Below are 72,089 nucleotides of genomic sequence, written 5' to 3' on the forward strand. Positions count from 1 at the left end.
TTCTTGGAAACATTTTGATGAGTCATTAATTTTATCATATCTATATAAAAATTCAGATAAGAAAAAGCATTTGTAACTAAGACTAAGAAGGTATATCCATGTCATATCCTACCTTTAATCAATATTTAAGATAAACTCTGATGATGAATTTCTAAAAGCTTCAATAATATCTAATAACAATGGGGTTATTAGAGCACTATGGGGTTAAAATGATTTAAATGATAGTAGCATAACCCCAATGTTTATATCAGCATTATCTACAATAGCCAAATTATGGAAAGAGCCTAATTTCTTATCAACTGATGAATGGATAAAGAAGATATGGTATTTATATACAATGGAATATTATTCAGCTTATAAAAAAGAATGAAATCTTGCCATTTGCAATGACATGGATGGAACTGGAGTGTATTATGCTAAGCAAAATAAGTCAGTCAGACAAAGACAAATACCATATGATTTCACTCATATGTAGAATGTAAGAAACAAAATGCTCATGGGGAAAAAAAAGGAAAACCAAGAAACAGACTCTTAACTACAGACAATGAATTGATGATTACCAGAGGGGAGGTAGGTTGAGGGGGATGGGTTAAACAAGTGATGAAGATTAAGGAGTGCACTCGTTGTGATGAGCACTGGGTGTTGTATGTAAGGTGTTGAACCACTAAACTGTACACCTGAAGCTAATATTACACCGTATGTTAACTAACTGGAATTTAAATAAAAGCTTAACAAAATAAATGGCAGTAGTGTACATCAGCATATGCAAATAAAATAGGTTTCACTCTACCCCTAAACACTAAATAGGATCAATTTAATGTATGAACATATTTTGAAACTATTTGAGTTTCAAAAAGTAATTTTTATTACTAGGAAATAAATTCCAATTAAAAGTCTTCCTATTTTTTAAAAAAAAATCCAGCAATAGCTGGGTGACATCTTACAGAATATGAGTGAGACTAAGCAGGACCAAAGAAAATATGGCTTATCAATACCATACATGTTCACATTTGGATTTCCAAATGCTTACAATGTGTTCCTTCTAGTTAGATCTAGAACATGATTAAGAATCAATAACCTAGACTTTAGCAAAAGACTTTAGTAGCAAAAAGATTAAGTCCTGCTTTTCTTTTTCCTAAGCCTCAGCCCACAGGGACCCTGGCCTTTCTCAACCTACTCATAATCTAACTCCTACTGTCTATAATGTCCGATGAATTACAATGACCAATGATGTATTTACCTGTAGCCATTGTTTCTCACGGTAACAATATCAAGCATATCAAATTTATTTCTTTACCACAATCATTCAAAAAGGATATGGAACATAAAGGCAAAACAGTGCTATGATGACTAATAAAAGGAAAAGTTTATAAGAATTCAAGAGGGGAAATGTTATTATGTGTTAATTAGTTCACTTAAGCAGTAAGTTATTCTAATGTGCTTTTTAGAAACACTTAAAAGTATATTGCTTTTATCCTGACCTAAATCCAAATGGCTTTGTAGAGAGATTCAGTTAATAAAAAATAAAAATAAAATTACCTTTCTCCCAGCAATGAGAAATGACTTAATTGCCTAACAGGGTAACGATCTCTAGAGTTATTTTGATTCAGCCCCTACTCTCTATAGATTTTTTTTTCTACCATATTCAGGACATCTTTTCACAATATTCTTACTAATATAATCAACTTTTTTAGCAAAAGTTTAAAATTATTTTAATTTTGATTACTTCATGCTGTGTATTCTGCTCTTTTGTTGATATTTACTTAAATTTTAAAATCATTGATAAAACATTTGAAAGCAATGCTTGTGGAATACATTTTTCTCAGTTAGTGAACATGTCTAAATCATGTTTTCTTTAAAGGTATGTGACAACAATCAAAAGGAAGAACTGGGGTTTCTTTAAACCCTTAACCAAAAAATGCTACTGGAGGTTCCAGATCAGTATATCCTTCTGTAAACACAGCTGTTTATAAATGCAGAAGTCATGACCCGCTAGCATCTCCCCTAGGAGGATATTCACAAAATGGGTTTACTTGAATCCCAAATTTTTAAGATGGGATGCAGGAAAAAAAGAGTAAAATAGCCAATTTCTCTTACCATCAAATACGTTACTTTTTCAGTCTGCCAAAAGCAACCCAGAGTTTAAAGAAAAAATTCAATAAATGTCAATTTAACTCCTACTCTGTGCCAGGATCCTTTCTGGGAAACATGATATTTAGTTTGCTAATATTAACATGCAAGTGGCAGGCACTGTAAAGTCAAAAGGAAGTAGAAATTAAAACATTATGGTATTGATTCAGGAAGAGACAAATGAATTGTAACAGAATAGAGTTCAGAAATAGACCCATGTATAGATAATTGTGCAATAATTGATAGTGGCAATAAAGTAACTCCAGGGAGTGGATAGTCATGTACTGAATTTTTTCTCAGTAAATTGAGAGAGAAAAATTAAGTCAAATATTTTATACCATTTGCAAAAAATAAACCCATTTGGATTAAAGATATGAAGGTAAAAAAGCCTCAAACACACTGTAAAAAAATAGGAATCCATGTTTATAACTTCAGGATAGAAGACGCTTTTAACAATATACAAAACACAGAATCCATAAAGAAAAAGTTCCTACTTTTAACTACACCAAAATTTAAAATTTAAAATAAAGCAAGTCAGTTAGAGAAAGACAAATACCATATGAATTCACTCATATGTGGAACTTAAGAAACAAAACAAACAAGCAAGGGAAAAAGGGGGAGAGAGACACAAGCCAAGAAACAGAGTCTTAACCATAGAGGATAAACTGATGGTTACCAGAGGGGGGGGATGGGTGAAATAGGTGATGGGGATTAAGGAGTTCACTTGTCTTGATGAGCATTGGATGATTAAAATTAAAACTTTTTAAAAATTAAAATAAAATAAAAAATAAAACAATTTTTAAAAAGGACATATATTTTTGTATCCTATTTTTTCACTTAACATTAGATCATAAATTTTTTATATTATCTGTATAATATTTTATATTTTATATTCTTTATAAACATTAAATGATTGCACAACTCTGAAAAAATGTAAAAATTAGGAAAAAAAGCTACAGACTGGGAAAATGTATTCTCAACCTATATAACAGAGAAGGAATTAATATCCAGAATAGATAAGCTACAGATGAGAAGAGTTTATTTTTCAGTCTTTATAATGGGACGAAAATGCTGTCTCATGGCAGATACAGAGCTCATACAAATCAATCTAAAAGCCATAGAAATTAGAAAAATAATTTTAAAGTTTGATACTATTATATGTTGGGTTTGTGGGGTATTTGATATTGTCACCCACTATTGGTAGGAGTGTAAATTGGCACAGTCCTTTTAGAGAATAATTCATCAGTACCACTGCAAGTTAAAATATAACCACCCTATCACCCAATCCAATAGTTGTACTGTTTAATATCTTCCCGGAAGAAATATCTGTCTGTGTGAGGACGAAGGCATATGCAATGACATTCTTTGTGACATTGTCTGTGACACTGAAAATTGAAAACAATCTAAATCCCCATCTAAAATATATATATATATATCCATTATATATATATATTATATTATATATATATCCATTATATATATATATATAATATATATAATGGAAAGTCATACAATGCAGCTCCTGAACAGAATAAGATATATTAATATTTAGACAATGTGAAAAGATCTCCAAGGCGTAACTATAAGGCAAAAATGCAAGTTATAGATCAATACTTACAATATAGAGCCATTTCTTTTACAAACTAGTTACCCAAACTATATATTCTTGTACACATATATGTAACAGATGTACAGAAAACTAAACTAATGATGGCAAGTGAAACTATATTTTATCTGAATTTTTTGAATGTATATAAGAATGTATTTATTTAATATTTCTGTAATTAGAATATTTAAAGAGATTACAATGATTATAAGTACAGGAATTTGAAAATGGTATATTAACATGGAGCTGTCAAGGCCACCTTGAAAATTCCACTAAATGAAATAAAACTATTTCTATTCAAACATGGCTTTTATTATATCAATAATTAGAATTCTTTTTCCTATAAATAATATTTAGAGGCTATTTCAACTGCTAACTCCTCTTAATTTCCATTTAAGTTTTATTTTTACAATACTTCTCACACTATGAAATATTCTGTAGAAAACTGTATGGCTCATCACTTTTACTATTAAACTAAAGAGCTTCTGCACACACCGTACAAGAAGGTATATACTTTTATATACTTTTCAAGGAATCCACTTCTCAAGGGTTCATTTTTTTTGTTGTTCTGATGTCAAGTGACATTTTCAGATGTTTTCCTTAAATAGTATAGTCAGCACCAAATGAAATCTCTAGAATATAATCCCTAATTATTCCTATTAACTCCTTTCACACCCTAGAACATGAATACCTCTATAATTGTTCCAGCACTTATTCAATGTACCTGGGATATGATACATAATCAATAATTTGGGATGAATGGATGGTTGGATCGATGGATGGATGCCCCGATATTTGGATGCTTTTGAAAACCAGAATGGAGATAAATGTATCTGACCTTAGTCTTCCATTCTAAACCTCTCCTTAAATCCTTTACAAGCACTATGAAGACATCCACTTGCAATGGAATAGTTTTACCGCTTCACTGGAAGATGTTAGGGACCAGGGTGCAGAGATACTTGATGAGTATACAATGCTCAGCTAAGCTATTCTGTCCCTTTGTGTATTCTTCATTACATTATATGTTCTTACCCTGAAAAACAGGTGCTTATATTGTGATTCCCCCAACCAATGAAAACAAGTAGATCTTGTGTGATGTTTTGCTATGTGCAAAGTAATCTTGCTATATATATGTATTACCTGGAAAAACCTTATTTAAAATTTCAAACCACCTCTTTATATAGTCTTCATCTCCCAACTTTGCTTTCTTTTTTCCCCCTAATACATATCATCTTCTGGCATATTATATGATTTATTTACATATTTTATTTATTGTCTATCTCTTCTCTGTCTCCTTATCCCCAACCACCCACACCCATATACACTAAATACGAACTCTATGAGATAAAATAATTTTGTTTAAATTTTTCACTACTGAAACCCCAATGTCTAAAACAGAGCCTGGTACATAATAAACATTTAATAAAATGTTGTTGAATAAATGAATGAATGTAGTCTTTACAGTATTTTTACATTGCTTGAATGGATGAAATTTGAGGATGAGAAAGTTTGGTTTTTTGGATACTAAGAGGATACCTCCAATTTTCCCAGTTTTATTGATGATGTTATTTCTTTGGCAAATAAATTCAGTGGCATAGCAATAATGGCAATAATTCTTCGAGTCTTACCCAGACCCAGTTCTCCCAGATTCTAGGGTGAACATCTCTTTAGCACAAGTTAAGCTGTTTCACTTCACTTGACCTTTGTCTACATTACTTTGGGGTCATCACAGGTTGAAATGAGGGTAGAGGTGGGAAACGACATTGTATACAGTGAGTAGAGCCACCAGTTTTCATTGAAAAGTTTTCAAAATCATGGTAAATTTATTTGCAAAGAGAATTTATATAACTTGACGTATAGTCAATACTACCATAAAAAATGTTCTGCCCCAACTTGTTTTATAAAACGCTTTTGCAGCAGCGTGTATAACCAGAACTATTTATTGGCATTATTCCATAGTAAAATTGATTCTCATTCTCTGAGTACGTGATGCCTTTGTAGGAAAGAAATTTGGACTCTCTCTCAGCTTGAGCAGGCTCAGTGACAATGTAAAGGAACTAAAATGGGAAGGAGGTTGGTCTTATCTTTCTTATCTTCTCTTGCCCTCATTCTGTCTCTGCTCCCCCCACACCACCAGTTTGCAGCCCCAACTGCCCCCAACAACCCAGTCTTGCTTCCATTACATCTTTCTCACTGTTGGAGGTGGGCTGGAGTAGGAAATATGTCCAGGAAAAGAAGGAGACCCCTTTTAAAAAATACCTCTTGTTGGGGCACCTGGGTGGCTCAGTCAGTTAAGCATCTGACTCTTGATTTCGTCTCAGGTCATGATCTCAGGATTGTGAGATCAAGTCCCACATAGGGCTCCACGTTGGGGGCATGGAGCTTGCTTAAGATTCTCTCTCCCTCTTCCTCTGCCCTCCCCCTTCTCCTCTTAAAAAAAACAAACAAAAAATGCCTTGTTACTAAACACCTCTCTTACTCATCACTGTCCTCTGTGTGGCAGGTGTCCCAGGGCTGCCCCCCCACCAAGGGCACATGTGTGGGATCTTCAGGAGAATGTAGAGTAGTCTCTGCTGTGTGCTATTTGCTGATATAAAAGACACTCTCCAGCATAACCTCCCCAGTTCTCTCTTTTCACCTCTTGCTTTCTGGATCTCTACCTCAGCAGGCATCTCTTCCATTAGGTACTCAGAAGATAGCTACAGCCCAACTTTTTTCCACAGAGTCTACCTAACTCCCCATTCCTGTCACACCAAGCATTGAAAATGCTTCACACTCTTCTTTTCTCTATCCTCTCTACCATCTCTTCCCTCCTCCTCTCTCCCTGTTCTGCTAGGTACGGGGGCCAGAACAACAAACGTATGCCTCAACAGATAGCCATCTAGAACTTGAGCTAGCTGCCTCCCTTGTTTATGGAGGAGGGAGTATAGTAATGACTGAGAGATTAAGTAATTGTACCAGACTGCTTGAGTTCAAATCCCAGTGCCTCTATTTATTGCCCCTATCACACCCAGCAAGTTTTCAACTTCTCTGTACCTCAGACACCTCATCTACAAAATGGAGATAAAATAGTTCCTACCACATAGGGTTATTACAAAGATTGAATAAGTTAATATATGTCATATTCTTATAATAATACCTGATAAAAAGAATAATTTAGTATGTGTTGTATATTATTAACGCCCAATTTTTATTAGTAGTTGTTTTAAAATCCCTTTTTTTGATCAGGGGAATATGACTCTCATCCCACCCCCACTCTTGCCAAGGACACATGGAAAAGATTCAGCACTCCTTTTTTAGGCAGTGGACCACTCTGACTCTCCTGCTCATTTTTGAACGCCATCCTCTCTCTCCTGGACTGCCGTGATAGCATCTTAACCTGACCCCTCACCTCCCTCCCATCCATTCTCCCTCCTAGAACCATAATGATTTCCTTAAAGCAGAGGTCAGAATGCTTTTTCCTATAAATGTTCAGATAGTAAATATTTTAGGTTTTGTAGAACGAGAGACAAAATCAAGGATATTATGTAGGCACTCTTACAACAAGAGAAAAGACAAATTTTCACAAAATTTTTACTGACAGAATTCAAACTTTAATAATAATTGAACACAGTTTTCTTATAATACAGGTATACTAATGAAAAGAAAGTAATTATTTTGAGGGAATAATGTTTTATTCATTGGGATTCAAGGGGTAGTATTCTGTATCATCAAAACTGATGACAAATGTTCATTTGTCAAAGCTGATCTGAAATAGAATTTCACATTTCATCTTTGAAAATGTCCTTTCACAAAAATTAATACTGAAATGACTACCCAATAAATTTACATATATTGAAGCTTAAAGGTTACTTAAAAGACACACGGATTTTTCTTCTTTCAGTATTCCATCATGTAGGGGCTCCTGGGTGGTTCAGTCAGTTAAGCAGCTGCCTTCGGCTCAGGTCATGATCCCAGGGTTTTGGGATCGAGCCCGGCATCGGGCTCCCTGCTCAGCTGGAAACCTGTTTCTCCCTCTCCTGCTCCCCCTGCTTGTGCTCGCTCTCTCACTGTTTCTTTCTCTGTCAAATAAATAGATAAAAGCTTTTAAAAAAAGGGTCAAACCATTAAAAACTTGGGGTAACATATCAAATACAGTGCAAGAAAATTAAAGTGAGCACAATGCACACCTGTTAGTATAAAAAACTCAACCATGCTCTTTTCAAACTATTTTCAGTTAAGTGTCATAGATAGATATTAGAACCAAAAGGGGTTGCAGAAACTATCAAAATATCAAAAGCAAAATCAATTAATTTTAGAAATCTCCTTTCGAAGCTGGAAAGTTGAGACAAAAATAATGGGAAAATTTCTTAAGCAAAATATATTAGGAATATTTTTGCAACCTGAAAAAAACATGTTAGAGTATACTAATAATGTATCTTTTATAATCTAAATTTTAAGATAATATAGGTATTATATATGCCTAGTTGTTTAGTAAAGCAAAGCTCAATTAGGAAAAATCTTCATATATCACTTATCTAAAAGTGAGAAACTGGGGCGTCCGGATGCCTCGGTCAGTTAGGCATCTGCCTTAGGGTCAGGTCATGATCCCAGAGTCCTGGGATCTGGTCCTGGGATAGATCCCCCGGTCGGGCTCCCGGTCGGGCTCCCTGCTCAGCCAGAGCCTGCTTCTCTCTCTGCCCCTCCCCCTGCTAGTGCGCGCTCTCGCACTCTCTCTCTCTGTCTGTCTGAAATAAATAAATAAAATCTTTAAATAAATAAATAAATAAAGTGAGAAAATCTGACTGCTAGTTAAAGAAACTTAAAAAGCCTATGTAGAAAGTAAGAGTATATACACAAAGAAATGCACTAAAAGCATTAAACAGTAAGTACTGACCTAAAAGGGGAATTGAATTGTTTCCCAGACTGGAGTTTAAAGATTTTTTTTTTTTTTTTTTTGTGAGAGAGAAAGAGATAGAGAGCATGAGAGGAGGGAGGTTCAGAGAGAGAAGCAGACTCCCTGCCGAGCAGGGAGCCCGATGCGGGACTCGATCTTGGGACTCCAGGATCATGACCTGAGCCGAAGGCAGTCGCTTAACCAACTGAGCCACCCAGGCACCCCAGACTAGAGTTTAAAGGAAAAAAAAGGCCACTTGTAATAAATAAACAATGCTTGCCAAAAATTTAATGTGCTCCAATCAAAAATTTTATAGGAGTACTCATAATTCTTTTTTTAAACATAGGTAAAAAAAAAATGTTTTTCTTCTGTCTCATGAAACGTCAGAATCTGTCCTTGAAAAATAATTGTCTAAGAACACAGGGTTTTATGCTCATGAGCAAAATATGCGGTATTTTGCTACAATAATTATGATAAAATCATTGAAGTCCAAGCATAAAATACCTAAGGGGTTCTTAGCAATGTGACAATACCATTCATTTGAGAGTGATTATGTCACTCATAGAGATACAGAATAAGAGTCATTTTGATGAGGACCTAATTGCAATAATAATGCAGCAATAGCAGTGTGACATCCCTAATCTAAAGACATTAGTCATAGGAAATATTAAAGGTAAGTACATTTCTGCAGGGCTTTTTATGCTAAGGATTCTTCCAAAGGTAAAAGTTATTCCAAAGGGTTATCTTAGATGCTTGTCAAAATATTTTAACAGGATCACAATGGAAGAAGAATAAGCTAATGAGAAAGATGGCTAGAAGTGCTTACCATAGTAGTTCCACCTGCTACAAAGCATCCTATATGCCACCTATCTACCTGTATTTGATGGATAGTAGTTGATTTCTCCTAAAACAACCCAGTGAAGTAGGTACTATTATAGAGAAGAGAAAACAGGAGGGAAGTAACTTGCTCAAGGTTATTCAGAGGTAAGCACTGAGGCCTATATTTGATTCCAGACCTTCTGCCACACTGCCTTCCACTACACTAGCTGTTAAAGCAGCAGCTGTATAGACCTGGGGTGCCTGGATGGCTCAATTGGTTGAGCATCCAACTCTTGATTTCGGCTCAGGTCATGGTCTCAGAGTCATGATGTCAGGGTCATGAGATCGAGCCCTGCATAAGGCTCTGCACTGGGCATGGAGCCTGGTTGCAATTCTCTCTCTCCTTCTCTCTCTACCCCTCTTCCCCCTCTCCTTCTCTAACAAAAAAACAAAAAAAAGGCAGCCGTATACTGTATATACCCAAACAAAATGAAAGCCCCTGGATAATACTCCATCTTAAAATTCATCAGTTTTTACCCATGGTATGTTAGAAAATCATAATAATGTTAATAATACCTAACCCTTGTATCATGCTTACCATGTGTCAGACACTATTCTAATCATTATTGTAATATATAGTTATAGCTATTTCACATATGAAGAAACTGTAACATCTATCAGCTCAAAGATCCCTTCTTCAGGGAAGACCTTTCCTAAGTTCAGTACACACACACACACACACACACACACACACAATCAAATTGTCTTAATATGCAGTACTGTCACAATCGCAATTTTACAATTATTATGTAATTACTTGAGTAATGTCTATTTCCCCTACTAGACTATAGACTGTTGAGGTCCTTGAGACAAAGAACTGTATAAAAATAATTCGCCGGGGAAATGATTCCAAGAAGCACCAATAGGGAGTGAGGAAGTAAGACAGGGAAGGGAACAAAGCCAAGAAAGTGTCATTACCAGAGAGTATGCTATTGTGAGGAATTGAAGCTCACTCTTTTAGGGTCCTCTGGAAGACTCTATAGACCACCTCTCAGAGTTATTCTACCTGAGAAGAGGAAACTATGGTTTCACTACCAACTCCATCCATAACTGGTTGAGGACCACTCTCAGGGATGTTAACTTCCAGTCATTTCCAGCCTATTCCACACACAAGCCAAGCATTCCTACAACCAGTGAAAGTATTCAAGCAGATTGCTGACAGACGTTTGCAGCCATCAATGTGTATAGAGTTAGTGCCAGGAAGACATAGATGTCGACTGACAGCTTTTGCTACAGCCCAGCACTTGAAACACTTGTGATCCAGATTAAATGTACTCCATCCTCAGTCCTACCACAGACATTTAAAATGGATAACTATCACAATTTCTTTTGAAAAAAAAAAAAGACAATAGGAAGATTAGTGGTACAAACTACAATCCCTGCTGCATGGATGTATTTGTTGAAACTATAACTTATACTGATTACTTCTCTTCTCCACCACCTGTTCTAGGTAATGATCAAACTCCGGCAGCACTTCAACTAGTCTAGGTCTGCTGCCCCTGTGGGGTGATGCCAACCTGCTTCACAACTAAGGTGTCTAAATCCCTAGTTATAAAGTCCTTGTCCAGGCTATGGTTGCTAGAGTAGCCCATTTGTTGTTTTCATTGGGCATAAAAGCATCAAGAGACTTCATAGTGACTCCCATTATCTGCCAGTGGAGTACCTAATTTCTTTGCCTGATACTTTCTGGGATGAGGGGACCTAAATAAATAGGCATAAGCCATAGCTTGGGGCTTCAGGGACCCTTTCTTATGTCCCTTGGAAAGAAGTATCACCCTCAGTCCCCTGGAAACCAGAACCTTTAGTCACTCAGAGCAGACAGGAAACACAAATTCTGCAAGTGAGACTTGAGGAATGATGGGGAGAGGGACCACTCCTCATTCTACAGTGCCACAGCAACTCAGCAAATCTCCCCCTCCCAGTACAGAGACAGCACCAGCATCATGGCTTTGATGATCCTAGTCATAGAATGTCATTGGCAGTAATGGTAAGAAAGTAATAGTTGCTTTAAAGTGATGCTGACAGATGCTGCAGAGGCAACGAACATGAAATAGAACGGTAAGTATTGGATGGACCCATGTTTGCATTTTTCACTGATTCTGAATTCATTTTCTAGAGAATACTTTCTGTGCCATAACTTTATAATTTCCGATTTCTACAGGAGAGCTCTACAGATCTCAGGAGTGATCTATGACACATTTTATAAACTTTTATTTGACACATTTTAATTGAGTTCTGTTGACAGAAATAGTAGAGAATGGACTGTGCTAGGGTTAAAAAATTGATAACAACTACAGTGATAATAGCAACATCTGTTTCTTAACTGCTTGCAATGCGCCATTCTCCCTGCTATGTTTTTTATATGCCTCTAACCTGCATGTCTCAGGCTTCATTGGTTAGTGAAACAAATAGCATCACATTTATAAGGAAATGCCAAATCATGATGCTAAAAAAATTCTAGGTATTTTTCCAAGGGGTCTTTCCACAATTATCACCAGGAATTCCCAGTGGCCCTTCCATGAGTAGTCCAAATATGACTTACTGTAGAATGCTAAGCCTGGTAATTCCCCTGCATCCACTTAATGATGCATTCCAGCTGCCTCTCCCCATTTTTGTACCCCTCTCAGAGTCTCTGAGGAGGGCAGGTGAGCGATGCTTGTGGCTCTGCTCTCACTGTTCTTTGTCAACCTCTGCACCATTGCCTGTGGCCAAATCTGCAGCCAGAAGTTGAAGTTGATGCTTGCTTGCTGGTGAATCCACTGCCCTCTTGTTCCACATCCAATATCCACATTTTTCTGGTCCCTGCCCTATATCTCTCCCTGGAACCAAGGTGGAGCTTGCTCAGTACACATGCAGGACACCACAGAAGGTGGAGATTCGACCTAAACCCTAAGGTGTGTACCTCATTCATGGGGACCTTTTCTAAAGATCCCTGTTAAAATGGTCTGCTGTTTAGTCACAAGACTTTTATCTCCCCTCCCCTATGTGAATCATTTGTGTCTACGTATGCCCAAGCTATTGTAGCAATGGGCAAGTTTTAAATTCTTTCTCAGCAGTCTGAGGAGTCCTGTGCAAAGGATAGGATATAACCAAGCCTCGGACATTTTCAGACCAGTAAATTAGACTGCATAGAATGCAAAGATCTAACCGAGGTGGAGTGATGAAGTAGAGTTACCTAAGCACATAAAATCCTGTGCAAGTCTTTGCCTCAGATCCTGCTACACACCTATTTTCTCATTTAATCCTCAAAAAACACTCTAGGATAACTGGTATCGTCTTTGTTTGGGAATAAGGAAGCCAAGGCGCCTAAACTTGTCTAAAACAACATACTTAGCGATGGTAAAAGGTAGATTTGCAGTCAGTATCTGTAGTGTCAGTATCACCAACATCACTAACTAGGAGAGTATTCAGAGCAAGAATTGGCTAGGACTTTTAGCAATTTGTGGGTACAGTATAGCTCCACCTTCTTCAGCACCAATCTAATGTCCTTAAAGACACCTTACTACATCTTAATGTATTCTTTCTTTAGTATATACATTTAGGCATCTAGAATATACATCAATATACTCTTAAAGTTCTTACTTCTCCCATGAGCCAAAAGATGATAATCTTTTATTCATGCTGAAGACTCTGTGCACATTTATAACACTCATGCTAGAAGTTGTTTGGGGGAAAGCCCAGATAAAATTAAGTCATCTTTTAAATATTGAAATTAATTCCAATTTCAGCCTTTCAAGACATATGTCCAACAAAAGACCCAAACACTTTCATCCTCTGCATCTTTAAATAGTATTTGAAGTACCGCATGCCAAGCCAACAAAATCCTTGAGTTTAAGACTCCATTCTAGAACTTTCTACATCAGTAGATCCTTGTAGTGGCATAAACATTAGACTATTGTTGAGGTTTGGAAGTCCACTAACTCTTACGGCCAGAGCTTTCCCATGTGAAAGACAGAAAGAATATCATATGATTGTTGCCTACTTCAAAGACCCACATGCAAAGATTGATGAAGCTGTTCTGATTCCCCAAAAGGAACAAAGCCCGAACTTTTTGTACTTGGAATCTTCAGGGAAGCAAACAAAATGCTCTTTGATAGATGGTTTGTTTATTCTTTACTTAAAGGAAACTTTCTTTTGCAGAATCAAAGCTAACCTATAAATACAACCCTCTAGTCCTTTTCCGTGTAAGGCTTGAAATTTGGGAAATCATTTTCCTTGGCATGTGTAGGATCTGAGTTCAAAGAAAGAGACCTGTGTTCACTTTTTAAAATCAAATTATAGGTTTCAGTCTGTTCTTGAGCTGTCCTTTTGCTATCTTACACTTGGCAAGAATAAATTCAACATTCAGTTTCTGTTTGTGGCAAAATAGTGTTTTTTTTCCATAGTTTGTATTTGTGCTTTACTTTCTGCACAGATAAGCATGTAGTTTAATATTAATCTACATGCTGCCCTCACTAGTTACAATCATTATCTCCTTCCCTGTTTCTCTTGTTCCATCTTTGTCTATCTCTGCCAGACTCTGAGCAAGGAGCCTTTGGCCTTACCTCACCCTCACTGATAATAATCTTGTTCAGTGCTGGGTTTGGGCCTTGGGAGCAATCCTTTACCTTATCACAGCACTCCCCTTATTTCATTCTTTCTTTTTTTTTTAAGATTTTATTTATTTATTTAACAGAGAGAGACACAGTGAGAGAGGGAATACAAGCAGGGGGAGTGGGAGAGGGAGAAGCAGTCTTCCTGCGGAGCAGGGAGCCTGATATGGGGCTCGATCTCAGGACCCTGGGATCATGACCTGAGCCGAAGGCAGACACTTGACTGAGCCACCCAGGCGCCCCTTATTATTTCTCTATATATTTTCAGCAACATGCTACTTTCTTTTTTCAATAATTGATTGCATTCATGATTTCTGCCACTGGATTGAAATGGATCTTTTTAAGCAAAGAATGGTAAATGTTGAAAGACCTTAAATTCTCTAAATAAATTTCTAATTGGCATGAACTGCCATTCACCTTCACCTGGTAAGCAAATATATCATTCTTTACAGTGAGTCAAAGAAAATGAAATGTACTGAAACAAAGCAAGTCTTTTAAATATCACTAAATTGGTGTCAAGTTCAGCAACATTTAAAGTTGGCATCCCAAATGAAATTCAGTGGAAGCTACTGTTGGTACCACACACAACACTAGCCTTGACTCTATTGTCTAAATATGAGCCTGGCATGGTTAACTGTGGGCCACCTGGCATCACCACAAAGCCAAAAGTAAAGGGAAGAGTCCTAATTATAGACTGTAAATTACCTGCTCTTTTTGTGACTGAACTTTCTTCAGGATGATGACCCTGAAGCCATAAAATCTTGGCACCTAGTTTCAAAATGAAAAGTGTTTTGCCTTTCTCTTATATATTGAAGCAGTCTGTGATCTTAAAATAGATTTAGTGAAAAGGCAACATCTTTCTATTATTTCTTCCCATTCATTACAACAAGGTCACAGGAAAATATCAAGACAAACTTGTATCGGTGATTTACTAATTTGGTTTGCCTTACATTACATAGGTGAGGACTTTCAAATATATAAATTGCTTTTTCTTAACTCTTTCTTTCTCTTAGTAATTAATTGAGATTGTCAAATGTAGGCATACAGCTCAATCTTGCCAAAGGGCTGCTTGGGCCAAAACCTGCTTATTTTTTCTGGGCTTCCTTTGTTCTTTTTAATTCCAGTTTACCAAGAGTAAAGTGCAACAAGACAGTGTCTTTCCCCAGAGACTTGGCATTTAACTAGATTAGGATTCCAAGGCAAATTAAATGCTTCATGGCCTGGGAGCTTAATTCCCCTCTTGTTAATTAACTAGTCAGTGGATTGATTACAGAAATTTAGTTTTACCAGGAAAAAAAAAGACCTTGATTTTTCATATTTTGTAGTAAGGGCATTTTAGAAAAATGACAACCTACTGAACCCAATCTGAATGCTAACCTCCTACAATATCTACATTTCTGAATAATGAATGTCAAGGTTAAAACTGCTCCACATTGGTGCATTAACTACATTGTATGATTTGAGGAACAACACAAGTTCTCTCATTGGTCTGCAAATCCCCTCTACCAATCCTCTGTGATCCCACCTAGCATAGTTAGATTTACATTATAATCTCTACCTGCCTGACACCTTGAGTTGCAGCATAAATATGTTGTTTCTTGAAAAGTAATTTGAAGTATCAGGAGAATATAAGCTTCTTACCTTAATGAACTGGTTCTTGTCAGTGAATTACCTTAGTGGATGGTAGAGAGCAAGAGAGAGGACATCAACACCCAAGCTCTATACTGTGGTAAACCCACAAGTTTACTCTCAATATTACATATGGTAGCACTAATCTATTTGTTGGTAAGGAAGAATGATAGGAAGTAAATTATGTCTAATGTTTATGAGTGCTAATGAGACTGAGCTACTAAAGGAACTAAAATATATATACATATTGGAACTAACTATTGTATTTAACCCCTTTCTCTAAAGAACATTTCTTTTTCATTCATTCAGTAAATATTTGCTGAGTGTCAACTATGTGCCAAAAAGTACTCTAGGCACTGAAAATTCAGCAGTGACATGATGTGATTTCCATGTTAGAAGTGTCACTCTGGTTTCCATGAGGAGAAAAGACATAGGGAAACAAAATTGAAAGCAAAGGAGTGAGTCAGGAAATTATTTCAATAGTCCAGGAGATAAATGATAATGGCTTGAAATAAGACAGTAGTTGTGGAGTTAGTGAGAAGTGATAGGAGTCGGGATACAGTCTGAAGGTAGAGCCAACAGAGTTTGCTGATGGATGGGAAGAGATGTAGGAAAGGCCTGAACAAATGGAAGAAGAGGAGTGATATTTACAAAGGTGAAAAACTGAGAGAGTTTTTGGAAAGAATCAAGAGCTCTGCTTTGAGATGAGTGTGTGATATGGAATGGACAGTTAAACATATAAGTCAGAAATTCAAGAGAAAGGACTGTCTGGAAACATGAAGATGTGAATGGTTGGCAGGTGAATGGTATTCAAAGTTGGGTGTCTGCGTGTGAACAACTAGGGAATGAATTTAGAAAGAAGAAAAATTATAAATCGTTGGGGCACTCCAAAAACCTAGAATTTGAGAAGAGAATGGGAGCTGGAGAAGAAGACTGAAAAAAACTGGTGAGATAGGATGAGAACCACGAGAGTTGAGTGTCCTGCAAGCTAAGTGAAGAAAGTGTTTCAAGAAGGAGGGAGAGGTCAACTGTGTTGAATAAAACAGAAAGTAGAGCAAGATGAGAAATTATACTTGACTATTGATTTGGCTACAGAAAGTCAGAGGCTGACTTGGATGAGAGCATCTTCATGACAGCTATGAAAGCCTGTGTCATGGCTTTCTTTGAGAGTGAGATGTGAACTGGTGGGAGCAAGAAATAGAAAGTTTCCAAGAAATTTTCAGTAAAAGAAAACAGATCTGAGGCAGAAGCTGGAAAGGCAAGTTTAGCTAAGTGAAGTGTTTGTTGTTTGTTGGTATGCATTTAAAGAAGTTGGGTTTCTTAAGGTGGAGAAAAGGAACAATGGGCTGGAAGTAGAGAAACAAGAATAACTATCCTGCCTCTAGTTAGGGCCAGTCTAGGAGAAAACAGTCACCAAGTGGGAAGTCTCTGTGGGAAACAGTGTCCTCAGGGAACTGGCAGGCTGGGGTTGGGAGGGGTGGAACCTTGAGATGATGGACAGAGTTGCAGAAAAAAAGACTCCAGAAAGTCTGAGCCTCTTCTGTTGAAAGTGTGATCCACAAGACTGTAAAGAATGTTGATATTAAGGGTGCCTGGGTGGCTCAGTCGTTAAGCGTCTGCCTTCGGCTCAAGTCATGATCCCAGGGTCCTGGGATCGAGCCCCGCATGGAGCTCTCTGCTCAGCGGGAAGCCTGCTTCTTCCTCTCCCATGCCCCTGCTCATGTTCCCTCTCTTGCTGTGTCTCTCTCTGTCAAATAAATAAATAAAATCTTTAAAAAAAAAAAAAAGAATATTGATATTATAAGACATTATATTCCTTACTTTGTCACTTCCAGGCTGCCTTTCATGTTTACTTTATTTGTTATATTTTATAGTTTAAATAAATTTGGGGCAAAATAGGAGAGACAGAAATGATTTACAATGTGATACAGCAAGGGTCCCAGAGGGCACTGAGAAATTAGAATATGTTTGTATTAGATTGGGAGAAGGAAAAAGTCTGAAGGAGACTGAATTCCCCATGAGGCAGGAATGTGTAGCGTTCTGAGAGGTAGAGGCGAAAGGATATAAGGCAGCTACCATTAAGGCAGAAAGAATATCACATGTATTTTTTCTCTTGCCCATCTACCTTTTGTAAGAGTGGGGAGGATTAGGCAAGCGGTTGGAAAGTAGACATTTAATAATCAAAAGAGCATTAAGAATATAAACTTTAATATTCCCAATGATTTTGACTCATTTTCTTTTACTGCTAATAATTAGCCATTTGCATTTTCCATGTTTATTCTATCCTTTAAAACTCTACTGGTAAAATACGAGAAAGGAATTGTACTTTGACCTGAGACCTTACTGAATTCCTTATAACTATTCATTTCATATTTCTTTGGCTCTTCAACTCATCTTTTCTACTTGTTTCCATTTCTCACTTCAAATAGAGTGAGTGGAATCATATAAAGCTGTTCATGGCTTAGATAAGAGAAGTATAGTACATATAAGGACAAAGATTAAAAAAATAGATTACTCACAAGTAGAACAGCAATTTAAGAACAACGAATTTAACATCTAGAAAAAAATCAACACTAGCTTTTCTTTTTGAAATCTTCTCAAGACTTTATGTATGTTTCATTTCTCTCAGTTTTATTATGTATAATCTGATGAAAACCTGATTGCGCCTGGGGTGTATGAATATCTCTATAGTCACTTACATCACTTAAAGTCCTCAGATTACATTTTATTTCTGATATTCCAGTATAATATAATGTAACTGTTTTTTGTTCCAGTTACTAGGGTGTTCATTGAAAGGATATGATAAATAAATGTATGTTTCTCTTAAAGCAAAGTTTAATGTTGAATGTTAATAAATTGTCTTTTTACTCAGACATGCAGTTTGTTCCCAGTAGCATCGTAGTGTTCTTGGAAAACACAGCCACACATCACTACCTCCAGCTCATCTCCTTCGCTGTGCCACCAAATGGAGTTGCAACTTGCATATTTCAGATAAATGACCACTTGCTCCTGAGCCAGATTGTTAATATTTTCTGACTGGGATAAATGTCGAAGCCGCCTCATGTTTAAGAATCCTGAACAGTATCAAAGTAAGAAGGAAGGTGAAGCTGGATAACAATTTTACTATTTCTCCCAAATCTTAGGGAACTGCTAGCAACAACAAGCCTTGCAAAGGAGAAACTGGCATGTCAGCTCCAACCATTTAAAAAAAGGAATCCCGACTCAGTCGAAAATCTTTGAAAAGTACAGCCATAAAGATCAATATGACTCAACAGGTTCCTAACCTTACCTCCCCTCAGAGAAAAAATTATACACAAAGAAGGAAGACAAATAGACCACACCCTAAGAAACTCATTTAAAAGACACCTCCAGCCAATTTGTAGGAAAGTGAAAGTGTATGTGAAAAATCCAGACAAATGACCAAGATAACACTCAAGAATTTTTCTTGTAGTCATCTATAATGTAATTTTATTAAGTATTCCCTTAATAAGGCAAACATCTATCAGGGGCTGTCATAATGACCTTATTAAGGGGGAAAATTCAAGATAAAAGGCAATTAATTAACAAAGCAAAAGAAAAAGTAAGTATGAGAAAATCTTAACAGAAGTTAAATTCTGGTGGGTGAACAGAGGATTATGAGGAGTAGGACACCAGGCTACAAAGATCTCCAAGTAAGGTGTCCCTCTGCTTCATCCCACTCCCCAGTTACTCCAGGAATAGAACAAATAAATATCACTTAATGTTTTCCCCTCTCTGAATTGTAGGGGGGTTGCAAAATAGAGCTTAAGGAGAGAAGATGGAAATACAAGAAATATAGACTTGGTCCTAATGTTCTGTTGAAGCTAAAGTTCAGGGCTGCATTCTGCATTAGGAAAAGATAGGAAGCTTGAAACTTTCTGCCAGAGAACATAGATATGAGCCCCAAATTGGCACAATTATAGGAAGAGGGACAAACATTAATTTTACATCAAAGCTGAAGACTATTGTGTTATAAATAAGAGAAAAAAATACATGGCAAAGCCTCAATTTTAAAAACATCAGCACACACACACACAAAAAAATAGAATTAAAGAAACATTATTTAAAGGATGAATACAGAGCCTCATAAGGAAACAATCATAGCCAGAGAAGAGAACTTTCCCTACAAGTGCCTGCTACAAGAGAAGAATATAAAAAAACAACAGGAATTCAATGAGAGACTTCAAAGATGAGATGAAGAAACAAAGGAATCAGTAAAACTGTAGAACTGAGAAAACCAATTAAAGACCAAAATAATACCGACAGAGAAATAAATACATTGCAAATAGCAGTAAGCACACTAAAGCAAACTGAATTCTTAAGAGTACAGGAAAAAAAATTTTAAGAATATAGGAAAAAATGCAAGTCAGCCCTGAGAATGGTGGTCTAGGAAGAATGGATTCCCCACAAGAAAGAAGCTAGATAGGAATGTAGAACAGATGTTAGGAAGGCAAAACATCAGAAAACCACTAAGATAAATATGGAGGGTCACTGCATAATGATAAAATTTAAATTCACTAAGAAGATACAGCAATTTGCAAAATACGCAAATCAAAACTTGGGTGAGCTATGGAAAAATTTGACAAATCCATGATCATAGTGAAACTTTTCAATATGCTTCTCTCAGTTATCATATAAAATGTATAACATAGTGTAATATAGTGGGTCAGTCAATTAAGCATCTGACTCTTGATTTCAGCTCAGGTCATGATCTTGGAGTCCTGAGATCGAGCCCCGTATCAGCTCCATGCTCAGCACGGAATCTGCTTGGGATTTTCTCTCTCCCTCTCCATCTGCCCCTCCCCCAGCTCATGCTCTCTCTCTCTCTAAATAAATAAATAAAATCTTTAAAAAAAATAATAGTGCTGGGCGCCTGAGTGTTCAGTCGGTTAAACGTCTGCCTTCAGCTCAGGTCATGACTCCAGGGTCCTGGGATCAAGCCCCATTATCAGGCTCCCTGCTTCTCTCTCTCTGGCTCCCCCTGCTTGTGTGCTCTCTCTCTCTCTGTCAAATAAATAAATAAAATCTTTAAAAAAATAAAAATAAAAATAATTAATGGTGCATAACAGTATAAAATAATACCAACAGTACAATATAATCCAATACAAAAAAGACAATATAAAAATATGCTATCAACCATATTCTGTAACCACAATGCAATGAATCGGTATCAAAAATGTAAATGAAAATTCCCATATACTTGGAGAATTTTTTAAAATTATGTCTAAATATATCATGGGTGAAAAAAATGTTCACAGATATTTAAAAATACTTTGGGATAAATAGTAATGGAAATGTTATATATCAAAACTTAGTTGATTAAAAAAAGTGGTATTAAAAAGACTTTATTAAAATGATTATATTAGAAATAAGAAAGGCCAGAAATTCATGAATAGGATCTAACTTAAGAATCATGAGTGATGGAGGAAGTTACAAATAATAAATATAGACTTACGACCAGTTACAAATATTAACAAAAGGCTCATAGAAAGTTGCAAAATGAATGAGAACTATGAGTAGTAGTCCTTTCTCCTAAAGGAAGAGGAGTCTATTTTTTCCTATATACCTTTCTCCTGCTAATTTATATAGGAATTTATATAGAATAATTCTTTGCTGGAAACTTCATAATTTATTCTATAGCTTACAAAATACCAAGATGTGATTCTAACTACCCCAGAGTAAAAAGGAACGTTACCTAGAAAGAGATGCAGAAACAGATGAGATTTGGGGCTTCCCCTTTGAAGACAGAATAAGTGAGTTTTCATTTGAGCAAAGGATAGTTGGGACACCTGGGTGGCTCAGTTGGTTAAGTGTCTGACTCGATTTCAGCTCAGGTCATGATCTCAGGATCGTGAGATGGAGCCAGCCCCGTAGTGGCCGTGCATCAGGCTCTGTGTTCAGCACAGAGTCTGCTTGAGTTCTTTCTCCCTCTCCCTCTGCCCCTCCCCACCCTCTCTCTCAAAAAAAAAAAAAAAAAAAGATAGCTGAATTATATTAAGCATATTGCTCTTGCTTTTATGTCATTCTTGTTCTTGTTTAAAAGTTTGGGTGTGGGGGCGCCTAGGTGGCTCAGTTGTTAAGCGTCTGCCTTCGGCTCAGGTCATGGTCCCAGGGTCCTGGGATCAGCCCCGCATAGGGCTCCCTGCTTGGCGGGAAGCCTGCTTCTCCCTCTCCCACTCCCCCAGCTTGTGTTCCCTCTCTCGCTGTGTCTCTCTCTGTCAGATAAATAAAAAATATTTTTAAAAAATAAAATAAATGAAAAAAATAAAAGTTTGGGTGTGGGAAAAGTTGGAATGGATATTGAGTAGCAGACTGTGTGCTTTGTTGACTCATTCAACACCCATTCCAATTCGCATCTAGTTTGCTTTCCTGGTTCTCTAAAGACTGGAAAGCTAAAGATTATATTTCCTAGATTCCCGTCCATCTGGGCTTCAGGTAAGTGATCTGCGCTTTGTATCTGTATAAGACTTGGGCTTGGTATTGGCAAGAAAAAAGGCAGCAACACATGAAAGAGGAAAAAGTTGGTTCTTCGTTAACAGGTATGATGGTTCATTTACGTGTCAACCTGGCTAGGCTACGATGCCCAGTGTGTAGTCAAACAGTAGTCTAAATGTTGCTGTGAAGATATTTTTTAGATGTGATTAAGATTTATAATCAATAGCCTTTGAGTGAAACCGATTACTCTCCAAAATATGGCCGAGTTCATCCAATCAGTTGAAGGCCTTAACAGCAAAGACTAGGGTTTCTCATGAAAGAAGCAATTTGCCATCAAGACTGCAACATAGAGGCGCACCCACCTGCTGGGCTGCTCTGCAGATTTCAGATTAATACCGCAACATTAAATCCTACCTGAATTTCTAGACTGCTGACCTGACTTACAGATTTCAGAATTGCCAGCTTCTACAATCCCACAATTACATGAGCCAATTCCATGAGTAAATTGAGAGACACAGAGACAGAGACAGGCAGACAGGTCACAGCAGATGGGGTGTTTTGGCTAGAAGAGTCCGAGGTGTGCATGAGTGGGTATTTTGATTCTTACATTTCAGCCACGCGAAACTAACAGGCTTCAGATTCCTTTGCATACATTTCCTCCTTCTGGAATGCCCATCACCTCACACCTGTCCATGTCAGCTGAAGGACTCCATTTCACACTCAACTATAACTTTCTCTAGAATAATTCCTTGAAACTCTAACCGGTGAAACACTCTTTTCTATGTGCGCACAGAGTACTTTTTTTCGTGTTTCTATTATGGAATGTATCTTATTATTACAATTATTATTTTACATACCTATCAATTCTCTTGCCATACACACTAGAGTATGAGCTTTAAAGGACAGAGAACGTATGCTGTTTTTTTGTGTTTTTTAAAATCTAAAGTCTTACTTGGAATATAATAGTTTCCTGATGCTTTGTTGAATTAATGAATGACTGAGTGATTTAATTTATGTAGCAGCAACAATTTTCATGCGTCCCAATTTCTCTTAGTCTGGGCATTCTTACTGACTCCATGGCAACAAAGTGCTTAAGTAACCTCAGAGGCTGTTACTCACTCCCAATAATACTCACCAGCAGAAAGGGTCATGCGTAAAAGCTTTCAGAGAAAACACAGAGGTAAATAGCTTGCTAAATCTATGTTGCTTATGTTAATCAAATGCTCACAGAAATACATAAAAGAATAATATTACTTATAAACAGTCATGCATTGGACTCCCATCAGCTTGCCTCTAGCTTATTTCTCACTAGTTGCCAAGATCAAAGGCTTCAGGATCAAATGAACTTGAACTCAGAAACACACCTCCATCACAAACTAAGGTGCAGAGATCTTGGGACACTTACCTGACCTCTCCGAGTTTCACTTCCCTCATCTAGGAAACACTGCTTATACATACCTACCTCAACAAAACGTCGCTAGAGTTAGGTGTATAAAATAATTACCAGTATCTGGCACATAATAAGCACTAAATAATTGTTAACCACATAGATTATGATTATTGTAGTATATAAATTAAGGAAGAATTTGTAGAGATTAATGCCTGTGAAGAGAGAGTTTTATAGCCCATTGATACATCTTTAAAGCACATCTGATTGTGGAAACTACACCCATATCTTAATTATGTGTAAAAATAAAATGATATAATGGGTAACACGAGGTCAAAGGGTAATGCCTTTATCATACGCTGACTTCATATTTCTTCTCTGTGGACGGAGGTGTACTATTTCATTATTTCTTATCATATTCTTGATTGGTGGTGAATAATCTTATACTACCTCTACTAACAAATCCATCTACAATATTTCATAGTCACTTGCTCAACAATAGGCATAAAAAGACAACGGTTATTTCTGGAAGAAAAAGAACACAAGAAGGCAAAGCTCCCCAGGCTTTGATCTGCAAATGTGTCTTTGACATACAGTATTTTGGAAGCAATGAGCCAGATTATCTTTCTGCTGAGATGGTCCAGGCGCAGTCTTCCCTAAAGGGAAGAATAACAAAATGACTGATTACATTATTTTTAGCTGCATAGTTTGTTAATAAAATTGGGGATCTCAAGAACACCTCAGTCTCCTCACCATCTAAAAGCACCCTCATAAAGGCGTTTGCCATGTTTGTAATTTTAAACCAAAGTGTGAGTTAACTTGATTACTATGTTTGCAGTATCTACTTTATCGTTTCCATCTAAAGTAAGTAAAGCTAAAAGAGCATACTGAAAGGAATTATAGCACAAAACATGAAGTCATCCTTCTGTTGGTATGCAAATTCGGGAGTTTCTTGGATGAAATCTGAAACTGGCCCCCATGCTGACAAGGAAGGAACAAAGAGGCAGACCACACAGGTAGGTGGCAGGTTTAATAAGCAAGGGAACTTACATACAAGGCTTGTCTTGGGCATCAGCAAGATGGGTAGATTTCCACACCTGCCCACCAGAATCTTAAAACTGTGCATAGAAGCTAGGTTCTGTCATTTATTCAGTCCAGATGGTCTCAACAACACATTGCTCTCACAAGACTGCATCCTTGAAAACGAGCTCCCATGGCGGGAACAGTGGGCAGAATGTTGTACATTCCAAGAAGAGGGGAGGCTATGAGGAGCCTCTGATTGAGGAATCCAGCTCACGAGTCAACCAGAGGTCACGTCTCCTTGATGAACTCCTCCAACACCTTCCCTCTAAGAAGCAGATAAACACAACTAATTACTCTGAAAGAAGAGATTTTATGAATAACTTAAGCAAATTAAAAGCAAACTGAAATCAGGCAACCACTACCTCAAAGAAATTACACTTTTTTCTTTCTGCTCACTAACCTGGGTGCCCACAGGTATTGATTGGCATATTTGTCCTCCTACCATCCTTTTTTTCTAGCTCCAATTCAGTTAAAGTTCAGTTTTAAAGTATATACTCCATTTGGATGGAACATGCAGTAAGGGTGATAATCTAATTGGTATGTCTTTTGAACTGTGCGGATTATCTGGGAGGAGGATACGGCAGTAAGAACAATGAAGACCTTTTATTTAGTACCTATTAAATAGGAAGAATTGTAATTATATAATCTCATGAGGTGGGTGTTATAAAACCCATTTTACAGATGATATAACTAATGCTCAAAGAGATGAAGTCAACTGCCCAAGTTTTACACATGTAATAGAAAGCATAGTTAGGACTCAAAGCCAAATAGGTCTGGTTCTAAATCTCAAGCCTGTATCATTAATGTCATTTAATGAATCCAGTGTGCCCAGTGATTGATACTTCTGAGAATTATCTTTCAATTCTGAGAAACTAAAATGTATAATAATTTAAGGCAGACAAAAACATATTTCAAGCCTTACATGTCTTAACATAAGCCAAATAATCCAAATGTGTAAGGTCTGCTGAATGAGTAAGAATTCAAGAAGTACGTTGATACCCCCATATATGGGCAATAAAAGTAAAGACATATATTTAGTGCACTTATGTTAAAAACTGTCTGTCTTTCAGGGCGCCTGGGTAGCTCAGTCAGTTAAGCGTCTGCCTTCAGCTCAGGTCATGATCTCAGGGTCCTGGGATCGAGCCCCACATCAGGCTCCCTGCTCAGTGGGAAGCCCGCTTCTCCCTCTGCTCTTCCCTCTGCATTGTGCACTCTCTCTCTCTCTCTCTCCCTCTCTGTCAAATAAATAAAATCTTTAAAAAAATTTTTTAAAAAACTGTCTATCTTTCTTTGAATATTGATCATTACTCAGAAAATGATTATCTCTAATGTCAGTACTGGCTAATATGCCCACTATCATTCAATAAATATTGACAATACAGTACATGCTGAGTATTGGGCTAAGCTCTGAAGACTCTATTAGAGAACAGAAGTAGACGTAGCACCTGTCCTCAAAGAGCTTAGAGCCCAGTCAAGGTGACAAATCTAAAGTTATAATTATGGTTAGTGTCATTAGAGAGAGTGCTATAAGAGTGGGTAAGAGGTCATGGTCGCGGGTAGCTGGGTTGAAATTTGAAGGAAAAATAAGTTTATTGGATGACAAGGAGACAGAAGAGTTTTTCTGATGGGAGGAGAGCAAAGGTCCCTAGTGAGAGGGAGACAGCTTGATAGGCGTGAAAGACTGAAAGAAGGCCAATCATGCTACAGGATTGAGATGGGATGAGGGACTATTGGAGAGGGGAATGGGCCAGACCACTCAGGGCCTTTGACCTATGTTTAATAATTTATTTTTAAACCAAAAAATAATTTTTAAAACACTGGAGGATTTTAAGAGGGAGAATGGCATAATCCAGTTTGCATTTTAGAAAGATAGCTCAGCTAGAGTATGCACAAGGAATCTGAGAAAGTCCAAAGATAAAGCAGGCAGCCAATAAGAAGACCATTCTGTTTAGTACTCTCTCCTAGGCAGTAGGTCATGGTAGCTGCTTCTAAGGTGGCAGTGGGAGTAGAAGGAGAAAATATTTAAGAGATGTTTAGTAGGTATTTAGGAGGTGCTGGAAGGATATGGAGGCAAGAAAGAAGAAGGTATCAAGGTGAACTCACAAGTTTTGGGCCTAAGAGCTGAGTGAAAGATGTTCCTTCTAAGATAGAGGAACTGGAAGAGAATCATCTAGGGAGTTAAACCATTAGTTTTCGGTGTGCAGATTGAGACTTAGATGAGAGGTCAAGTGGGCCACATGGACATAAGAATCGTCATCTCAAAGGAAAAGAATAAGTGAGCCATGATTTCTTGGGAAAAGGATGCAGAGCTAGAAATGTGACGTTTTTACATGTTTTTTTTTAAACAAGGCATTTATGTTAGGAACATTCATTCATGTATCTGATATAAAACTAATTCGATTATTTTCAAGTTGGTTTCATTGATGGCCCTTCGGGGATGTAATTGGTTCTGGTCTCATGTCTCTTTCCATTCAGTTGCCTCCATTGTCTTAAGAATAAACTCTCTCCTGACGATGGACTCTGAAAAACAAACTGAGGGTTCTAGAGGGGAGGGGGGTGGGAAGATGGGTTAGCCTGGTGATGGGTATTGAGGAGGGCACGTTCTGCATGGAGCACTGGGTGTTATGCACAAACAATGAATCATGGAACACTACATCTAAAACTAATGATGTAATGTATGGGGATTAACATAAGAAAAAAAAAAAAGAATTTCCCATAAAAAAAAAAAGAATAAACTCTCTCCTTAGAGTCCATGTTAACTTTAACTTATAAAAGCTCAACTCTTTTTGTTCTGAAAAGTTGGCTGAAGAATGAAGGGGTACTAACAAGACACGAAATAATTTCTCTATATTAGAGAGTAATTATTCAAATTATGATTAAAGAAGACTTTCAAGTTTAGGTATAAATCATCAAATACCATGTTTCTCTCTCTTCAGGAATGTTGGAATAACTTAAGGTCTAACGCATAGTTATCACTATAAAATACTATTACTCAGATATAATTCACATCATTTTAAAATGATTGGGCTGTATGATACTCTTTTACTAGTAATCCTCTGAATATCTATTTTGCAGCCTTCCAATTGTTTGTCATATATTTATGTAATATGTATAATGTATATATGTGTATATGTTACACATATATACATCACATTGATAAGATAATTCATTTGTTATTAGAATTAGTTGAAATTGACTTTTAAGATTATTAATTTACAAATGCTATCTCCATCTATATTAACATTTTAAATTAGACCCTACCATTTTCTCTATTATTCAAATGGAGCAAACTTTGGGTAGAAAAATGGAAAATTTTCTCTTAGACACTCCTCTAGAGGAAGAAAAAGGCAATTCAGAGAGATCTATAAAATACGGTTGAATAATTTGGGTTTATCTGGAGTTTTCACTAACTGTAAGAGCCTCAGAAGAAAAGCAGTTTCAGACATTTGGGCTATCTTAAGCAAAATGGATTTTTTAAAAATCCTAAGTATCATCTAAGAAATAGGATGATCCTTCCACAAAGCTCTAGGGTGAAGGGAGATTAAACACAAACCATGTTCTCTATTAATCATACATTTTCTTAGATCTCATCTTATACTCATTTTTATCACCACAAAGCATTCTTTACACACCTGCAAGCTGACAACCCCTGAGATAGCCCACGAATTCAAATAAACACAAAGATTGTCTAAAAACAGGGAAAGGTTGCTTCAAAGACTACTACTTAAACACGTCAATTTAAGGAAATTCCAGGAATTTCCATTACCCCTTATCAGATGCCATAGATGGCAGAGATACCATTCTCCCCAGTTCCTCCGCCTTCACCTTCTAGTGAGGTCTCACAACTACCAATCATTCATTTAGTATTTACTAATTCATTTACTAAGAAATTAACTCATTAATGTTTTCAGCTAATGTTTTCTTTGTACATATGATCAGCTGGCCACACATGAGATTCTGATACTAAAATAGTGAAAAAGATGATCCCTCAAGCATCAGCTAGAAATAAAAAGAGATAATGAACCCCGAACTGCAAATACTGTGCAAAACACCATCTGAGAAGTATGCACAGGCTTCGGCGAGACCAGAAAGTGGCCCTCTCCCCCCGGGGAGCACACATGGCTGACTATTGAAGGATGAGTTTACTTCGCACCAATTTTAAGCAAAGGGGATAAAATGAGGAGATTTTCATTTACAACAGATCAGTCTGTCAGCAGCGTGGAAGATGACAAGAGCAGAGAAAGACGCGAGGGAGCTCCGCCAGGAGATAAACAACCCCGTGAAATCACAACCAGCATAACAAGAAAGGAAATACTAATTTTAGCTGGAAACATCTTAAAAGCACAGGCTGTTTAATATGTTAATCTAGTCGACTGAAGAAGCAGGATCTGTATCTTCACGTCTTGGCAGATGCTTGCATTCATCTCTCCTTACGAAGTACTACATTGTGAAGACTCATGGCAGGGAGCATAAAAGAAAGAAGGAAAACAGGCAAACTCAAGTGACAAGGCATTTGTGCCTCACATCGTTTTCAACTTCAGGGCCATCTCCTGGATGAATGAGCTTACTCAGCCTGGCAAGGGCTCAGCCAGGCAGGCACCACAGGGAGCTCATCAGCCCCACCCTTCGAAGCTGCCATCCAAATCCAAAACACCTGTGGCATGGCAACCAAACTGAATGCCAAATCAGTCCTTTGTAAAGGAGAAAGTAGCTGTTTAAGATAAATACCTTTGTGGGGATTCACATACTGCAGAAAACGAGCTTTTTTTTTTTTTTGCCAGCTCAAGAAATACTGCTGTATTCAGACAGCTGTGGGCAACAATAGGGAAATATCAAGGCTTTCAAAGCAGCAAATTTCTACATTCACATCACAGTAACAATCCCATAAGGGATGCTGACTAGGGAAGAATGATCTAGAAAGTTTTCACATGCATATTTCATTTCTCTTCATTTGTTTTTAACTCCAAATATACCAAGTTATTTGGTGCAGGTGGTGGTGGTGGTGGTCTGTGTGGGAATGAGTCCCACTGTTGGTTGTAACATGAGAATCAGTTAGGTATTTCAGAAAGACTGAGGGGTATAATGGAAAGTACGCCAGCTTGGGGAGTTGTGTGAACTTTGATTGAACCCTGCTGCCATACTTTGTCTTTCCAGCAACTAGGGTGCTTTCTGTAGCTTCCACCTCCTCGGGTGTAAATTGAGAGTCATCAGCCTTTTAGGGTTGATATCAGGGTTAAATGCATCAAGAGATATAAAGGCATACAATAGAAACTCAATAAAACCTGCTTTTCTTTCTGCTACAGAATTTAGATGACAGAAACAATCTACCTTTACTTTCAGAATTACAATTTTCAGATTTTATGTCTTTTTTTTTTTTTAGCCTCTTACATTTTGTACTTGCAGAGCTAAATGTTTGCACTGACTGGCTTAGCTCCTTCCACACCCCCTCATCTGCACCCAAGACACAAACCTACCCACACCTCTGCATGGTGTTCCCATGACACCTCTCACACTCTGCCTGCTCTTCTGCTCTCGTGGTTCCGTGGGTCTGGAAAGCCCTTTCAGCAATCTTCACCTAGTAAATCTTACTCATACTTTGAGGAACTCAAATCTCACCTTCTCAGTGGAATCTCCCCCATCAGGCTGAATTCATCGCTGCTGGCTCTGTGCTCCCACAGCCCTTAGTCTCAACCTCTAGTACTGCACTTAACACATCATGAAGTTCTGGATGTTTCTTTCTTTCTCACTAGACGGTGAGATGTTAGAGGTGAGTCACCCTGTCTTGCTCACAGAGCACCAAAACTAGAACATGGTGAAGGCTAAATAAATGAGTGTCAAATTGCTTTTACAAAGTTCATGCATGGGGCGCCTGGCCAGCTCAGTCGGTGGAGCGTGCGACTCTTGATCTCGGGGTTGTGAGTTCGAGCCCCACGTTGGGTGTAGAGATGACTTAAAAATAAAATCTTTAAAAAAATAAAAAGTTCATGCTTACATGTAAAGCCACCACACCACACCACGTTTATTACCCCTTTTTCCTAGCTGGGCTTTTCGGGTTGGAGAACATTAACAATACACTTTTCAATTGACATAGTATTTCTTTAATTTCCCTTAAGAAAAAATAGAACTTAAGTAGTTAAACTTAGATGCATTCTATAAACTTTGTACTTATTAGTGCTATATAGCATTCTGTCCTTTAGAGATTTTCTCCAATAATGTTATGCTGGATCAGTTATTAAGATAGGATAGCATGCAGTTATAAACAATTTTTTCATTATGGCTGTGGTTTTTTTTTTTTAAGATTTTATTTATTTATTTATTTATTTATTTATTTCACAGAGAGAGAGAGCACAAGCATGGGGACCAGCAGGCAGTGCAAAAGGAAGAAGAAGGCTTCCTGCTGAGCAGGCTCCAGCCCAGGGTCCTGGGATCAGGACTTAAGCCCAAGGCAGATGCTTAACCTACTAAGCCACCCAGGCTCCCCGGCTGTGGGTTGTTGTTGTTTTTTTTCCACTTTCCAAAAGCTCTACTTCAATTTATGCAGTACTGTAGGGAATGTGATTTCCTTTACAATGACTTATTAAGCAATAATTAATTATACTAATTGTTCCAATTATTATAAATCTTAGCCAAGGAATCCATATTTATTATAGAAAACAAGAGTCAAGCAAAATGAAAAGGTATCCAAAATTCCAGATTCTAGATAACTAGTCTGAATATCTCACTATATATCTTTCTAGACACTTTCAATGGAAAATTAACATAAATTTTCAAAAATGGGATTATGATGTGCATACCATTCTATCACACGCTTTTGTCACTTAATAATATACCATGAATATTTACATTACATATGCAGGCATACATTATAGGGATTTACAAAAATGTAGTTAGTCAATCCCCTATTATCAAAATTTTATGTTATTTTCTATTTTTTTCTATCATAAAAAAGTGCTGCAATGAATGTCCTTGTATATGCATCTAAGCAATGTTTGGGGTTTTTTTGTTGTTGTTGTTGTTTTTTAAGATTTTATTTATTTATTTGACAGAGAGAGACACAGCGAGAGAGAGAACACAAGCAGGGGGAGTGGGAGAGGGAGAAGCAGGCTTCCCACGGAGCAGGGACCCCGATGCGGGGCTCGATCCCAGGACCCTGAGATCATGACCCGAGCCGAAGTCAGACACTTAACCAACTGAGCCACCCAGGCGCCCCTAAGCAATGTTTGTTTTAATTTATTCGAGCTATAGCAGCATTTCATTGCCACTGCAATTTCCATAATGACCCTGATTTTTAATATATGAACTGCTATTAATTATAAGAAGCTTGGGCCCTGGAAATAGCATCACAGGTTAAGATTTTTTTTTAAATGTTAAGCATGTTACATACAGCTCTTAGGCCCCCTTCCCCCCGTTTTTTACTTATAATTAAAAACCATTGCCAGTTATGAATGCTATAATTAACTTTGACAATGCATTTTTAAGACATCTAGTTTCAACCTGGTCTTAAGCATCACACAAGTTATAGAAATTATTTACACAATGGTAACCTAGAAGTTCATTAATTTTTATCATTTAAAATGCACAGGGCTCACTCAGAAAGTTTTATCTAATTTTTTTCTGTTTCTGTTGATTAATCTTTAATTTTTATGTTATAAATACAAATTGTTAGTAGTTTTCAAATACCGGTATTATTAAAATTCCTGTAGGAAACATAATCTTTAATTGTTATTCCAAAATTGTTTAAGCTCTAACTTCCCTTCCGACAATCATTCTTACATGTGATTCTTAATAATGCAAGGTTTCTTGGGAGCACAATTGTATTAGAACTGACTTTATTCCTAGACATGAATCTACCGAGTAAAGACTAAGCTCATTTTAATACTTTCAATACATAATAATGATTTATTTCTAATGCTGCTCTGAGAACCCAGAAGTACCTGCGAGGGAAGTGTAGCATCTTAAGTCAGCAAAAAAATATGGCAGAAAGGAAGCACAAAAGTGGGAAGCCAGTCACTTTCAATTATGGAAGGGAAGGAAACAGTTTTCAGAGAAAAGATAAAATTATAGGAAAAAATTGCAATGATTTTAAAAGTCCAATCATTGCTAATTGTTTTCTCTAAGACAGTAGTTTGTCTAATCATTTGCTGTATTTTAATTTTGGTCATGTGTTGGATCATCTCAATATTATATTCTAAGAAACCTCATTTTGGTGACATAATTTTCAGAGAAGTTATTTTCAGGAAAATCTGAAATATACCTTAGAGGGGATAACTAGAGCAGTGAAGGTAGTCTACAGAGAGTTACTGGGTTTTTTCCCAGAATAAGTGAAATGAACTGTTGGTTGCACAAAGTTTGTAATTTGCATTTACCTGGCATTACACTCTAGCAAAACTCCATCAGAGATGTCAAGTTGAGTAGTATATAAAATCCCAAACAGACACTCATTTGAGCAATATGACAGAGATGAGTTTAATAATAAAATGTATGGAAATTTCTGGGTCCTCCTTTTTATACCTGGGACCAGCTGACATATTTTAAAAAACAAAGAAAACAAATTCTACCTCTGAAACTAATAATACACTCTATGTTAATTAATTGAATTGAAATTTTTTTAAAAGCCAGAATAAAATTCCTGGTACCTCTATGGATTTTTATGGTGCTGTTGACTTCTTCAGTATCACTGTGAGAATAGATGAAATAACCTGTCTAAAGAACCTAACACAGGGCTTGGTACAATATAGTAATAATGTAGTTCTGTAGTTAACTCTCTTCTCCTGCACTATAGGAAATCGCAGTTACAAGTGCATCGACATATCTAGACATATGTGTTGGGGTTCTTAGAGAGTCAATGAATTATCATTAATGTCTCCATTCAGGTGGAGACCTGAATTCTGAGCCATTGGAGAAATAGACTTGACAGTCTAACCACTGGAGGTAACAGTGTCAGTTTTATTATGAATAGTGTTGTATGGAGAACGGCTTAGATCTGCATGAAAGACTTCCTTCCCCATTCTGGCAACTGTGGATGATAGCCACAGGCCCCCAGAGGCAGAGCCTGCTGACAAAAACTCTCCTTGGCAAAATTTGAGTCAGGCTCCTGGGAGCCCCCTTCTCAAGGTCTCGACCTTAGTCCCATCCTTGCTAGGCCTGCATTGCTGTTTAAGCAAGAATTCTCTTAAGTCAGTTTAGAGAGAATCTGACCCGATTCCTCATCCTCCACCATCCTGCAGATGATATATGACCCCGCTGGCCTGCCTTCCATGAGAATCTAACAGGAGTACTAACAGAAACTAACAGATTTAGCAAGAATTCCCCTACCCTTAATGTCTCCTCTTAGAAATTTTCCATCTACAGACTCCCTTCACCTGCTTCTTAGCTATAAATCTTCATTTGTTCTTGTTGTATTCAGAGTTGAGCCTGATACCTCTCCTATTGTGATAGTCTTGACACCTATCACAACAGTCCTGAATAAAGCCTCCCTTACTGTTTTAACAATATCGAAATAATTTTTCACTTTCCCACTCAGTTTACAGAGTGGCAGAGAAAGAAGAGAATATAATCTCTCCACGGTCAGGCAGAACCCAAAAGGATAACCAGAAGCAGCCATAATGGGCATGCATGTCTAATTCTTGCTCTGATGCACATTGAGATTCATGAATGTTCTTTCTTCTGTCCCACCTTTAATGTTCAATTAGGACAAATAGTGAACATGTCCAGATATTCACTAAAGACTTACCAATGTGCCCACCATTAAGAAGAATGAAAAACAGGGGCACCTGGGCGGCTCAGTTGGTTAAGCGGCTGCCTTCGGCTCAGGTCATGATCCTGGAGTCCCGGGATCGAGTCCTGCATCGGGCTCCCTGCTCGGCAGGGAGTCTGCTTCTCCCTCTGACCCTCCTTCCTCTCATGCTCTCTGTCTCTCATTCTCTCTCTCTTAAATAAATAAATAAAATCTTTAAAAAAAAAAAAAAGAAGAATGAAAAACAGTAAGACATAATCCTTATCATCAAGGAAATCTTCAAGCAAGCAACTGGCATTAATTAAACCATACTTGGTTAACCTAAAATCAACTCAGTAAGCACCTACTCTATGTTGAGAACAGCACTTTAAGATGATTCAGAAGTGTGAGACTTGGTCGCTGGTGTCAAAGAACTTGACCTCTACAGTTTGACACTCCTATGTCTAGAGGTTCAGACTTTAGGAGCCTCAAATCTTGTTTTATACCAAGAATCTGAAAATAAGTAAAGTGAGGCTTCAGATGACAGGTAACGGTTATATCAAGAAATACCGTGCCTGCTGGTTCTACACACTGTGTGTGTACTTACACAAGCTGTTAGGAAAGGTCATGTTGAAGACGTGACTGGGATTCCCCCATGAGCTGGACCCCAGCAATCAGAGGCTCCTCACTCCCTCCCTTGTCCTTGGAATGCACGTTCCACTTGCCTTTCTTGCTCCCAGAGGCTGGCCCAAGGACATAGCTTTCAGATGATGATGTGGTGTTGAGATCATCTGGACAGGATACACGACTGAATCCAGGTAAGGCCTCTCCATATACTTTTAAGACTCTGATGGGACAGTGTAGGGATCTACTCACCGTCTGGCTGCCAGGGACAAGCCTTGTGTGCAAGTTCCATTGCTTCTTAAACCTGTCACCCACCAATGTGGAGTGATCTGCCACTTTCTTCGGTCTCTGTGTGCCCTCCATATACGGGGGCCAGTTTCAGAGTCTACCCGGAAGCTCCTGAAGAGCCTGCGAACCAGCACGTGCCCTGAAATCTAAATTAGGATTGACCTCTCTTTCCCCACCCCCATATCAGATCCATCAGCAAAGCCTTTACTCATGCCTCCAAGGTCAAACCTGAATCTGTCCACTTTCCAGTGCCTCTACTGCCACGCTTATTCTGTGGCACCTCTACCTGGACCTTCTAATCTGCCTGTTTCTGGAACTTTCTCCCTTACCCGTCTGACCTAAGCAGCCAGAGATCTTAACATATGTGTAACACCTTCCTTTGCTGTTCCAACCTATTTCCACGCACACTTAGGGAAAATCTAAATCTATAAAATAGCCAAAGAGACCTTATTCTATCTGCACCCCCCCCAACTCCACATCACACCCTTGGTCCCAGCTCCTCCTGCTATGTGACTTCCTTCAGTTCCTAAAGGGACCGAGCTCTTTTGCACACTCAGGGCTTGAGTACATGCTATTCACTCTGCCTGAGATGCTCTTCCCACACTCTTTATCTGGCTAAGACTTATTTATTCTTCAGGTTTCAGCTCACATGTCACTTCTCCACAGAGGCCTTCCTTGACACACCAGTCTAAGTCAGTTACCTTTGTCCCTACTCCCTCATAATGCCCCTGTATTTTTTTTCTTCTTGGAACTTATTTGGCCTGAACTTATATTTTTATTTATGTGATTTTGGTTTAGCATCTAGACTGTCAGTACTCTAGACCAAAAGTACTATGAGATTAATGCCTGCTTTACTATTTCCCTAAGTAACATAATACTGAACTACAGTGACCAATAAACACCAACTGAATAAATAAGTGATTGACTAAATCTTAGAAGCAGAGGTCTGAATGGGAAAAAGGGGGTCTTTTTTGATGCTTATGCCTCAAATAATAACAATTGATAACAGTCTTCGGGTAATTTATAGCAGGGAAAAACAAATGTTTATGATCCTAAACCACCAAGAGCAGGCTAAATTGTTTCGATAGAGATGTTTATTTAAGGAAGTATGTAATATCTTTTGTACACTCTTTAAAAAATTAAAGTTTTTAAAAATTCATATATCAAAATGGCCATTTCAGTTATTTTATAAAGCTAGCTAAGTCAAATAACTCTTTTATTAATACTGGAATAACAAGATATTATTTTGGAAGTGAACATTTATGTATATGAAACAATCCATATGTTATAAAATGTGTATTAAAAACATTATGATCCAATGGAAATAAGAAAGTAAAAAGATCATTTTGGAAGAGATTTACCTAGGGAAACTCCTTGGGTAGGATTAGTATAGTTAGAGAGGGCCTAAGAAATGGATTCTAGTCAGATAGAAGAAAATCAGCAAAGATTCAGAGATGGGTAGGAATATGGATATGTGGGAATTGTGGGGAATCCACATGAAATGGAGCAAAGTGTCCACATTATAGCAATAAGGTTGCCTAGATGGGCTGGGGATATTTGTGAGTATGAGGGTGGGAGGAGCACATGTCCAAAGCCCAGTGCTCCAAGATACAAGTGTATGCCTTTCAGTGTAATAGGAATGCCAGTAACTTCAAATTAAATAGGAGATATTTCTCACTCCCTGAACTACCTCTCATAACAATATGATACAGCTTTGGGGAAGATGGCTTTCCTGATGCCAAATGCCTAACACCACAGTAAGTACAAATTGAGTGATTATGGTTTTTGTGGAGGTTTTTTTCCCTCCAATTAATACCAAACTCCACAGTAAATGGGGGCAAGAAGACTGAACACAGCCACTCTACAAGTCACCTGGGGTCTAAGTTCGGCAATTGATTCAGATATTTAAAAGGCCAGCACCTTCCTCAGGCTCAAATGCAAGCTCAGCATCCCACACATCAGACTGCTGGCCAGAACAACCCAGGCGGGAGATAACCTTTACCTAACCAACACAACACAGGGCTTTCCATAGGTTTTAGCCTAGTCTTTTGCTCCCAAGGGTCTGAGGAACATAAAGAAACAAAATTCCTTTCCAGGCAAATGGGGAGACTGTCCTACTTAAAAAAAAAAAAAAAAGTAAATTGCCCAAAACAATCAATTAAATAATAGTTTGGTGATAATATGGAGTAAGGTAATGTTTGTATAAATCAATAGGATTATCAGTGACTTAGGTATATGTATACCATTTATAAAACACACAAATGGGAAAATAAGAACTAATGAATTCAATGTTAGGGTGAAGAGTCAGTAAGGTGTTACACTGAAATGATGGACTAAATATGAAATTTAATGACATAAATGTTCAAAACTGTTTCGGTTCCCAAAAAAAATGCATAAATAATTAATATGCTTCCGAATAGAATCATATACCAAAAAAAGTATTCGATTGACTGCAATTATAACCTAACACCACGAAGATTTAATTCACTGGCACCTCCTTACATTTTAATAGTGCTGTGCACTTTACAAAGTGCTTTTATTTGATGTTAGCAACAAGCCTGTAAAGTATGTGCCAGCGGCAAACACTTATTGAGCACTTAACTGTGTGGTGGTACTTTATATGCATTAATTCATTCAACACTCAGACCAAAATTCTATGTGAAGGTGCTCCTATTCTCTCCATTTTACACATGAGGAAATGGGTTTCAGAGAGGAACTTGCTAAAGGAGCTTATTTTATTTGCTTCAGTTTTCCTGGTGCTGAGCACATTGTATACCACAGAGAAAGTACTTAAAAAGATTGTGTGTGTGTGTGTGTGTATACTTCAGTTTAAAGAAAGGCTTTTCCAACAGAACAAAAGAAAGAAAACTGGAATAAAATGAGTAGCTCATTATAGAATTTTATGTTAGAAAATCACTACAACCATTTCTAACCCCAAAATCTATTGTCCTATCATTTTTAAATAAAGAGGAAGCATATTGATTTCAAATTACCTTAAATGTCTCCCTCAAAGTTTAATTATAAGCAAGATTAAGAAAATGTTAACTAAGCTGAGAAAAGTAAAAAAAGTTCCAAATGAGCAAGTAATTTAAAAAGTTTATACATCTTTTATCTCTAGGAATTAGGACTACCTCAGAAATAATTCCGTTTCAGTGGATAAAAATACATGTAATCAGTTATTATTTATTTATACCTTTCCTTGTTTTGAACAGATTTAATAAAGTTTACAAAACTTAAGGCAACTTATGACAAAATATGTGTTGAAATCAGGCAAAGGAGAAAATTGGGGTAGGAAGGCAATAATCAAGTGCAGGACACAAATTAGGAAACAAGATACATACTCGGAGATGCTGTACATTTGCTACAGATGTGAGAGAATTTATCTCTGAATTTCCTAATACCCTATGGAGAAACAATGTCAGCTTTTTGGTTTGCTATTTCATAAAATAAAGCAAACCACTTGCTTTGGAGGAATACACAGTATCTGATACTGAGAGGAGAAGAAAAGTTCTCCTGCATAATGTTACAAGCAACAGTCTCGACAACACTTAGAGTAAATAAGACAAAAAGTTTCATCCATATAGGCAAATAGTTCCATGCTGATGTGCAGTCTAGGATAAAAAAATTCTTGTCCATTGATGCAGTTTTTTGCTGACTTGCCTTAAAGAAAGGATATCTTTAGAGAAGATTCCAGAAAAATTACTTACATATATTCATATAGTCATTCATATATGTTATTTCTTTCAAAAGCTTTTTGTGTTTTATTATTACCAAAGGTATATGTTTATATAGGGAGGAAAATGGCTAGAGAATATATTAAGGGTACTTATATCAAAGGCATCTAATTTAATAAATCAAGTAGTTTTGTCCTACTTATTATAAAAATGTAGTCCTCTATACCCTTTCCATCACCCACTTCCTGATTTCTCACTCTCTTCAACTTCTCTGTTTCTTTTGACACTCAATTATGTAGTATAAAGGAGCAAACAAACAAACAAAAAACTTTTTCAATGTTAGGCATTATCTACTGACTTTCTCTAAAAAATAAAGATTTAAATTTCTTTCATCTCACACATTTATACCCTTCTCTTCCCTCCATCTTCACAATATACTTCTATCATAATTTTATTTATATCAATATTCAGTATTAATTTAATATAGTTTATAACTATGGAAATACTATTTACAATGGAACTATATAATATAATTGTATTTTCTTTCCTGCACAAATTTTCCCCTGAAATGCATTTATTCTTTCATTCACAAATAACTACTGAGCCCAGAACTGTTCTTGCTGCCTGGGACACTTTTATAAACAAAGCAAATGAAAAGCTCTCACCATTGTGGAATTTACATTCTAGTAGGAAAAAAAAAAAACTGGGCAAATCTTATATTAACCAATATTATAAGTAAAAAATATTTATGATATTAAAAGATAATAAATTCTATGGATAAAGGAGAATTAGGAGTGTAAGTAGGATGTAAAATTTTAAATTCATGTATGAGAATATTCATATACATATTCAATTTCCTAGTTCTGTCAGATGAGAAGGCCTAAAACCTAAGACAACCCAGTTGCAATTAGCATACCTGACATCCAGATCTTGGTGTCTAAATACCATTCTCCATTGAAGAGTACCAGGAATCCTTGGAGAAATGGCTGATTCCAGGGCTAAGGCAAGAAAAATACAAGGTAACCTTATTATGCCAAAAAGTCTGAAAGAGTTCAAAGAAATGGTGAGGACATGTCAAAAGGACACAAAAGCCAACTTAAAGTGGTTCCCACTGGCCAAATCTGGGACAATAGTAGTATCAAAATAAATAAAGATAGTATTGCATGGAGTAGGGGGTCCATGTGTCCTCACTGATGGAAAGAAAGATGAGGATGGGGGCCCTTTCTTCCAATAGAAAGCCAACTAATAAATGCAGACAGAATGATGTAATTAGAAAATTGCCATTTGGCAACTGTCATAATAACAGTTGACTCAAACAAAAATTATCAGTGGATGCTAAAACTAAAAGGTAGAATTTAAGGGAAGTAACCAGATATTTGCATAGGGTCAAAGTATCTACCCACAGGATACATATTAATTACAAAGGGTAAAATAATAACATTGCAGGGAAAAAACTTGCAGACACTACCTTAACCAAATAATCAAAGTTAATATCTCTAATAATGAGACTAATTGATAGCACGTGCCTCCTGACATAAGGCACTGAGAAGAATTTAGCATTAGATCTATGGTATTCCCGCCAATAGATCATATACTGAGTCAATCCTGAGGAAACATCAAACAAACCCAAATTGAGAAACATTCTACTAAATAACTGACCCTACTCTCCAAAAATACCAATATCATGAGAGACAAGGACCCAGCAAGTTAATTAGAGAAGATTTAAGATATATGATTACCAAAGGTAACATATGACCTTGGATTTTTTTTGGCTAGACGGGACATTACTCGTTTAAAGCCTCAATAAAAGCTGTTTAAAGACAAATCTGAATAAAATCTACAATTTATGTAATTCTATTGTATTCATGTTAATTTCTTGACTTTGATAATTACACTGTGGTCATATAGAAGAATTCTTTCTTCTTTTAGGAAATAGACACTACAATATTCAGAGACAAAAAGGGATCATCTCTGCAACTTACTCTTAAATGGTTGGGGGGAAAAATAACATAGTAGGAATTATACCATGTTTGATCATTGAAAGGACTCATCACACAGTGTATTCACAGAAGACTTTTATAAGAGTAAAGGATGTGGTGCAGCAGGAAAAAAACAAACCCAGGCCAACATCAGAGAGACAGAGCCTTCCAGTTGTAGCTCCCAGGGTCCTTTCTCAGTCCCAGAGAACACACTTCATCTTCAGATCATGAATCACCAAGATTGTCACAGTCTCATCTGAGGAAAGGTTTTTAATAGCCTCTGATCACACAGCCAAGGGCAGGTTTCATGACCAGTCTCAATAGTAGAAACCAAAGAACAAAATACATACTTCATTGATTATCACTTCCTGAAAAGGAAGCTAAATTGCAGAACACACACAAAAAATTCACAAACCAGGTGCAAACCATCAATCTGTATGTTTTCTAAAACCAATGCTGATAAACTGCTAAGGTTGCCCCTGATGTTCTGCAGACCCTAGCATAGATCGGTATCCAGCACATTTCATTGGGGTTTGACCAAGAGTCAACATCATGCCCCTCCGATCTCAAAGATAAGCACAGAGTTGAAACAGCAACTGAGATTAGACCTAAACTTCCAGTCTAAGCCCCTAACCCTTAGTTGTAATTCCAAATTACAAACCACTCATCATTATTCTTTCTGCATCATTCAAAAGAAATAGAAAGATACACACCAAAATATTAATCAGTGGTATCTTCCAATGAGGGTAAGTATTGCTTTAAAGCAACATTTCAGTTTACCACATATTCCAATATGGACTTATTCATAACCATGTACAAATTGAAAACACTTACCTCTTTCCACCACTGAATATGAAATTTATGGAAAGTAACAACAGACTGATTTAATGTAACAGTTAATTAATCACGAAAAAAATCTGTTCTTTCTCAAGCCAATCAGACTTCATTAGAAGAACAGCTTGTAGAGTTTTTACCCAATTCCTCCTCCAACAAATCTGATCGGTACACAGTTATTAACCTTGCCGGTTACACCAGTATTACACCAAAATGAAGTTACATTATAACTGCAGTAAAATGACTATAAAGACAAGATCTCAATAAAACACAGGGAACCTCATGAATACCTGACAAGCTCTAGCATTTTGGTATAAACTTCAAGATAAACTGGTTTCAGACCCAGACCTAAGTGCCTGAACATTCTGGAATAAACTAGCTAAACTTTATAAACATGATGGCTTTTGTTTAAAGTAATCACTATACCTCCTTTGTAAGAAAAATTTTTCTGTCCTTCAGAAACCTTGGTAAGCAGAAGAACTCAAAGTTAGCGGCTGTTAATAGTACACACATCTGGCTATTTCAAATTTAAGCAATTTAATAAATAATGCTGCACTGTTGATAAGCTAAATATTACTTATCACTATATATTTTACAATTTCAACAGATGAATATTTTAATGTAATGAATTACAAGCTAGTAACCTTGCTTTTAACTACTTTTTCTTTTTCTCTGTTTCAATATATTATTCATTGATTAAACATCACTTCCTGAAAAGGAAGCTAAATTGCCCAACACACACACACACAAAAATCACAAGTTCTAAAATGTTAAAATTATTACAGATTCTAAAATAACACTTTCACTTAAAGATAGCTTAAAATGTCAATGAAAATGAACATCATTTTATGGGGCGCAGAGGTAGCTCAGTCAGTTAAGCCTCTGACTCTTGATTTCAGCTCAGGTCATGATCTCAGGGTCGTGGGATGGAGCCCCGCGTTGGGCTCCGCATTCAGTGCTGAGTCTGCTTGTCTCTCTCCCAGTCCCCCCTCAAATAAATAAAATGTAAAGAAAAAGAAAGAAAGAAAATAAACATCACTTTACTACCAAAGAAAAATTTTAACCTATATTTATTTAGGCAACCTATTTTTCTGTGATAAAATTCCGGGCTAGGTAATAGGACACCAAAATTAATAAATCATAGTCACCAATCTCTAGGACATTTCAGGTTTCTGGGTAAGTCAGAGGTGAAATAAACAAGCAGTTACAATGTGAAAGTCTCCTCATCACCTCAGAAACAAAACAGGAATAAGAAAAACAATTTTGCCCTCAGAAATCAACACTTAATCTATCAAAGCGGAGATTTGCAAATTCCACTTAAAGGAATAGACTGGCCTCCAGGTCAGTAAAATTTAGAATATAATCTTATTTAAGTGCAATAAAATAAGAAAGAATGTGCCAATTAGATAAGGGATAGTTCAGCTATTTAAATATAGAGAGAAAATGAGAGTCATATACAGAAAAAAAGAGACAAAGTTTGGGAGCTCTTGTCCAAATACAATCCAGCAAAGAGTTTTATCAGGCTTGCAGACTTACTTGCTTTGCCTAACGTACATCCCTGTTGCTAAGATTGTTATGTCCAGTTAAGGGAACCTAATACCATAAAATATTGAAATTATATAATGTATATAAATCCCCTTGTTCTGATTCCATGTTTCTCAAGCACCTCTCTGATAATCTGGCTTTCAGTATAGCTTATCTACAGGGAGCAAATGTACTTATCAGGCAAATGTGAATGTGAAGTTGGCTTCACAGATGTTTCTCATTTTAAATTCACAAAATGGCCTCCGTCGGGTCTCTTAGTGTGAGTTAGCATCTTTATGTCTAATCATTCTTATTAACTGAAACATGGCTGAGGCTAGTTTCTGAGCACACGAGGCCAAGAGTCTGATCTTGGACCATAGTGAGGTCACTGGGCAAATAAATATGACTTGTGGCCATCTGTCTAGGTGACCAGTTGGCCATCCAAATCAAAATACTTCATTCTCATTGCATGTGTTCTTAAATCTTCTAAAGTCACAAGGGCCATATCAGAGAGTTACATGTAGCATACCTAACTCTGCCCAAAGTACATTATGGGGGATGGGAGAGGAGGAGCTTACGCTTCAGCTGAGGCTTGACTTTGCCAGGTAGCTAACAGAGGGAAGAATACTCCAGGAAAAAGAAATTTTCATTGCAAAAAGCTGAACATGTGGGAAAACAAGGGAAGAGCCGAGTTTGGAATACCTAAAATATGGAATAAGCTTGGGGAAGGGATGAGAGATGACATTGGAAAATGTAAACCGTGACAAAATAATGAGGGATTCTGTATATTTTTCCAGTTACATAATGTATTCAATGCCTACCATATGCTAGGTCTTATTATAGACCTTTGGGATACATTATTGAGTGGGCCATTGGGCTTTAGAGTGAAATTAATGGAGACCAAAAATATTTAATCAGAGAACTGATATGTCTTTTTGAAAGGCCTTCAATGTAATTGATAGAGTGCAGAAGTGAGTTTACATAGTAGAGTTTACATAGTAGCAGGCCAGAGACTGGAATTCTTAGAAAGACCTGCTTGCCAGGTTGGTCGTTGGCTGGTGTCTGGAAACTTGGAATCCAGGAAAGTTCCCAACATTCCCTAAGTGATTAGAATGCCTCGTTGTACTCAAACTGTTTACATAAACAATGAGGGTTATGCTGAATATAAACCCTTCTTCCCTCTGGGAATCTGGAATTTTCGTATATGCTAGGCTGATGGTGCTTATGTGACCAGTCAGCAATAAAAACCCTCGGCACTGAGTTTCTAATGAACTTGTCAGATAGACAACATTTCATATATGTTGTCACAATTTAATGCAAAAGGAATTAAACATGTCCCGTGAGTCGCCACAGGGAGAGGACTCTTGGAAGCTTATTCCTGTTTTCCTCTGGAATTCACTTCAGGTACCTTTTCCCTTTGCTGATTTTGCTTTGTATCACCCAGCTATAATAAATTTTAGCTATGAGTATGACTGTATGCTGAGTCCTGCATGTGCTCTTGGTAAATCATCAAAGCCAGATGTGGTTTGGGGGACCTCCAACACAGAGAGGAGGAGATCAAGACTGGATATGGATGGAAATGGAAGAAGTAGTTGATGATCAGAAAACAATTCAAAAGCAATACTAGGAATTTTTTTAATGAGCTACCAGATAAATAGTATTATTATTAAGCAATATTTTTTTTAATTCTGAGAAGAAGCAAATTTGGGGAGAAATGAATTGCATTTTAAATCTAATGTATTTAAATTAGCTATTGAATATTCAAAGAGGACAATTTAATAGGTGATCATAAACATTGGCTTAGAAACCAGGACAAAGACATTGACTAAAGATACATATATAAGACCCATTGGCATGTAAGAGAGTATCTATTATAGACCCAAGGAATATTTATAAAGTGAGGAGAAAGAACCGTAAAGAATATCAACATTTAAGAGGTACATGGAAGAAGAGGATCCTACAGAAGAAATATAATTGTGACAAACTTAAAAGAGCAGTATCAAATGCCACAGAAGAGTCAAGTATGGAGATGCAAACATTGCCCATGGGATTTGCCATACTAGAGGTCTCTAAAGACCTTGGAGGGAGCAGCTTTGCTACTGTATGCAGAGGAGCATAACAGTGGGAGAAACCGGTTTAATGAATGGGTAGGAAACAAGGAAATGAGGACCCCAAAAATAACTAAGAATGATGCCCTGGAGCACAGAGGTAGAGGACTTTTTCTTTGCCATTACATACACGTATGTGTGTGTGTGTGTGTTTGTATATATAATTTTTATTTTTATTTATATATAAGAGTTTGGGACATATTTTAAGTTTAAGGAATAAAATTAAAATTAATAAAAGTCTGAAGATACAGGAGACCCTGTTGGGCTGTTAACATATGGCTGTATTCTTATGGATTATCCTAGTTCTTAACTGATCAATAAAGGACAGTTGAATGGCATACCTTGGAGGTCCTGTATGGGGCATGTGTTGATACACTGGACATCCCAGCAGAGTATATGCTTACAAGAATTATAAAGATGAAGGTATGTGGATGTGAGCCCTGTCCTATTAGCCCATTCCAATCCTAAGCATGAGCAAGTCTATCAATGAAGTATGTTTACTTCCTCATTACCTTTCACCCTCGCCAAATCTCTTTGGTCCTGACATTCCCATTATGCTCACCCACATAAGGTCCTCAATAGCCTCCTTGTTCATAGATTAGGAGAAAATTAACACAGGTCTTCAACAAGTGCATTCAGAAATTCCCACAAAAATAGATGATAGTTGAGCTTTAGGATCTAATAACTATTTTCTTAGCTGCAATTGTAGGAAATAAAGTGTTTTAAATTATAGTTTCTGAAAGCTTAACGAGGTTAATCTCCTTAATTTCAATCATAAATCCATGAGTACTACGACCACATAGACAAGATTTTCGAGAACAGAACATATTTCACATCTTTTTATCCTTTTCCCAAAAGTTAAAGGTAAATAAGTTTATAATTAAGTGTAATTTTATTATTTTTCCTTTATAAGATTAGTCATATAAATAAATAAGTGCACAAATAAAAATGTAAAATATCAGACATTGGGCAGAAAATGAAGTCACGGTATATATAAACTATTGAAGACCCTTCATATCTGTCAGAATGTGGAAGGAGAAGGTAGAGGCCAAGAGGTCAAATTCAAATTAAAATGACCTCCAGCTAAATGGCAAAAAAGGTAAAACATAACCAAACAAAACAAAACAAAAACAAAAGCACACCTACCCAGCTGCCAGCACTGGCACGAGCTCTTAGAGAAAGTACCCCAGTCTCTATGGTAAACTGTTAGGCATTTATAGGGGAAAAAAAATAAAATGTAAGCCATCATCTTCTCAGCATCACATGACTCCTTGTGCCCATGCTAATGACAAATGAATAATAGCTAATATTCACTATTTACTGTATACCAGGCACTATACTAACCACTTTACAGGGCTTGTCTCAGAGAATCCCAGAATCAACCAGAAGTATGGATATGATCACTATCCCCATTCCACAGATGAGTAACTGAGGCTTGAGTAACTAATGCAAGATCGCCCAATTAGAAAGCAAAGAAGTCAAGATTTACACCCCACAGTCTAATTATTTATCACTGTGCCAAGTCTCATGACTGCAAGGTAGAAAGTGTTGGGGTTTTCCCTGGCCTGGCAGGATTGGATATTTATAGAAACCCAGTGTAGAAGTAAAATTACTTCCCTTCTATGAGGCATGCCTATAGAGAAGGGGTGAGTTCTGGTTCAGTGACGAGATTTTATAATCCCCTGTCCATACTGCTTTATAGCATACAAAACCCTCGACAAATTATCACCTTATCAAACCTCCCAACAATCCTATGAGATAGATAGAGCAGACCTTAACTCCATTCCACAGATGAGGAACCAAAGCCTGAGGTCATGTTGGTAAGAACTGGCAGGGACTCAGGGCCTTTGTTCCCAAGACAACGCCATTTCCATTATAACACACTACTTAAATGGACACACATGGGTAACTAGGATAGGATAAGTCAGACATCCACAGTGTATGCATGCATTCAACCCTGAAAGAAAAGTTACTGATTAGCCCAAAAGGAAATGTGAGGGTTCCGTGACAATTTTTCAGCTGACTTGGAGAAATGCAGTATGTACTGATCCTCTGCCCAAAAATGTCTCAGCTTTTCCTGAAGCTCCTTGGAAGGAATCCTGAGCTTCCCACTCTGGGGAAGTGCTGACTTCAGCCCTGCAAGTAGTAGGAAATGCTTGAAGGATGTGCTCTAGTAAAGAAAGAAGTCAAAGGAGAAAGGGCTGGCTGGCACTCCGAGGCACAGGAGTTGGGGGAAATGATGATGCCTCATGATTTCCAACAAATCCTTGCCAGGAGTGATGGATAATTAAGAATGGCACCTGTGGACAAAAAGCCAATCTAAATGAAGTGGTATAATCCTGATCTATGATGCTTCAGTTGAGTCCAAATTTAAAATATGACTGTGCAACTGATAGCTAGGTTTTTCCCTCAGCGTTTGATGTCCAACCAAATGCAGGTAAAAATAGATTTGGCCCTTGTGCACTTTTCAAGCTACATTTTAGGAATGAAAGAAAGGGCAATGGGGTGGGAAGAGGAAACCTTTGAAGAAAATCAACCAAAAGAATTTTTTCAGGTGGCTATAAGTAAAAAGATCCATTTAAAAAAATAACTAAGATAAAGATATGAATAAAAAAAGGAATTCATTTAGATTGTTTCTTTTTTAGCGAGTGAAGATGAAAACCCTTCTACTCATTTATGCAAATGATTTTCTGGTTTGATAAACAAAACTTCTTGAAAATGGTAAACATGCGTGTGTGAGAAAGCCACAATTCCACATTTAAATGACACACAGTGCTACTGAAACAGTGACAGTGTGAATGACATGAGCAGCCTCAACCACATGTGTTCCTGGAGCACCTACTGAGTATCCATCACTGTGCTGGGCATTTTTTAGGAGGAAAGGCTTTTCCACACTCTATAAGGAGAGGTTTGGCACACCTCTCACATTGAGCTTGCACCTGTGAATTCAAGATAATGTAGAATGGGTGCATGCAACTGACAGAGGAAAAGGTCTACAAGAAGTGACAAAACTGAATTTGGGGGCAGAAACAGTGGCACATTTTATTTGTCAGAAAACCAGGGTTTGTAATGTGGATAACTTCCTAATTACCTAAAAATACAAAAGTCACCAATGATGGTTCATACAGCCATTCTAGGAGATAGTGGCATCCAGAAATCTTATATTGGTTCTGGAATGCATTCAGATATGAATAACAGCTGAATAATCCCAGGGTGCCTGGGTGGCTCAGTCCATCAAGCATCCAACTCTTGATTTCAGCTAGGTCATGATCTCAGGGTCCTGGGATTGAGACCCCCATCCTTGGGCTCCATGCTCCACTGGGAGTCTGCTTGGGGATTCTCTCTCTCCCTCTCCCTCTGGCCCTCCCCCCACTCACATGCGAGGTCTCTCTCTCTCTCTCAAATAAATGAATCTTAAAAAAAAAAAAAGAAGAAGAAGAAGCAATCCCTTTACCCCCACCCCAAATGCAACAGTGCCTTAAACAAATTTAGGCAATTTTGCACACATAACAGGAGGTTCTCAGTAGGAAATCCAGAGCTAATGTAGCAACTGTACAACACCACTGGGAGCGAGGCTCATTCTAGCCTTCCATTTCACCACCCCTATATTCGCTTTTGTTTCTATGGTTACCTCATTATCCAGCATTGAGTTTTGTTTGTATGGTTACCTCCAGCATTGAGTTCATGTTCTGGAGAAGGGAAAGGGTGAGCACTGCAAGGTAAAAGTCATGTGCAAGCTGAATCCCTCCCTCTTTAAAGACCTTTCCTAGAAGCTGCATCCAGTAAGTTCTAAGTTTATCCCATTGGCCATCCCTGGCTGCCAGGAATGCTGGGAAGTATAGTACTTTTGTTTAGATGAAACATGATAACCAAAACAAAATTGGGAGCAAAAAAGGAGAGCAGGAGATTGGATACTGGGAAGACAACTTGCAGCTTTGCCACAGATGGGAGGAAGAACGTGGAAATGGCATGTCTGCTGCTCAATGTCAACCCCAAAGTTGAGGAATGATCTCGGGACACTAGACGTTTTCATTTCTCTTCAATAACCTATTTTGATGTAACTAGCCATTACTTTATCAACCTCCTTTGTTATTTTCAGACTGTAACACAGGTCGCTTCCCCATAAAATAACTTAATTCAACTACCTTTATTTAGGGCTTTATATTTACCAAGCATGAGTTTTACAATATAAGAAATCTATGGCTAGCATTTATTTAGTAGTTACTGTGCTTAGGAATGATACATATGATCTCACATAATCCTTAAAATGTTCCCATTAACTAAATATTATTTTGTTTTTGTCTGTCTTGCTGACTGTTGTATCCCAAAGCACCTATGATAGTGCCTAGAAAGATCCCAGTAAGTATTTGTGGAATGAACAAATCCTCATTTTGCAAACTGGAAATTTAAAGTATAAGTAAGCATAAATTGTGTAACATCTACATTTAGTAAATGGCAGAGCCAGAATATAAACCCTGACTCCAGAATGCTGTCCTTACCACTATGACAGCTGATCTCAAGTAGGAATAAATAACTTTCTGATGGAAGGAACCACGTATTACTTGTCCGTTAGGATCCTCAGCTTCTAACACAGTGCCTGAAATATCTTGGGTACCTGTAAATACTCTTAATGAATTAATGATAGGCAGAGGAGCAGACAGCAACCTGGACCTACAAATCCCAACTTTATATCAGCTCTAGGACAGTATGATAGGCCTGGCAAAGCCAGACAAATTCTTTCAAATATTTAAGCCACCTAATTTTAGAAATCTCCAGGGAGAATACTCTTCAATCTCTTTATCTTTATTTTACGGCTTTCTCTTGCTACATTCTGTAACCTCATTTCCAGAAAAAGAAAACGAACAAACAAAAAGCAAACTAAAAATTTTTTAAAAACACTTAAAGGAGTTGGAAGTATTACTTGAGCTGAAAGCTTTAAAACAAAAGTTGTTACTATTTCAGGCCTTGACATTTGCTATTTCTTCTGCCTGCAACTTTCTTCTACCAGATAATTGTATAACTTGTTCTGTTACTTCAGTTAGATCTCTGCTCAAATCATGTACCCTCAGATAATACTATCAGTGGCCCTTCCATTCAAATAGTTTCCCTCCACTATCTACTTATCTTGATTTTTCTTTATAACACATAGTAGTACTTGACAGTGTATTTTATATTCATTTTTGTTTTGTCTTCTCCCACTAGAGAGTAAGATTCCTAGAATCCTGTCTCATTTGGTTACTACTGTAACCCCAAAACTTAGAATGGTACTTAACATATTGTAGGATCTCACTAATCATTAATTCAGAGAATAAATGAATCAATGAAATTAATTCAAGAATGTCATAAAAGAAAACTAGCAGATTTCAGTACATAGTACTCTTAAGAAAGTGACTTAAACCATATACAAAGATGACTAAGACAGACCAGGTCCTATACTAATGCAAACATCAGTTATATCAACTAAAATTAATATACTTTTGGTTCTTGTCTTAAAAGAAATTCTTCATATGTGCATTGTCCTCCTGCGAAGGAAGAAGTTTATGTAGTTGTGAGTTTTATCTTGTGGGTTCCATGGGAACAGCATGCTTTATGTAACCAGTTATCCAATTTAAGAGAACTTCAAATATGTTCTAGATGAAACAACTTCCAGAGACCCTAACTGGTATTGCTGGTTTTAGATATAGTCCTGAAAATCATAAAGTTGAATATCAACAAACACAATGAGGAGAGGAAGTAATGATAGGAATATTCTGCTGTCAAGAAACAAAATTTTGATACTACACCAATCATTCATCCTCTAACTGCACAGAACAGTTGAATTGAAAGTTTAATTTAAACAAATTGAAAATTTGTAAGTAGACATAAGCAAGAACCTACTGACTCTAAAAGAAACAAATTATTAACACAATGGTTGTTGAATCATCAATTCCAGGAATGTTTTAGAGTTGTTGATCTCCTTTGTTAGGAAAATCTAGATATAGACACATCTTACTTAAAGGTTGAACTATATGACCACTTTAGATACTGCTATAGACTGAATTGTGACTCCCCCCCAACAAAATTCATTTATTAAACCCTAACTCCCAATGTGATCCAGGTTATTCACATGGCAGTGACACAGTGGTATGCTTTCAAGAGAAAAAGCAGAAGCATGCATGACCTCCGGAGGCCCAAGCTCAGAAGTGGCACAGGGTCATCTGTGCCACATTCTATTGGCTAAAACAAATCACAAAGTTAGACCAGACTCACGGAGTAAGGAAATAGATTTATCTCTTGATGGAAGAATATGCAAGGTCACACTGCAAAGGCCACAGATACAGGGAGGCTGTTAATTGTGACCTTCAATGCAATTGATTCACATTAGAGTACTTGAAAAAGCAATTTACAAAGTGAATATGTGAGTGGAAATGGAAGTGGGAGGGGGGCACCATATGGGGATAAATCAGAGCTGACGTTACTTAAGCGTAATTATCATAATTTAAGTAATAGTTCTACATATATATACGGGAGTGAGAGTGGAGAGAGTATTCTAATTTTCTTAATGAAAGAAAATTCACTTCTTTAAAAAAAATTTAAAGGAATTTAAATGAGAAGGATTTTAATTACATAACCTTAGCATGGAGATTTTTCACTGTGTGAAATAAATCAATTCACGTTGTGCCGAAATCTGTGAGATTCATTTTTCCCTTCCTGTTGAATGAATATTTCCTTGTAATAATTCTCTTTGCTGAGCACAGTAACCAGCCAGTCTGCCAGTTCTCTCTGAGTGGGAGGCTGTCAAATGGTACACGAGAGTCAGGAAAAATGCATCCATCTTTCTGCATTGTGACATTCATGAATCAGACCAAAAGCTTTTAGTAATATGGAGACAATACGTGAGTTTTAGGCTTAAGTGCACAGAAACAGAACAGAACTGTCATTATTACAACATGTTCCCAGATAAGAGGAGGCAAAGTCAAAAAAAAAAGTAAGCAGCCTTCAGTTTCTCTTAAAACTTCAACATGGTTGGGTTTTCTTTTTTTTCAGGTTCCCCCTGCCCTGGTTTGACAATGATTAAATATATATATTTTTTCTCGGACAGCACAATCAGAGTTACATTATGGTAGCCTCATCCCAAACGTAGGTTAAAATTAATTCATACACTAAAGCAGGATAGTAAGAAGAAGCAGTGCATAATTTTGTGCTTAATGGAAAAAGCAGCTGACTTCTTGAAAAAGAGGTATGGACCTCCTTCTTTGTTTAATTCTAGTATAAACATGTTTAATGGTATTTTAATAAAAATTTGGACAGTCAAAGCAATTGTTATCTGTCTACTCCAGATGGGAAAATAATGATATCAATACTTTCTTAGTCCCTCTTTCTTAGTATTGATATTCATTAAACACAAAAGCTTAAATCCTTTTTATTTTTTTCTTTCTGTCTCTTAATTTTTTGTTTAAGAATATTTGACCACATTGGCCAAACTGCTCTGATGTTTTGAGACGATTTAGGCACAGTCACCGTCTTTGTTGAGGAAAGAAATCCCTACTGAATTGAGATGCAAAGTTATTTTTCTGTTAAGTACTAGTTATGATCTGTTAAGGTCCAGGCTATTGCTATGAATGTTCCTCAGGTGACATAAATGGAAACTGATAACAAGAGAAGATTAAAGTGGAAAAAGAAGATATTCAGTATTAAAGATTTAATATCTGCCCTGTAGTTTATATGTTTGGTTACTTTATTGTCATCATTATATAATCTTTAGAACATAAAGTGAATTTTTTCACCAAACTTCAAAATTTTACCAAATAAATATTTAAATTTTATCTCTAGTTTTCAATCTGCACATACATTCTGAACTTTGACGTAGCTGGAGTGGGACAAACCTTACCATGCCCTATGTCTGGGCCCCAGGGTGAGGTAGTGGTGGCCCAGGCTTCTGTTGGATCTTTTTGCTTTAATATAAAATAAGAGTATCTCAGGCGCCTGGGTGGCTCAGTTGGTTAAGCGACTGCCTTCGGCTCAGGTCATGATCCTGGAGTCCCTGGATCGAGTCCCGCATCGGGCTCCCTGCTCAGCAGGAAGTCTGCTTCTCCCTCTGACCCTCCCCCCTCTCATGCTCTCTCTATCTCATTCTCTCTCTCAAATAAATAAATAAAATCTTAAAAAAAAATAAGAGTATCTCAGCAAGTTTCTCTAGAAGAATGGTTGGTGTCAAACTAGTTAAACCCACAGCAGCCATTTTGAAAACATTTCCTAAGATTTGCTTACTGGAAATACCTAAAAGTGGAGTTACACTGTGTTCTGCTTTCTTCCACCCTTAAAGGGATTCTATCCCCCAGATACAGCATTTTGGGCCCACCAGGTTCCAGCAATGGGGTTTTGTTATAGGTCGGAACATCTCAAGAAAGCAAACTCTGCTGCTTTCGAACAAACTAACAAAAAGTTGTCAGATTTGGTGGTAATAATTAAGCTAAATTAAATACTTCTGGATGTTTGTTTAACAAAATCACAAAAACTCCTCCAAAGTATTCCCTGAAATACCTTCATATCCGCTTCATTTACTGATTGCTATTCTCACTTGCAGAGTTAAACCTCAGATTTCCAGTAGTTCACAAAAGCATCTTTGAAAACTTTGCTCTATTAAACATGGGAACACACTGCTCTTGAGCCCTGAAATGAGAAAATTTCCCTCCAATGTAATTGCTCCAAGTGAAATACTACATAATATTAACGTGCTTGGACGTCCCAAGAAACTTTCCATTGGCTCATTACCTCTGAAGACTAGCAGTGTACTTCCTAATGGTTTCAAAACTTACTGGAAACAGGAAATGAAAGTGGAGAGCAAGGTCTTCTAAAGTAATCATAATAGTCATGCTGGCCTCAGCAAAATCACAGCAGTTATTATCCATTGAGTGATCATGAGGTGCCAAGTGCTTCACACTTACTAAGTCATTTCATCTTCACAAACATCATTATTTTCCCTCTTTACAATGAAGAAAACGAGGCACAAAGAGAGTAAGTAATATGTCTGGTGTCACATGGGAAAAAAAATGGCAAAACCAGGATCCAAATCTCCATAGTTTAATATACATTATTTTGCCCCTTTACAATAATTCTGGCTTCCTGAGGATGATGAGGTGAGTTTTCTCAGCAATTGTTACTCTGTCGAATTGCATCTTTTACGTGGGGGAAAGGATAGGCCAGCTCAGAGCAGCTAATGGGGACTCTGCATCCAGGAGAGGACTGTGCAGTGCAAGCTATAGGTACTAAGCCCAGCTTTGCTCAATGGATTACAGAATCTTTGACTTCTGACTATGGTTAAAGGTGTGAATGTGTTGAAGGCCCCTGGTGATAAAGGGACATCAGCAACATAAGGAGAAGTCCCAGCACCTTAGACTTAGAAGAAGAAACTGCAGGGACATTTCTTTTGGTTGTGAAATGAACCCTCAGGTGAGGGGTTCTTTGGGGCCCACTGTGTTATAAAAATATCAGTGATGTATTTTATTGATAATCTATGTGGGAACAATATTGGGCATTCATATGCAGTATTTTATTTAATTTTTATAATACCTCTATGAGATTGCTATTATTGTCCCTATTTTAGAGATGCTAATCTCAGCACTAGTGAGTGACAGAGATAGAATTTTAACGTGGGTCTGTTTTAATCCAAAGCCTGTGTTCTTCACTGTTACTCTAGTTTTTCACAAAAGGAAGTCTAAATTTATTTTTTTACCCTGGTGTAGGAATTGCTTTTGTTATACTGGTAATGTGTCTTGAACGGAGATCATAGACAACATAGTTGCACACAGGCCTACGGTCTCCAAAGCAGTCATCAGGAGTCAAGAAACACCCAGGGATTTGAAGTCAAGACCAGGTGGCAGTAGGAAGAGAAAAAACAGGGCAGACAAAATGGCAGAAGCATAGTCCTCAAAAGTGAAGTTATCCAGACTTTGCTGAGAGGGACTTTTATAGCTCCATATTACTACAGGGTCCAGTAACTCTCATCTTACATTCAACCTGGAATCATCCCCAAATTACAATTAATGTTCTTTCTTGTCAGAATTTGGATGTTGCTCCTAATAGGATGCTCTCAAACTCATAGTAAGTTCAGTAACCAACCTTTCAGTACTCCACAAGGGTATATCTGGCTCACAATTATGAGAAGCTTGACTACTGGTTCTGAGACCTTGCTTGGTATATCCCTTTGTTTCTGTTTCTTTCAACCAATGAGACCCTCCATTTTTACCGAAATGTGTCAACAGTAACAGAAGATATGCCCATCTGAAATGTTTATGAACAAAGCCACCTTATTTCAAGATGGCAAACTAAACCACAAATTAATTATTTAATGTATAACTTTACGCCTTCTCATAGTAAATACGCAATTATTTAACTCCATTGAAAGTTATAGTGGAGTAGGCATTAAAAGATTGTTGCTAAATGATCAATGCATTCATTAGGTCCACTGCAAGTGTAGGAACTCATCCAAAATAAGATTACATTTAAAAAGGGCAATTTTTGACTTGCATAGTATAAAATAGGTGCTGGCCTTGGGAACATCTGGTTTCCTGGACTCAAGTAATGTTATCAGTGCCTGCTTCCAACTCTAGTGTCAACATATCTCTGTGTCGTTCTTTTTCTCCCTTCCACATGGTGGGTGTACAATAAAGAGGTGGTGATGGGGACTTTTCTACAAGCAGAGCAAAATGCAAGCTCTTCTGTCCTGCATTAGAACCGTTCCAGAGAAGGACTGGGTTTGACCCAACCAATCACTTGCATACCCCTTTGAACCAATGACTACTGGAAAGAGATGGGTGTCATAGTCTGCAGTCACCATGTGGCTGGTGTGGTAGAGTAGGGCCAGCAACAGGCTCACCAAATTCACATGGTAAGAATCTCAAACAAAAATGGAAATGATTTTGCCAGAAGAAAAAAGACATGGTAGGATGACAAATTTTTTAAAAAAGCAGAAAAGCAAATAAAAATAGATATTTGCTTTCATCAATTTAAAAAGAAAAGAGATCTTATTTGATTTAATGAAATATCCATTCTAATTGTGTCTGAAATCCCCAAATATTTTACACTGAAGAATATTCTATGTACTCAACCTCCTTGTTAAGAAAAAACAAACACAGGTGGACCAGAAACTGAAGAATTGTCTTTGGGTCAGAGTCAAATGGAACAAAAGTTACAACCACGTGCTACTAAGAATTTGTGAATCTTTATATGAGTGTTTGTTTGTTTGCTTGCTTGTTTGGGGTTTTTGTTTTTTGTTTTGTTTGTTCTTTGGCCTGAACATTAGAATCTAAAGTGAGTTAAACATCACAGAATAAAATGTGGTCCGTAGGCTCTACTTGAAGACTAATTTCAGAAATACTTTATGAGCGTTTCCTATTGTAGGCCCAAGATCAATTTCCACAAAAATATTACATGTATTTCTCATATTGTTTCTATAATTTATTGACTGAAGGTGGCCAATGACTAATTCATTAACTTATCAAGCTTAAAATTTTTTATTCTCTTTTAAATCCTCTCTCTTCCAAAAGAAGGACATTTCTATAGGAATCATTTTCCTTTTCAGTTTTACACACTTAGCATTCTGAAAAATATAACACACAGAGATTAAAGAGGAAAATCATCCTGTTATTATCCCACATATATAGCTGCTTATACCATCCTTTCAAAATATACAAGAATGTAAAGGAACTTGATTGAACTATGAGTCTTTTGTAATTAACATGGAAATTTTTGCTGAGGAAAGGGAGGTGGCTTGAAATATTGTTCTTACATAAGCTGGTGGGAATATTTTGAACAAGAATTTAATTTATAGATTCATATTATAGAATCTCAAAACATAGAAATCCACATGTAAATATATAATTCAATTGGTTTTATTTCAGAATATTTCAGAAGCTCCCCATTAACAATAATATTCTGAGAATTTTTGTTATGAGGCATATGCTTGAAAAACTATGTGGGTGGCTCACTGTTGAGTGGAAACTGCACTTTAATGCTCTGCAATCTTAGAGATGTTGGTAATTTTCAAAAGCAGATGTTCTTCTTGGCATCTACAGTAATATTCAGCATATATGAACGTGCTGAATACATTAGGATGACCAAATGATAAGCTTTACGTGTTTCTGTTGTCTATTTAAAGCTTGGAGAAGGAAAAAAAAAAACTAAAAGGAAATGTTATTCAGTTCAAGGCAAGAACAGAGCAAATCAAATTTATTGTCCTTTAGGTTTAGAATTCCACTGCAGTCTTTATCTCATGGTAATTCTAGAAATGGCAAACATCAGTAACATTTTTCCCTGAAGTGTTCCTTTGTGGATGTTCCCAGTGTGGTCAGTGAATACTCAAAAAGAAACTTGGAAGAAAAAAAAAGAAACTTGAGTGATCATTTTTTCTTGTCAATTTTTTTTAAAATGGAGGAAGAGGAAACACATCATTTCTACCCTCGTGCAAAAATGAAATCAGTGTTCACAAGACAAGTTCAAATGATCTTGTTACATATCTCCATCTCAAAAAATTAATCAAGATCTTTCTATTTTGGGGGCGCCTGGGTGGCTCAGTTGTTTAAGCAACTGCCTTTGGCTTAGGTCATGATCCCGGAGTCCTGGGATCGAGTCCCACATTGGGCTCCCGGCTCAGGAGGGAGCCTGTTTCTCCCTCTGACCCTCTCCCCTCTCATGCTGTTTCTCTCTCTCTCTATCTCTCTCTCTCAAATAAATAAATAAATAAATAAATAAATAAATAAATAAAATCTTTAAAAAAATCTTTCTATTTTGGGGGTACCTGGGTGGCTCAGCCAGTTAAACATCCAACTCTTGATTTCAGCTCAGGTCATGATCTCAAGGTCATGAGATTGAGCCCCACATTGAGCCCCACATTAGGCTCCGGGCTGGGCGTGGAGCCTGCTTAAGATTCTCTCTTTCCCTCTCCCTGTGCCCCTCCCCATCCCCACTTGCACACACATGCACATGCCCTCTCTCTAAAAAAAAGATCTTTCTATTTTTTAAGAATTAAAAAACTTATGCACATATAAGTGAAAGGTTCCCAGTTTAAAAAAGAGATATATCACTGTTTTATGGAGAGAAGGGGAGAATATGATATAGGGACCTTCAGGAATTTAGAATATTGACTCAGTAACTAATCTCTGAACCCCTATTATACATCAAGCACTGTCCTAGGCACTGGGAAAAAGTATGGTGAGTGGGATAAAATCACTGTCTTCGATGAGCTGTTGGTGTCATTCAACTGTCATTGACCCTCTTTGTCAAGTGATTTATCTAATGATCTTAATAAAATTCCATCTTTTGGTTGAGTAAGGATATTATATGTGAAAGAAAATCCTTTGGTCCTTAAAGTAGAAAAAAATTCAAAGGCCAAGATATATGCTGTAAATTGAATAATGAGATGTGGCATACCAACTTGATCAAAACACTAATTTCCAACTTTGATGTGCTTCCTCTAGGTTTAGGATCCCTTAGGAATGCCTGTGGAAGCATCAAAGGAAAGAAATATGAGAAAATCCATTCTTTTCATCTGCTTCAATAAGTTTAAAAAAGGATGCATGGTTAGATCCTCTATAAACGTCCTTAACATAGATCAATTCATATAAACCTAAACATCAAGATATCAAGGAAAGATTTCTCGTGTTGTGTTGGGAGGGCAGTAATATCCTTGACTTTTATTTCACCAAGTTTGAGTCTCAAAAGATTGATGTGTATCTGGCAGGTGGAAGATTTCAGAAGGGATTCTAAGTTTCTCATTTTAGACAATAGTATTTTCTAAATCAGAGGCCATATATTAAGACTACAATGTACTCTGACCAGAGTTTTATAGAGCTCTCATGGGTTCCAGTGGATAATTCCTGCGCGAATGTCTCCAAAGATCATTGAAAGTGGGATGCCATCATTTCCCGGTTTCAAAACCCATTCCCTATCCTAAAAGTGTCATAGAATATGATAGCTGCCCCTTATCCATTCTCTCTTCAATCAACCCATCTGTGCCAGCTCAGCAACAACATCCCATTCTGCAGCAATGAGTCTACAGGGACTGCTGAGAGATGCCAACTCAAACTTCTGCCAACCCCCTAGCCCCTCTGAAGAGCCATATGCAAATCAGGAACAAATGAGGTCATTGCAAGGAGAACTTAGACTTATTTAGTCCACAGTCAGCCTGGGATAACTTCTTTTTCAGTAGAGGAGACGTGAAGAAAAAAAATGTTTTTCAATTCCAGCACAAAATTGCATTTATGTTTCATATCATGCTCTCTTATATCATTATGAAGTAATAAAGTTTTAGCTGCATGACACTAGGCACGAAGTTTTAGGCACTAAGTACTATCTCAAGATACCTAACCCGAAGGGCTGTTGCAAGAATAAAATAAGATGTTATATAAAAAAACTTATCACAGTGCCTGGTAACTAGACCACACTGTATCCTCCAGAAAGCACTACTTACCTTGATTTCTATGTGTGGAAACCCCTGGAATTGGGCAATAATGTGATATACTGGCAAATATGCATATTTTAAAAAATAAACATATGGCCAGGCATAGAGTGTGCATTATATAGATATTCTTTTTACTTTCCTCTGTGCATCATTTAATAATAACAGCAATGAGGCTGTTATCTGCTAAAGCTACCAGTCTCTAATGACATACCTACCTGTCGTGTTATCATCACATAGAGACTGTGCTTAGGGCGACCTACTCTGGACATTTCTCTTCCTTCTCTTTAACTCCTGTCAAGTCACGACATGCCTTCAGTAAGAGATCTTTCCAGTTGCCATTCATACATAGTTTTCCAATACTTCCAGGATGCTGGATGTTTCTGATGCTCTTCAGAATGTGATCCTTAATTGCTTACTGATATCTACTCTTCGTGTCCTTCACTATTTCCTTGAAGGGAACTAGATAGTTTCCCCCAAAAAACAGCATAATCGTTTTCGGTTTTTTTTTTTTTCCAGCAGGTATAGCACTATTCTTTACATATCTTTTTGCCCAGACTTTATAGGTCAAATCTATTCACTAGAGTACAATAAATGGAAGAAAGAAAGGGAAAAAATTACAGAAAACACTCAATTCAAGATTGTACATTAGAATGCTAACTATTAGAAAGCACACAAAGGGCCAGCAACACTAATACCCAAAGAATGGAAAATAACACGCATTAATCTTGTACTGACCACTGGTGGGAGAATAAATTAGTCAAACTCTTTGGAGAGAAATTTGACAATACCTGTTTAAATTGAATTTAAACTTACCCTACAATTCAGCAAGTCCACATAGTTACACAGCTTGGAGAAACCAGCACATGTGCACTAGGAGAAATAATTAGAATATGCCTGGGTGGCTCAGTCGTTAAGCGTCTGCCTTCGGCTCAGGTCATGATCCCGGGGTCCTGGGATCGAGCCCTGCATCAGGCTCCTCGCTCCACGGCAAGTCTGCTACTCCCTCTCACACTCCCCTTGCTTGTGTTCCTGCTCTCGCTGTCTCTCTCTGTGTCAAATAAATAAATAAATAAAATCTTTAAAAAAAAAAAAAAGAATATATATTTCAGCATTGCTTCCATCAGTGAAAAACTGAAAGGAAACCAAATATCTACCAAACAAGAATGATAAATTGAGATATAGTCATACAAGAGAATACTACACAGCAGTGGAAAAAATGAACCAGCCCAAATAAACATGAATAAATCTCAAAAATATAATCTCGATTGAAAAAGCAGCTTGCAGTATTCATTCAATCCATATTTTCAATAAGTATTTATTAAACATTTTTTATGTGTCAGATACACAAGATTGTCGCAAGTAGTAGAAATTCAGTTGGGGAGAAAATAGGCAAAATCTTCGATCTCATGGAGCTCACATCCTCATGAGAGGAAAGAGATAAGAAGAAAATAAATAAATATACACATACTAAGGATGAAAAGTGAGTGAAGAAAATTAAAACAGAGCAAGGGTATAGATATTGAAGGGACTATTTTGTATAGGGTGGTCAGGAGAAGGTGCTGATAAAATATTGTTTGAGCAGAGACCTGAATGAAATGAAGGAGCAAGCAAGATAGTGTTTTCCAGGTAAAGAAAACAAGCATAAGCCCTGGGTAAGAGCTGGGTATGTTCTGGAGCTAGTAAGGGAAAGAGTGGGAGGAAGTCAGTTCAAGAGGTGAGAGCACATAGCAAGATCAGAGGTAGGACTTTGCTTGTGTTCTAGGTAAGAAAGAAAACCACAAGTGGATTTTGAAAAGAGGAGTTAGTTACATAAGTGACTTAACTTCAAAGAATCATTCTGAATGCAGGGTTGAGAATCTACTATACAGGACCAAAATGGAAGCTGGGAAACCAGTTTATTATACTCTCTGAATGTTTTAACTATTTCATAATTTTAAAAAGATGCTAAAATGGATTGTTTCATATTTATATGCATCTGTGTGTAAAATGTATTTGTGTATGTATATATATATTTATGTACATAAAATACTTCAGAGACAAACAACAACAAATAATAGAAGATTTGCCAGAGGGGGTACGCATGTAGTCTATACTGGGTAAAGGATAGAAATGCCACTTTTTAGCCAACCCTGGTCTAAGGGCCAACAAATAAAAACTTTGGTGCCCGATTGGGAAATCCATGTTACTTCAGGAAAAAGATGTTTACAACTATGCAGAAAATTAGAGAAAAAGAAATTAATTACTCATGCTTGTAGAAAAATTAGGTCACACATGAATATAACAAACACGACATTGTGAAGAACACAGGGGACAAAAAGATGAGTCAAGTTTCAGAAGAGTAGTTGGATACATGATCTTGATGATTTTTTCCAGTTGTAATTAGGAAAGTAGTAAGAGAAAAGTGTAACTCTGCCACCTGGTGTTAGGTACAGAAGCCTGAAGCTTCAATAGCTCTGTGTGATATTTCAGTGTCATTAATCATTAGGAAAATGCAAATTAAAGCCTCAAGGAGAAACTGCTCCACCAGGGGTCAGCAAATTTTTTTCTCTAAGACCAAATCATAAATATTTTAGGTGGTTTCCATCACAGCTACTCAAACCTGCCATGGTAAAACAAAAAGAGCCACAGAAAATATAAGCGAATGGGCACCACCATGTTCCAATGAAGCTTTGTTTGCAAGAACAGGCGGTGGGAGATTTGCCTGTGAGCCTCAGGTTGCTGGCTCTTTCAGTACAATCTCTAGAATGGCTGAAATTAAAAAGGTTTACTGTACCCAGGACTGGTAAGGATTTAGAGCAACTGGAATGCTCACACGCTGCTGGAAGGAATGCAACATGATGCAACCACTTTAGAATAAACAGTTTGGCAGTCTATTAAAAGAATAAACTATACCTACCACATGACCCAGCCATTCCTTTCCTGGATATTTGTCCCAAAAAATGAAATCACGAAGTGTTTTACATGACTTTCAGAGTAACTTTATGTACACTAACCAAAACCTAGAAACAACTCAAATGTTCATGAACACGGATGCACAAATTTCAGTTTATCCACACAAGGGGCTCATACTCAGCAGTCAAAAGAACACACTGTTGATACACCTACAACGTGGATGCAACTCAGAATAACTTGGCAGTGTTAAGCAAATAAGAATACATACTGTATGATTCAATTTTTATAAAATTCTAGAAACAGAAAACTAATCTATAGTAACAAAGAAGGGATCAGTATTTGCCTGAAGTTCAGGATAGAGACAGCAATGGGTGGAGAAGGATCATAAAAGGGTATAAGAAACCATTTGAGAGTGACGGAAATGTTCATTGAGTTGACTGTGATCAGAGTTTCATGGGTGTAGACATAAATCAAAACTTACCAAATTTTAATACTTTAAATATGTGCAAAACAATTGTGGCTGAGAGGTAAAAGAGAAATGGTGCAGAGAAATAATTTCCCTCGAGGAGCATTGTGGGTCAGGCTTTACTTGAAACCTTTCCCCTGAAATCTATAGCTTATGGCCAGCATCTCCACTAAACTACAAAGATATCAATGTTCAGGTTTAATTTCTTAAAGTTAATAAATTCATAAGCAAAATGAATTATACAAGATCTTAGTCATGAATTTCTTGTACACAGTCTCATATAAGGAAACTTCAGCAAAGCTGATGAATAAAATTTATATTGTAACAACATTTTTCTAATCAATGTCAACTTGGCCTTAATAGGCTGCATTCTTTGTAGGCTTTAAATAGTGACAATGATGACTCATAATTTAGGAGTTAAAACCAAAGTTTTAATTACGCTGAGGGATCCAATGGAGCCATCATCATTAAGATGATAATAAATCAGTCATGTAGACTTAAGTAAACTTGAGAAAGTGAATATATCTGTTTATTACAAGGGTGATATACTAGTATGTAGATTTTAGGATTTTTCCTGCACCAAGTCAGTGTTCCCATATTCTTTGAATATGAATATTGAAAATTGACCATGTAGTTTTATACATAAAAAAAAAAAACAATAAGATCATCATCATCCCATTGTTTTCTAAAAGAAACAACCAGTCTGTGGCACCCTGAGGACAGATGTTAGGCCCCTACTCCTCCACCTCCTGGCCCTGGCACAAAGTCTGACAATAGGGAGAGGTGCTTAACTAAAGAAAACAGTGGTCTCCTCTTCAGCTGTCATTTAAAAATACCACACTAGGGCTCCTGGGTGACTCAGTTGGTTAAGTGTCTGCCTTCGGCTCAGGTCATGATCTCAAGGTCCTGGGATCGAGCCCCATGTTGGGCTTCCTGCTTAGTGGAGAGCCTGCTTCTCCCTCTCCCTCTGCCCCTCCCCTTGCTCATGCTTTTTTTCTCTCTGTCTTAAATAAGTAAATCTTTAAAAATTAATTTAATTAATTAACTAATTAAATTAAAATACCACACTGAACTTATAAACTAATACTACCTTAAGACAGCTTCAAGAAATGTTAAATTATGCTCAATAAAAGCAATCAGTAAGTGCATAATCTTTAAAAACCAGTAGCTTTGAAGGGGCACCTGGGTGGCTCAGTCATTAAACATCTGCCTTCAGCTCAGGTCATGATCCCAGGGTCCTGGGATCCAGCCCCGCATCGAGCCCCGCATCGAGCCCCACATTGGGCTCCTCACTCCGCGGGAAGCCTGCTTCTCCCTCTCCCACTCCCCCTGCTTGTGTTCCTGCTCTTGCTATCTCTCTCTCTGTCAAATAAATAAATAAAATCTTTTAAAAAAAAAAAAGCCAGTAGCTTTGAAGAAAGGTATACGCCTAAATAATAATAACAAAAATAGTCATAACAGCACTCTAGTAATAATAAAACCAGTGGTAATAAGAGTAATATTGGACACTTAGTATACGCCAGGCCCTGTGCTAAGTACTTTACAGTTGTTATTTTTTTACTCCTCACAACAGTCATGTGAGATAGATATTATTATTATTGTTTACACTTTACTGACATATTAGCTATATAGTTGTATAGTGAAGGGACCACATCTTTCTCGTGTTCCACTGTGTGCCCAGAACCAAGCACAGTGTCTAATAACAGATATTTCTGAGTACATTATATTATTGAATAAGGGGACTATGCACCTAGCCCAGGGTTCCATACTTTTTATAGAGAAAGTCAGGATTCAAAATTAGATCACCCAGGCTCCATATTCCATTTGCTTACTGCTCTTTGTTTTTTTAAGTAGGCTCCACACCCAGCGTGAGGCTCGAACTCATGACCATGAGATCAAGAGTCACATGCTGTACCTACTGAGCCAGCCAGGTGCCCCTCATTGCCCTTTATTTATGCCAGTAAAAAGGTTAAAAACAACCTAAATGTTCAATGGTATAGAAATAATTAAATGCATTTTGCTACAGTAACTCTATGCAGTAACATACAGCCATTAACGTGTTAATTTAAAAACACTAACTAGCTACGTGGGAAAATGCTCATACATTAATGGGGAAAAAGAAAACAAAATTATATCTCTTCTTTGATTGCAATTATGTAAAAATGATGCATACATATTAATAAGAACTGTAAGGGAGTAAAATATTAAGCCATCTATTTTATGGTGGTTGGGGATAATGTATTTAATTTTCATTATTGTTATTTAATATAGCCTTTAAAAACTACTTTAAAAAAGAAGAAAAACAGTAGCATAGGATATGCTTGTATTATGTGCAAATTGCATTTTAACCAGTGAGTTTGCATTTAAACACCACCTTAACCATTTCCATTTCAAATGAATGTGATGTTAGCGTTGAACAAGTAAGAATTAAGTTAAAATCCTGGCAGATGGATAATGTATAGTCTTGGGGAGACAGAGAGATTATAATATACCTAAGGCAGAAAAAAGAAGCTAATAAGCCTTCCCTGCCTTCTCAAGAGGTTATCTTCACAAAACTCTTCTATTTCTTTTTACCAGATCTACAAATCTACAGAGCATTAATTATGTTGACAACCCTTTGTAAGACAAGAAATTCTAGTAACCAAATTCCCCTTAGGTATCCATCTTCTTCAGTAAGTTTAACACCAAAATGATGTTTCCTCATTATTAATGTTCAGGTAGAAGCATTCAGGCATTCAGAGAGTCATTTCTACATCTCTCTTCTGCAACTGAAGAGCTTTCACTTGCACTCTAGTCATCAGAGACTGCAGCCTCCAACAGGATCCATCACTGCCAACAGATACGCAATGGGCATGGCTTGCAGGCCCCAATCTAAAGCATTTGAATCCCAGTTCCACCACTTACCAGCTTGGGACCAGAATTGAAACAAGTTACTTCACTTTTCCAAACTTCAGTGTTCTTGGTTGTAAAATGGGAACCATATGGCCCTTAACTCATTGGCTTATAGAAAAGATTAATTGAGGAAATATAAGTAAAGTGCCTAGCCCATATTAAGTGCTCATTATATTAAGTTACTATAATAATACTCATTAGTAGTATTGTATTTCCTTATCAAGTACCTCCAGCAACTTCTGGATGCTTTTCATAGCCTTCCCACTGACTCTTCACCGTATCTTCACCATTTGTCTAATCTCTATTTATATCTCTTTTGTACATATGTATGTGAGTGTATGTGTGTGTGTTAAGGTTATTTCATTGCTCTCTCACCTATAACAATCTTGAATTCTTTCACCAAGCTTTAATAGGTACACAAAAATTATCTGTTTAATGAGTGGATAAATTTACCATCTTTTGCTCAATCTATAAATCTTAATTTAAGATTTAAGCAACTTTCCTTTAAAATACGTCTTTCTCTGAGTGTTTGACATCAGAAGCCACTCCAGTTGAGGTAGTAAATCAAAAAAGTAATCTGACTTTTTGTGTAGGGGAGAATGGACTATTGCCACAGTCCAGACTTGAAGGATACAGAGAGTGGTATTCCCCATTTATCCCCACTTAATTCATTAGTCTGGCCTGTGCATAAACCAGATGGATCCTGATGGATGACAGTGGAGTAACACAAACTAACACAAACTAACCAACATCAGCCCCAGTTACAGCTACTGTACCAGATCGGGTATCTTTACTAGAGCATATTAATACAGCCCTAGGTATGTCATATGTGTCTTTGATTTGGTGAATATGTTCTATTCGACATCCGTCAGGAAAGGAGATGAGAAGCACTTTACATTCACTTAATATGAGCAATTAGACATTAGCAATCTTGCTGCAGGGCTATGTTAACTCTACTGCCACCCTCTGTCACAATATAATCTGAAGGGACTTGAACTGTCGGAACACTGCAGCACATCACATTAATACACTATACTGATGACGTCATTGTAATCAGACCTGATGAGTAAGAAGTAGCAAGTACTCTAGAAGTCTCAATAAAAAACATGCTCCCCAGAGAGAGGGAGACAAAACATACAAAGATATTGGAGTCTGCTACACCCATGAAGTTCTTCGTGGTCCATGGATCTGAGGCATGCCAGATCTCCTTCAAAATAAAGAACAAGTTATTGTATCTCTCATCAACTATCACTAGGAAAGTCAGTGTGTGAGCAGGCCTCTTCATGTTCTGGAAGCAGCAGATTCTATATTTGGCAATATTGATCAGTCCGTTTATTAAGTGAGAGAGACTGTATTTACTGCAATGGGATGACAGAGGCTAGGTAGTCAGATCATTGCCTTTAAAAAGGAAGTAGGATGTAGGGGTTAAAAACAGACTTCGAGGGGCACCTGGGTGGCTCAGTCGTTGAGCATCCAACGTTTTGTTTCAGCTCAGGTCATGATCTCAGGATCATGAGATCAAGCCCCACGTCAGGCTCCAGGCTCACTGGGGAGTCTCCTTGAGATTCTCTTCCACTCCTTCTGCCCCTCCCTTGCTCATGTCCACTCTCTCTCTCTAAAAATAAATAAATAAATCTTTAAAAAAAAAACACACAGATTTTGAAATTACCTTATCCATATTCAGAACGTAGCTCTACCACTCATTAGCAGCATGACCTTGAGTACGTTATGTTGCCTCTCTGTTCTTCAGCTTTCTCATTTGAAAACTTGAGAGTAATAATAGTACTCACTTCATAGAGCTGTTGCTAGGACTATTATGATTCAATATGTCTGACACAGATAAAGTTAGCTAGTGCCTCTAATAAAATGGACTGGATAGTCTGAGAAATGGGAGAGAAGGAAAAGCCCCCAAAAAGACTTTTAAACATTTATGTTCATGAGCTTCTTTTAGTGAATGGGATGAAGAAAGTTAAGGATTACTTTGACAAAAGAAAAAGTGAAGGGTTCATTCTTACATATAATGCACAGAGAAGTAAGGTCAGAGTGTGATGGAAGAAAAGAGATGCCTAGAGATGGGGAAGAAGACTCACACAGAGAAAAGGTGAAGGGAACTGGAAGACATAGGATGAGCAATCACAAAGGACAGGCAGAAAGGATAAATTAGATTTTAAAGTAGAAGGAGAGAGTTAAGAAATATAGCTCAGGTTGTGGAGAGTATCCTCCAGGGAAGAATAACCACCAGGGCCTCTACAGAAGAGACAAAACAATTGACAGAAAAAGAGAGTATTTGGGAGAGTTATAATCTAGAAGACCATGTGGGGCATTCTGTTCTTGCAGCTACAACTGTCAGCGCTCTGGTAAAATCACCCAAATTGGAGAAGGTGATTACTCTGAGGTAATCAGAGTTATTGAAGAAATAATCGTAAACATAGTAGGTAAAATCACATCCATATGATCAAGATATCAGCTGGAACCAAATAAAACCAGAGATATTAAAGCCCCAAGCACACCTAGACAGTAAATGTAATCCTCCTTATGTCATTTGGTATGGATTTCATCAAGGACAACATGTCCAAGGTTGACAGAACAGCTTTGAATGTGCATACCCCTGAACAAGTTGGAAACCCCTGTTCCAAGGATGGGAAATATTCAAGCAAAATTTTCCACGGTCATTTACAACATCAAAAAGTAAAAAATTGAAATATTGCTTTGTCTGGCCTAAGTCAGTCTCAATTTTTCTTTCTCTAACATGGCAATTATCATCTCAGAATATTTCTCTGTTAGTTGCATAATCATTAAATAATTAGACAGGATCTAGCCTTAGAGAAAAAAACTCATCTAAATAGCTATTCTTTAGGGACTCAAAAACAATCTAGATGAAGGCCAATAACAGAACTCAACAAGGGTGAGACAGGAGCCAGAGTACCGGCTGGTTGCGAAGAAAGTATTTGAAATAGGTTTATGATTATTGGGAAGACTTTGCGGTTTCCTCAGAGCAAGACTACTTGTCAGGGAAGTACATGATAGGGCAACTGACCTGCCTATTAGGGCAAGTAAGTAGTCATTTCACTACATCCTCTTCAAACGCAATATGCCTCAAGAGTCGGAGACATCCCAGGATAAGAGCTACTATGTGTGTCTGCCCACCAATCGTCCACAGCACCTCCACTGTCTCCCATCCTAATTCCAGCAATTCCCTGATCCCCTGCCTCCCATTTGGCCTCCATACATTGGATCTGATTCTCCATTAAGCCCCTTGGATTGATGCCCCAGTCATGGACCTTCAGCCAATCTCCAGGATGCCACTTCCTGTTTCTGGCCTCTGGCTTCCCACAACAGCACACCCGGCCAGTACCTTCTCAGGTCTAGGGTCTAGGGTCTCAGGTCTAACATGAGCCTGACATTCTGGCCAGGAAAGTGAGAAGGGAGTTTCAAACAAATGCTGGAATTACAGCAGGACAGATATAGTGTAGTGTCTGAGCAATAGACCCATCTCCAACCAGATTTCAGACAAATTATCTGTGACCTTCAGGGCCTTAAGAGATGTTGATCTTTAAACTGCAGTTCACAAGTGATAGGTAGTGGTTAGTCTTTGTGCAAAGGATACCAAGCAATTTGATGAGGGTCAGGGACAAGACTTCAGTCTTTTTGGAGAAGGAACTACCTAGAAAAACAGTGTGCCTCAGCCCTAGATTGGAGGGAAGTAAGAGACAAGACGATTCCATTAACTAACCAGAGCACTGGGATTGAGGCTTTAATTCCAGTTATGAGAATTGAAGCACATAGCTCCAGGGACGTTTGGAGCTAGAATAAGTCAGCAACCGTGGTCCATGACTACCTTAAGAAAAGACCAATCAAGTTGCAGTGGAGGTGACAATAGAGACAGGATGAGCTGTTCCCACATCTGGCTGTGCCAAGATGCTCTCCCTCCAGCCCCATCCAGTTTCCTCCCACTCCTGATTCTGATGGTAACATCTAAAGGAGAGAAAGATTTACTGAGAGCTGCCATCAAACTCCCACCCAAGTGTAGGTTGCCAGCAGGCAGACAGACCTAGCACTTATACTATTCTCATGAAAAGAGAAGCTTCTGTCTGTTTTATTGTTTGCTTGTGTCAGACAGATAGAAATCTCAGATAATGCTGATATGAGTAATGAAGTAATTTATAAAGTGTTTGCCAGCAAATTGATCTTACTACAGGAAGATCTGCCACATTACATACATAGGCATGCTCTAAGTAATCAACAGATTATAAGTGGCAAGGGGAAAAATTCTTCATCTTGTATTATCTTTTTTTCTGGGTTTTAAATTCTCCATGACGGTGAATAGCACTTCCAGTTTGCCTGGGGCCTTCAAGTTGGAGCACTGAAAGCCCCACATCCTGGGGGAACCTCCAGTCCCATGCGAACTGGGATGGTTGGTCACTCTAGTGGGAATTCAAAACCCTGGATTGGAGCCTTCCTGTACCACAGATTAAATATGTGCTTTGGGGCATATCCGTTGATATATCCTATCCTCAGATAATGTAAGGCAACAGTAAGGCCCACACAAATCATTCCCTTAATCTTTTTATTATATCTGAGGTTCTTAACCAAGGATAGGTATCAACACCAAGTAAAACAAACCGCAAGTAGTGTCAAGATTTCCCCTCTCCCTCCTGCCCTTTGTTAAGAACCACAGAAAGAAGGTTCCAGATACAGTTGAGTAGCTTCAAACATTTCAGTATTTATCAGGAAATGTATTCACTTTTAGTATGAATTTAATATTTATTCAAACAATAAGCATTGACTTAAAAATATATTTGCCTTCTGGGGTGCCTGGGTGGCTCAGTTGGTTAAGCGACTGCCTTTGGCTCAGGTCATGATCCTGGAGTCCCTGGATCGAGTCCCGCATCGGACTCCCTGCTCGGCGGGGAGCCTGCTTCTCCCTCTGACCCTCCCCCCTCTCATGTGCTCTCTGTCTCTCTCATTCTCTCTGTCTCAAATAAATAAATAAAATCTTTAAAAAAAAAAAAAAATATATATATATATATATATATTTGCCTTCTTAGAGCAAGGCATTTCTCCTACCCCAGGCATCTCCAGCCTTCCTGTTTTACTGAAGGGGGTAAGCGGTAAAAAAACAAAGAAACACTTAATGTCATAGCCTGGGAACTCAGGCTCACTAGAAAACTGGTATTTAATCATAAAATAATCAAATACTTCCCTTCTCCCATGTCTTATATGATGGTTAATTTTGTGTCAACTTGATTGGGCTAGGGGTCCAGACAGCTGGCAAAACATTACCTCTGGGTATGTCCATGAGAGTGTCTCTGGAAGAGATTAGAATTTAAATCAGTAGACTGAGCAACGATTGCTCTCACCAGCATGGTGGGCATCCTCCAATCAGTCCAGGTCTTGAATAGAAAAAGGTGGAGGAAGGGCAAATTCCTTCTCTCTACGTGGGCTGAGACATCCATCTTCTACTGCCCTGGGACTTTGGCACTTCCGGTTCTCAGGCTTTCAGATTCAGAACAGGACTTACACAATTGCCCCCCACCCCAACTCGATTATACCTGCAAAGTCCCTATTTCCAAATAAGATCACATTCACGGTACCAGGGGTTAGGACTTGACTTATCTTTTAGAGGAACACAACACAATCCACAACAGATACTATCAGCAAAAAGATCTAGCCACAACTGAGAATCGGTATTTTCAACAAAAGTTTACACAAAGTCTCTCCTCTCTCTTCTTTTGCTCCTCTCTCTCACGCAGTTCCAGCACTAATAGCAGAGTTCTGTTTATTTTGAAAATACGTGTTCAAAAAAAGAAGAAATGGTAGCTGTTGAGAATGACAAAGTTGCAGGAACATACAATTCTGAAGGTAGCTCTAAAAACTAGCTTAACTGCTGAAAATTATATTTTCCACTAAAATGTTTTTCAGTTTCTGCAATTTCTGTGATAGTACTAAAGCAAACTCTTCCTTATCATCTTATTTACATTGTCATTTTAAATTACCATTCTAAAAAATTTTTTCTAC

At 37.4% G+C, this 72,089-nt stretch overlaps 1 long non-coding RNA gene across 1 annotated transcript; it reads right to left on the reverse strand.

The window, feature by feature from the left end:
• Positions 1 to 7,125: 7,125 nt before the first annotated feature.
• Positions 7,126 to 40,804, reverse strand: LOC145721119 (uncharacterized). Its single transcript, XR_014144585.1, has 3 exons — positions 39,853 to 40,804; positions 24,603 to 24,900; positions 7,126 to 7,797 (listed from the first exon to the last, which is right to left on the reverse strand). It is a non-coding gene; the product is annotated as an uncharacterized LOC145721119 (long non-coding RNA).
• Between the last annotated feature and the right edge of the window lie 31,285 nt (positions 40,805 to 72,089).

The sequence above is a fragment of the Leptonychotes weddellii genome, chromosome 4, assembly GCF_054177405.1.
Source record: "Leptonychotes weddellii isolate Sample4059 chromosome 4, ASM5417740v2, whole genome shotgun sequence".
NCBI classification, from domain to species: Eukaryota; Metazoa; Chordata; class Mammalia; order Carnivora; family Phocidae; genus Leptonychotes; species Leptonychotes weddellii.